Here is a 72,089-nt window from a genome sequence, read left to right on the forward strand (position 1 = left end):
CATGTCCTTATGCTAGCCTTAGGTTGGTTATTTAACCACCTCTTAGCTTGGTCTTTTACAGTGAATGGAAACAGTAATAATCTGTAGACATCCTGATCTACTTCCTTATCATGTACTATGTCAGCAATCTATAAAAACTGTGCCAGAAACTCTGTAGGTTCTTCCTGTGGAAGACCGGAATACTGGCAACTTTGCTGCACCATGATAATGAGCTGAGGATTCAACTCAAAGCTACTGACTCCAATGGAGGGTATACAGATACTACTCCCATATGAAGCAGTAGAGGGGTTAGCATATGAGCCCAGAGTCTTTCTGGACTGCTCATTTCCACTTAGGTCCATGATGGAGAAAAGGGAATTTATGTGAATTGCAATTAAAATATATTTTTAATTTTTTTTAAATTTTTTTAAAAAAGAGTGAATAAAATAAAATAAAATAATAAATAAAAAAATAAAATAACTAAAAATTTAATGTAGATTTCGAAAATTAAGAGCAAAAAATTTAAAACTGAAATAGTTACTTAATTAAGAAGATTTGAAAAACTTTGGATATGATTTTTGAAAAGGATTTTTAATTTTGAAATAAGAATCTGAATTTTAAAATTGATTTTCGAAAATTTGCTTTAAAATAGATAGAAAAGATATTTTTGAATTTAATGAGGAAAGAGAAAAATAATAAAATAGCACAAGATTTAAAATTTTTAGATCTAATGCTCCTTGTTTTCGAAAATTTTGGAGGGAAAACACCAAGGAACACCAAACTTAAAAATTTTAAGATCAAGACACAAGGAAGACTCAAGAACACTTTGAAGACTCACAAGAACAACAAGAACATGAAGAAAGAATACCAAACTTAAAATTTTTAGAAAACCAAACTAAAATTTTCGAAAATTATAAAAAGATTAACAAGAAAACACCAAACTTAATGTTTGGCACAAGATTTAATCAAAGAAAAATTATTTTAAAAAAATATTGTAAAAAGAAGATACCCAATTACCAAGAACATAGACCAACGCTCTAGCCAATTGGGCAATAAATGTAACACTTGTTTTGAAGAAATATTTTTAATAACTACGAATAAAATTTTTGAAAACTAATGTTTTAAAAAAGCACAAGAAAAACAAGAAAAGAAACAGAACAAGAAAAACTAAAGATCAAACAAGAAAAATAAACAAGAACACTTGAAGATCCAGGAAAAACAAAGAACATAAATTCAAAAATTTAAAGGAAAATATAAAAACATGCAATTGACACCAAACTTAAAATATAAAACTAAACTCAAACAGAAAAACTCAATTATTAGTAAAAAAAATAAAAATTCAAAAAAAATTTTAAAAGAGAAAATAAGGATTCTAAAATTTTAACAAGAACAATAATAGAAGACTCTAAACTAAAAAAAATTTTCCCAAAATAAACCTTCAGTTGTCCAAACTCAAACAATCCCCGGCAACGGCGCCAAAAACTTGGTGCACGAAAATTACTTCACACTATGTAATTCCGCACAACTAACCTGCAAGTGCACTGGGTCGTCCAAGTAATACCTTACGTGAGTAAGGATCGAATCCCACGGAGATTGTTGGCTTGAAGCAATCTATGGTTATCTTGTAACTCTTAGTCAGGAAAACAATTACACTTATCAAATTGAATTGTGAAAAATAAAAGAGTATGAAATAAATACTTATTATGCAGTAATGGAGAATATGTTGGGGTTTTGGAGATGCTTTGTCTTTTGAATTTCAGCTTTTCTCTTGTATTCCTCTTCCCTCATGCATGCAAAAGTGCAAAATTCCTTCCATGGCAAGCTGTATATAGGGTGTCACCGTTGTCAATGGCTACTTCCCATCTCCTCAGTGAAAATGGTCCAAATGCTCTGTCACAGCATGGCTAATCATTTGGAGGTTCTCGATCATACTGGAATAGGATTTACTATCCTTTTGCGTCTGTCACTACGCCCAGCACTGGCGAGTTTGAAGCTCGTCACAGCCATCCAATCCCAGAATCCTACTCAGAATACCACATACAAGGTTTAGACTTTCCGGATTCTCATGAATGCCGCCATCAATCTAGCTTATACCACGAAGATTCTGATTAAGGAATCTAAGAGATAATCATTCAATCTGATGTAGAATGGAGGTGGTTGTCAAATACACGTTCATGGATTGAGGAAGGTGATGAGTGTCATGGATCATCACCTTCTCCATAATTAAGCGCGAATGAGTATCTTAGGGAGGAACACGCATGTTTGAATGGAAAATAGAAATACTTGCATTAATTCATCGAGACACTGCAGAGCTCTTCACCCCCAACAATGGAGTTTAGAGACTCATGCCATCAAAGAGTACAAAGTTCAGATCTACAAATGTCATGAGATACAAAATAAATCTCTAAAAGTTGTTTAAATACTAAACTAGTAACCTAGGTTTATAGAAAATGAGTAAACTATGATAGATAGTGCAGAAATCCACTTCTGGGGCCCACTTGGTGTGTGCTGGGGCTGAGACTTTAGCTTCTCACGTGCCTGGGCTGTTTTGGGCATTCAACGCCAGGTTGTAACCTGTTTCTGGCGTTGAACTCCAACTTGTAACCTGTTTCTGGCGCTGAACGCCAGACTGCAACATGGAACTGGCGTTGAACGCCAGTTTACATCATCTATCCTTAGACAAAGTATGGACCATTATATATTTCTGGAAAGCCCTGAATGTCTACTTTCCAACGCAATTGGAAGCGCGCCAATTGGACTCTTGTGGCTCCAGAAATTCCATTCCGAGTGCAGAGAGGTCAGAATCCAACAGCATCAGCAGTCCTTTTTCAGCCTGAAAATACCTAAAATTACAGAAAAACACACAAACTCATAGTAAAGTCTAGAAATATGAATTTTGCCTAGAAACTAATGAAAATAAACTAAAAACTAACTAAAACATACTAAAAACCACATGAAATTAACCCCAAAAAGCGTATAAGATATCCGCTCATCAGGTACCTGCTGAATAACATCAAAAAGGGGAACAGTTACCTCAACCTTTTTGAATATTTCTACCATTTTGGGATCAAGTTCCATCTGCTTCCTGGGCTTCCTTGCAATTTGTGGAAATGGAATAGGAAGGGCGTTTTCTGCAACGTCTGCATCCTTTGGTGCTTCTTTCTGTGGTTGAGCTTCTTCTTCTTCAACCATGTCATGTATGTCCTCTTCCTCTTCAGTATCCTCTACTTCCACCACCTCTTCAGCTGAGGCGTGTTCTGATGGGATTGGCTCCTCCTGATTCCTCTCTTGCAGTGTGGTTCCAGACTTTAGGGTGATGGCATTGATGCCACCCTTTGGATTGGGTAAGGGTTGAGAAGGAATCCCACTGGAGCTTGCATGTTGAGTGTTTGAAGTATTGGGTGATGCCAGCTGAGAGATGAGAGCTTGTATAGCGGATGCTAGGCCATTAAGTGAACATTCCACGTTCTTTTGTCCTTGCGCAATGGATTGAAGCGCCTCATCACTCGGAGAGGAATTAGATTGAGTGATCTGCGAAACTTGTTGTTGGTTGTGCTGTGGTCCTTGGGACTGCCTCAGGTGAGGTGCTCTGTAAGGCTGCTTCTGGTTCTGCTGCCTGTTGTTATTATTATTCCATCTCTGATATCCTTGATTGTCTCTGCCTCCTCTGTTATTGTTGTCCCTCCAATTCTGGTTAGAATTATCTCTCCAACCTTGGTTAGAATTGTCCTGCCATCCATGGTTGTAACTGCCACCTTGATTGTACCATTGGTTGGGGTGGTCATAGAAGTTATGAGTGGCTGCCATAGTGTTGTCTTCCTGCTGGAGGTGCGGACATTCATCAGTATAATGGCTGTAATCAGCACAGATCCCACACACTCTCTGTGGGACTAACTGTTGGCTTTGTTGCGCTTGTTGTTGACTCAACTGCATCTGCTTCAGTAAGTTGGTCATTTCACATATACTCTGAGTCAGAGTAGTAGTCTCCTTGCTAGAAGATACCTCCGCAACAGCTTTTGACCGGCCTTGTTTCTGCCTGTGATTCCTAGTAGATTCAGCTAAGTCGCTGATCAATTGCCATGCCTCATCAGTGGTCTTGTACTTTTTCATAGACCCATTGCTAGCACTTTCCAATGTGGTCTTATCTTGGGGCCTCATGCCCTGTGTGACGTAGCCGAGCAACACTATCTTGTCAATCATATGGTGGGGGCATGCTTCCAGAAGATTGTTGAAGCGTTCCCAGTATTCGTAGAGAGTCTCGGACTCGTCCTGAACAATCATGGAAATGTCTTTACTCAGTTTATCAGTAACTTCAGCTGGAAAGAATTTTTCCAAAATTCTCTTCTAAGCGTATCCCAGTTAGAAACGGTTGCTGCGGGTTGAGTGTAGTACCACTCTCTCACCTTTCCCTCAAGAGAGAATGGGAAAGCTTTTAACAAAATAGAAGTTTTATCTGCACCATCATGCCTGACAGTAGAACAGGCTGCTTGGAAATCCCTCAGGTGCTTGATAGGCTCTTGAGCAGGTAAGCCATGAAACTTAGGCATCAAGTTGAGTAGTGCAGTCTTTATTTCAAAGTCTGTAGCCACCGCTGGGTGATGCACTTGAAACGGTTGCATCGTAAAATCAGGGGCTCCAGCCTCCTGGATAGTAACTCTCCTAGGTGCTGCCATGTCACCTGCACGTGAATCAACCGAATCAGTAAAAAGGGAGCTTGTTTCTTCCTCAAGTGACGTTTCAGATTCGCCCTCGGAGAGGACTAACTGACGCCGAGCTTGCCTTATACGTGAAATAGTTCTTTCATCAAATACTGGCAAGCTTGGATCAGGAAGTGAATGCGTCATTTAATGAAAGGAACATGCAGCTCATAGTAGCAAAATAAAATAAAATGCAAATAAATAAATTCCAATCAATACTTAGCACTCTATTGCAACTCTCCGGTACCGGCGCCAAAATTTGAGGTGGCGGAAATTGGCGAGTTAAGAAATTATTATAAGAGATACGTTGCAAGTATAGTTCTTAACCAACCAAAAATCCGCTTATCAATTTAAAAGGGTTGTCACAAAATTAAAATTAAAATACTGGGAGTATGAATCAAAGGTCATCCCCCAACGAGTTGTAGAAAGATGTGCTATTTTATTAATCAGATGTTTTCCAAAAAGGGTTTGAGTTTGATAGACAGGAAATTAAATCAGAGAATTTATGTAATTTAAATAAAAACCTTGACCAGGAGTAGATTAGTTGGAAGCCCTATCCTTGATGGAGTTCTCCCAAGATCAATTGATAATTGAAGGTTGCCTGCTCAGTTATCCTTTCGATGAACGGATAATTTATATGCTTTTTGGCATTGTTTTTAGTATGTTTTTAGTATGTTTTAGCTAGTTTTTATTATATTTTTTATTAGTTTTTAATTAAAAATCACATTTCTGGACATTACTATGAGTTTTTGTGTTTTTCTGTGATTTCAGGTAATTTCTGGCTAAAATTGAGGGACCTGAGCAAAACTCTGATAAAAGGTTGACAAAGGACTGCTGATGCTGTTGGATTCTGACCTCCCTGCACTCGAAATGGATTTTCTAGAGCTACAGAACTCTAAATGGAGCGCTCTCAACGCCGTTGGAAAGTAGACATCCAGAGCTTTCCAGCAATATATAATAGTCCATACTTTGTTCGAGATTAGATGACGCAAACTGGCGCTCAACGCTAGTTCTATGCTGCATTCTGGAGTCAATCGCCAGAAACACGTCACGAACCAGAGTTGAACGCCAAAAACACGTTACAACTTGGCGTTCAACTCCAAAAGAAGCCTCTGCACGTGTAAAGCTCAAGCTCAGCCCAAGCACACACCAAGTGGGCCCCGGAAGTGGATTTATGCATCAATTACTTATTTTTGTAAACCCTAGTAGCTAGTCTAGTATATATAGGACATTTTACTATCGTATTAGACATCTTAGGACGTTTAGTTCTTAGATCATGGGGCTGGCCTCACGGCCATGCCTGGACCTTGTTCTTATGTATTTTCAACGGTAGAGTTTCTACACACCATAGATTAAGGTGTGGAGCTCTGCTGTTCCTCATGAATTAATGCAATTACTACTGCTTTTCTATTCAATTCACGCCTACTTCTTCTCTAAGATATACACTTGTTCTTCAACTTGATGAATGTGATGATCCGTGACACTCATCATCATTCTCACCTATGAACGCGTGCCTGACAACTACCTCCGTTCTACCTTCGATTGAGTGCATATCTCTTAGCCTTCTGGTTCATGACGCATGGTTGCCTCGCCTGACAACCGAGCCCTCCATTCGATGAAATCAGAGTCTTCGTGGTATAGGCAAGAATCAATTGGCAGCATTCTTGAGATCCGGAAAGTCTAAACCTTGTCTGTGGTATTCCGAGTAGGATCTGGGATGGGATGACTGTGACGAGCTTCGAACTCACGAGTGTTGGGCGTAGTGACAGATGCAAAAGGATCAATGGATCCTATTCCAGCATGATCGAGAACCAACAGCTGATTAGCCGATGTTGTGACAGCGCATCAGGACCATTTTCACTGAAAGGACGGGAGGTAGCCATTGACAACGGTGAAACCCAACATAAGCTTGCCATGGAAGGGAGTCAGAATGATTGGATGAAGACAGCAGGAAAGCAGAGGTTCAGGAGGAACGAAAGCATCTCTACACGCTTATCTGAAACTCTTACCAATGATTTACATATGTATCTCTATCCTATTTTATATTTTAATTAATTTTTAATTATTAATTCACCATAACCCTTTGAATCTGCCTGACTGAGATTTACAAGGTGACCATAGCTTGCTTCAAGCCGACAATCTCCGTGGGATCGACCCTTACTCACGTAAGGTTTATTACTTGGACGACCCAATGCACTTGCTGGTTAATTGTGCGAAGTTGTGACAAAGAGCTAATATCATGAACGTGCGTATTGAGTTTTTAGTACCGTTACCAAGGAATGAATGATCACGATTTCGTGCACCAAGTTTTTGGCGCCGTTGCCGGGGATTGTTCGAGTTTGGACAACTGACGGTTCATCTTGTTGCTCAGATTAGGTAATTTTATTTTAATTTTACGCTTTTTGTTTTTATTATTCTTAATTTCGAAAAAAAAAATACAAAAAATTTTTTTTCTTCTTTTCGTTCTTCACCAAATAATTTTCGAAAAATTACAAAAAATTTACAAATTCATAAAATCAAAAATATTTTTGTGTTTCTTGTTTGAGTCTAGAGTCAATTTTTAAGTTTGGTGTCTTACATGTGTTTGTTTTTCTCAAGAATTTTCGAAAATTCATCATATGTTCTTCATGATCTTCAAGTTGTTCCTGGCCAGTCTTCTTGATTGATCTTCATATTTTCTTGTTTTGTGTCTTTTGTTGTTTTTCATATGCATTTTTGCATTCATAGTGTCTATACATGAAAAATTTTTAAGTTTGGTGTCTTGCATGTTTTTCTTTTCTTAAAAATTTTCAAAAATAAGTTCTTGATGTTCATCATGACATTCATAGTGTTCTTGGTGTTCATCTTGACATTCATAGTGTTCTTGCATGCATTGTGTGTTTTGATCCAAAATTTTCATGCATTGAGTCTTTTTCATGTTTTTCTCTTTCTTCATTAAAAATTCAAAAATAAAAAAAATATCTTTTCCTTTTTCACTCATAAATTTTCGAAATTTGACTTGACCTTTTCAAAACTTTTTAAAATTTAATTGTTTCTTATGAGTCAAATCGAATTTTCAATTTGAAAATCTTATCTTTTTCAAAATCTTTTTCAAAAATCAAATCTTTTTCAATTTTCTTTCATAATTTTCGAAAATTCCACATTGATTTTCAAAAATATTTTTCTTATCTTGTTTCATATTTTCGAAAATCTTACTAACAATTAATGTGATTGATTCAAAAATATTAAGTTTGTTACTTGCCTAGTAAGAAAGGTTCAATCTTTAAATTTTAAAATCAAATCTTTTTGTTTCTTGTTAGTCAAGTAATCAACTTTAATTTTCAAAATCAAATCTTTTTAAATTTCTTTTTCAAAATAAATTTCAATCACATCTTTTTCAAAATTTAATTTCAAAATCTTTTCTAACTTCTTATCTTTTCAAAATTTGATTTTCAAATCTTTTTCAATTAATCTTAACTTTTTGTTTGATTCTTATCTTTTTCAAAACTACCTAACTAACTCTCTCTCTAATTTTTGAAAATCCCTTCCCTCTTTTTCAAATTTCCTTTTTAATTAACTAATTGTTTTAATTTTAATTTAATTTGATTTCAATTTCAATTTTTGAATTTTTAACTTTAAATTTTAATTTTATTTGATTTTATTTTCGAATTCTTCTCTTTCTCATCTCCTTCTATTTATTTATTCATTTACTAACACTTCTCTTCATCTCATATCTCTGATCCTATCCTCACCCTTGTGTTTGGATTATCCATTCTTCTTCACTCTTATTCCCTTTCTTCTTCTACTAACAATAAGGAACCTCTTTACTGTAACATAGAGGATTCCTCTTCTTTTCTTGTTCTCTTCTCTTTCATATGAGCAGGAACAAGGAAAAGGGCATTCTTGTTGAAGCTGTTCCAGAACCTGAAAGGACTTTGAAGAGGAAATTAAGAGAAGCTAAATTACAACAATCCAGAGACAACCTTACTGAAATTTTCGAACAAGAAAAGGAGATGGCAGCCGAACCTAACAACAATAATGCAAGGAGGATGCTTGGTGATTATACTACACCTACTTCCAAGTTTGATGGAAGAAGCATCTCAATCCCTACCATTGGAGCAAACAATTTTGAGCTGAAACCTCAATTAGTTGCTCTAATGCAATAGAACTGCAAATTCCATGGACTTTCATCAGAAGATCCCTATCAGTTTTTAACTGAGTTCCTGCAGATCTGTGAGACAGTTAAGACTAATGGAGTAGATCCAGAAGTCTACAGGCTCATGCTGTTCCCTTTTGCTGTAAGAGACAGAGCTAGAACATGGTTGGACTCACAACCTAAGGATAGCCTGGACTCCTGGGATAAGCTGGTCACAGCCTTCTTGGCTAAGTTCTTTCCTCCTCAAAAGCTGAGCAAGCTTAGAGTGGATGTTTAGACCTTCAAGCATAAAGATGGTGAATCCCTCTATGAAGCTTGGGAAAGATACAAGCAGATGACCAAAAGGTGTCCTCCTGACATGCTTTCAGAATAGACCATTCTGGATATATTCTATTATGGTCTGTCTGAGTTCTCCAAGATGTCACTGGACCATTCTGCAGGTGGATCTATTCACCTAAAGAAAACGCCTGCAGAAGCTCAAGAACTTATTGACATGGTTGCTAATAACCAATTCATGTACACTTCTGAAAGGAATCCTGTAAATAATAGGACGCCTCAAAGGAAGAGAGTTCTTGAAATTGATGCTCTGAATGCCATATTGGCTTAGAACAAAATATTGACTCAGCAGGTCAATATGATTTCTCAGAGTCTGAATAGAATGCAAGCTGCACCCAACAATATTCAAGAGGCATCTTCTGAAGAGGAAGCTTATGATCCTGAGAACCCTGCAATAGCAGAGGTGAATTACATGGGTGAACCTTATGGAAACACCTATAATCTTTCATGGAGAAATCATCTAAATTTCTCATGGAAGGATCAACAAAAGCCTCAACAAGGCTTTAATAATGGTGGAAGAAACAGGTTTAACAATAACAAGCCTTTTCCATCATCCACTCAGCAACAGACAGAGAATTCTGAGCAAAATTCATCTAGCTTAGCAAATATAGTCTCTGATCTATCTAAGGCCACTTTGAGTTTCATGAATGAAACAAGGTCCTCCATTAGAAATTTGGAGGCACAAGTGGGTCACCTGAGTAAAAAGGTCACTGAAACTCCTCCTAGTACTCTCCCAAGCAATACAGAAGAAAATCCAAAGAGAGAGTGCAAGGCCATTGATATAACCATAATGGCCAAATCCAAAGAGGAAGGGGAGGACGTGAATCCCAGTGAGGAAGACCTCCTGGGACGTTCAGTGAACAATAAGGAGTTTCCCTTAGAGGAACCAAATGAATCTGAGGCTCATCTAGAGACCATAGAGATTCCAATGAACCTCCTTTTGCCCTTCATGAGCTCTGATGAATATTCTTCTTCTGAAGAGAATGAAGACGTTACTGAAGAGCAAGTTGCCAAGTACCTTGGTGCAATCATGAAGTTGAATGCCAAATTATTTGGTAATGAGACTTGGGAAGATGAACCTCCCTTGCTCACCAATGAACTGAATGCATTGGATAGGCAGAAATTACCTCAAAAGAAACAGGATCCTGGTAAATTCTTAATACCCTGTAAAATAGGCACCATGACCTTTGAGAAGGCTCTGTGTGACCTGGGGTCAGGAATAAATTTAATGCCACTCTCTGTAATGGAGAAACTTGGGATCTTTGAGGTGCAAGCTGCCAGAATCTCATTAGAGATGGCAGACAACTCAAGAAAAGAAGCTTATGGACAAGTAGAAGACTTGTTAGTAAAGGTTGAAGGCCTTTACATCCTTGCTGATTTCATAATCTTAGACATTGGGAAGGAGGAGGATGAATCCATCATCCTTGGAAGACCCTTCCTAGCCACAGCAAAAGCTATGATTGATGTGGACAGAGGAGAGCTAGCTCTTCAACTGAATGAGGACTACCTTGTGTTCAAGACTCAAGTTTCTCCTTCTGTAACCATAGAGAGGAAACATGAAAAGCTTATCTCAATGCAGAGTCAACTAAATCCCCCACAGTCAAACTCTAAGTTTGGTGTTGGGAGGCCTCAGCCAAACTCTAAGTTTGGTGTTGAATCCCCACATCCAAACTCTAAGTTTGGTGTTGGGAGTCTACAACATTGACCTGATCACCTGTGTGGCTCCGTGAGAGCCCACTGTCAAGCTATTGACATTAAAGAAGCGCTTGTTGGGAGGCAACCCAATTTTTAATTATCTAATTTTATTTTTATTTTTATTGTTCTTTCATGTTTTATTAGGTTCATGATCATGTGGAGTCACAAAATAAATACAAAAATTAAAAACAGAATTAAAAATAGCAGAAGGAAAATCACACCCTGGAGGAAGGACTTACTGGCGTTTAAACGCCAGTAAGGAGCATCTGGCTAGCGTTCAACGCCAGAACAGAGCATGGATCTGGCGTTGAACGCCAGAAACAAGCAACATCCTGGCGTTCAAATGCCAGGAATACACCCTGAGAAGAGCTGGCGCTGAACGCCAGAAACAAGCATGGAGCTGGCGTTCAACGCCAGAAACATGCTGCACATGGGCGTTGAACGCCCAAAACAAGCATCAATCCGGCGTCTAAACGCCAGACTTGTATGCAAAGGCATTCTACATGCCTAATTGATGCAGGGATGTAAATCCTTGACATCTCAGGATCTGTGGACCCCACAGGATCATCTCAGGATCTGTGGATCCCACAGGATCCCCACCTACCTCCACTCACCGTTCCTCATCATAATCCTATATCACCCTTTCCCAAGAACCCTTCACCAATCACCTCAATCTCTCTTCCCCATCACCTCTTCACCATTCACATCCATTACTCCCCTAAAACCATCATACAACCCACCTACACCCAACCACTCAAATTCATACCATCAACACACCTCCATCTCTTCTTCTTCTCATCCCTTCTTTCTTCTTTTGCTCGAGGACGAGCAAACATTTTAAGTTTGGTGTGGAAAAAGTATTGCTTTTTTTTTCATAACCACTAATGCCTCAAGGGATGCACTTCCCTCCACAAAACTATTGGGAGCAAATCAACACTTCCCTAGGAGAATTAAGTTCCAACATGGGACAACTAAGGATGGAGCATCAAGAGCACTCCATCATCCTCCATGAAATTAGAGAAGATCAAAGAGCTATGAGGGAGGAACAACAAAGACAAGGAAGAGACATATAGGAGCTCAAGAGCACCATTGGTTCTTCAAGAAGAGGAAGACGTCACCCTCACTAAGGTGGACCCGTTCCTTAATCTCCTTGTTCTTATTTTCCTGTTTTTCGGTTTTTAAGCTTTATGTTTTATTTATGTTTGTGTCTTTACTATATGATCATTAGTATTTTAGTAACTATGTCTTAAGGCTATGAATAATTCCATAAATCCTCCACCTCTCTTAAATGAAAAATGTTTTAATACAAAAGAATAAGAAGTACATGAGTTTCGAATTTATCTTTGAATTTAGTTTAATTATATTGATGTGGTGACAATACTTTTTGTTTTCTGAATGAATGCTTGAACAGTGCATGTCTTTTGAAATTGTTGTTTATGAATGTTAAATATGTTGTCTCTTGAAAGAATGATGAACAGGAGAAATGTTATCTGATAATCTGAAAAAATATAAAATATGTTGGCTCTTGAAGAATGATGAAAAGGAGAAATGTTATTTGATAATCTGAAAAAATCATAAAAGTAATTCTTGAAGCAAGAAAAAGCAGTGAATACAAAGCTTGCAAAAAAAAGAGAAAAAGCAAGCAGAAAAAAGCCAATAGCCCTTAAAACCAAAAGGCAAGGGTAATAAAAAGGATCCAAGGCTTTGAGCATCAGTGGATAGGAGGGCCTAAAGGAATAAAATCCTGGCCTAAGCGGCTAAACCAAGCTGTCCCTAACCATGTGCTTGTGGCGTAAAGGTGTCAAGTGAAAACTTGAGACTGAGCGGTTAAAGTCGAGGTCCAAAGCAAAAAAAGAGTGTGCTTAAGAACCCTAGACACCTCTAATTGGGGACTTTAGCAAAGCTGAGTCACAATCTGAAAAGGTTCACCTAGTTATGTGTCTGTGGTATGTATGTATCCGGTGGTAATACTGGAAAACAGAGTGCTTAGGGCCAGGGCCAAGACTCATATAGTAGCTGTGTTCAAGAATTAACATACTGAACTAGGAGAATCAATAACACTATCTAAATTCTAAGTTCCTATAGAAGCCAATCATTCTGAACTTCAAAGGATAAAGCGAGATGCCGAAACTATTCAAGAGGCAAAAAGCTACTAGTCCCGCTCATCTAATTGGAGCTAAGTTTCACTGATAGTTTGGAATTTATAGTATATTCTCTTCTTTTTATCCTATTTGAATTTCAGTTGCTTGGGGACAAGCAACAATTTAAGTTTGGTGTTGTGATGAGCGAATAATTTATACGCTTTTTGGCATTGTTTTTAGTATATTTTTAGTATGTTTTAGCCAGTATTTATTATATTTTTTATTAGTTTTTAATTAAAAATCATATTTCTAGACTTTACTATGAGTTTGTGTGTTTTTCTATGATTTCAGGTAATTTCTGGCTGAAATTGAGGGACCTGAGCAAAACTCTGATAAAAGGATGACAAAGGACTGCTGATGCTGTTGGATTCTGACCTCCCTGCACTCGAAATGAATTTTCTGGAGCTACAGAACTCCAAATGGCGCGCTCTCAACGCCGTTGGAAAGTAGACATCCAGAGCTTTCTAGCAATATATAATAGTCCATACTTTGTTCTTGATTAGATGACGCAAACTGGCGCTCAACGCCAGTTCTACGCTGCATTCTGGAGTCAAACGCCAGAAACACGTCACGAACCAGAGTTGAATGCCAAAAACACGTTACAACTTGGCGTTCAACTCCAAAAGAAGCCTCTTTACGTGTAAAGCTCAAGCTCAGCCCAAGCACACACCAAGTGGGCCCCGGAAGTGGATTTATGCATCAATTACTTATTTTTGTAAACCCTAGTAGCTAGTCTAGTATATATAGGACATTTTACTATCGTATTAGACATCTTGGGACGTTTAGTTCTTAGATCATGGGGGCTGGCCTCACGGCCATGCCGGGACATTGTTCTTATGTATTTTCAGCGGTAGAGTATCTACACACCATAGATTAAGGTGTGGAGCTCTACTGTTCCTCGTGAATTAATGCAATTACTACTGCTTTTCTATTCAATTCACGCCTACTTCTTCTCTAAGATATACACTTGTTCTTCAACTTGATGAATGTGATGATCCGTGACACTCATCATCATTCTCACCTATGAACGCGTGCCTGACAACCACCTCCGTTCTACCTTCGATTGAGTGCGTATCTCTTAGCCTTCTGGTTCATGACGCATGGTTGCCTCGCCTGACAACCGAGCCCTCCATTCCATGAAATCAGAGTCTTCGTGGTATAGGCAAGAATCAATTGGCAGCATTCTTGAGATCCGGAAAGTCTAAACCTTGTCTGTGGTATTCCGAGTAGAATCTGGGATGGGATGATTGTGACGAGCTTCAAACTCGCGAGTGTTGGGCGTAGTGACAGATGCAAAAGGATCAATGGATCCTATTCCAGCATGATCGAGAACCAACAGCTGATTAGCCGATGTTGTGACAGCACATCAGGACCATTTTCACTGAGAGGATGGGAGGTAGCCATTGACAACGGTGAAACCCAACATAAGCTTGCCATGGAAGGGAGTCGGAATGATTGGATGAAGACAGCAGGAAAGCAGAGGTTCAGGAGGAACGAAAGCATCTCTACACGCTTATCTGAAACTCTTACCAATGATTTACATAAGTATCTCTATCCTATTTTATATTTTAATTAAGTTTTAATTATTAATTCACCATAACCCTTTGAATCCGCCTGACTGAGATTTACAAGGTGACCATAGCTTGCTTCAAGCCGACAATCTCCGTGGGATCGATCCTTACTCACGTAAGGTTTATTACTTTGACGACCCAGTGCACTTGCTGGTTAGTTGTACGAAGTTGTGACAAAGAGCTAATATCATGAACGTGCGTATTGAGTTTTTAGTGCCGTTACCAAGGAATGAATGATCACGATTTCGTGCACTACCTTTACCAGATAAAGGAAAGTTAAGCAAGTTGGAAGTCAGTTTCTATTCATAAGTTCTAATCCTCTCCCTTGGGAAGGACTAGTGTCAGTGATTAGAGGGTGACCCAACGCTAAACCCAACTATAATTTTACCCTTGAGCATCCAACTCAAGGTCCTCCTTTCAATCAACTCCCAGTCAAGTTATGGAACTACTCGCTCATTATGAATGTAAACTTCGCAAAATAAGAAAGGGAGATAAAGGACGACATGATAAATAATAATAAAAAAGTTCTTGTATTAATAAATTCTAAAAATAATCCAATAGTAATTCTGAACAAAATAAGGATATGAAAGAGTAAGTGACAAGTAAGGAAACAAACTAGAATGATGAAGTCTTGACGGAGGTAATAACTCTTCTCAATATCCCAATCCAAAAAGCAATAAAATCAAAATCCTAAGAACTATGAATGTGTAGAGAGAAAACCTAGAGGAGTAGTAAAATCAGATCTAAAACTAAAATTATGCCGAATGAATGTTGTCCCCTGGTCTCTGCATGTTCCCTGACTCTAATCTGCTTTTTTGGGCCGAAAACTGGGTCAAAACAGGGCCCAAAATCTCCCCCAGCGAATTCTACAGATTCTGCAGATCGCGCACGTCACGCGATCGCGTCATCCAGCATTTTGCTTTTCCACGCGTGCGCGTCGTCTATGCATTCGCGTCACTCGTGCAGCTTCCAATTCACGCGTTCGCGTCAGGCACGCGAACGCGTCACTGCAATTTCCTCTCTTTCGCGCGGTCGCGTGAGCCATGCGTCCGCATCACTTCTCGCTGGTCATCTCCTCAATTTCTTGTGTTCCTTCTATTTTTGCAAGTTTCCTTTCCAATCTCCAAGTCATTCATCCCCTATAAAGCCTGAAACACTTGACACACAGATCACGGCATAGAATGCAATAAAGGAGAATTAAAATACATAATTAAAAGTCTCTAGGAAGCAAGTTTTCAACCATGAAGTAATTTTGGGAAGGAATTATAAATGCATGCTAATCATATGAATAAGTGGGTAAAGATTTGATAAAACCACACAATTAAAGACAATATAAACCATAAAATAATGGTTTATCAAAGAGTATGTGGGGAAGAGTGAAAGTAAGAGAGAATTAGGTGGGATAAGTAGAGATTCTGTAGGACCCACTGATCTTGGCTGGCGTTCAACGCCAGCTTGATGCTCTTCTTGGGGCGTTGAACGCCCTTGAGGGTGTGCCTTTCTGGCGTTCAATGCTAGGTATGTGCTTCTGTTGGGGCATTGACGTTAGGATTTTTACCAGTAAAGAGATTCATAGAAACAGTTGCGTTGTAGATATAGTCTCTAAACCGATAAAAATCCCTTCGTACAAACGTTTTGGGTGTCACAAGTAACAAACCCCTTTAGAAATTGTTAACCGAGTATTCAAACCTCGGGTCGTCTTCTCAAGGAACTGCGAGAAAGTATGTTCTTATTATTGGCTATAAAGGTTGTAAGCGGGGTTTAAAAGGTGAGAAGCAAGTGATTTGAATGACAAGTAAAGTAAATGGCAATCAAAATAAATAAATACTGTAAAGCAAACTTTTGGCAAGGTAAGAGAAATTAGAAGTCCACTTTGTTATCTTTCTCAGCAATAATGAAAGTTGAATCTAGATTCCACTTGGTCAACCTTTACTAAAGCAAAGGAAAGTCAAGGGACTAATTAAATTGACCTTTGAATCCTATTTATTTCCTAAGAAAAGGGTGGGATTACTTAAGTTCAGCTCAATTAGCAAGATAACGATTATCAAATATGTTGAGTTTGATAACTGTTGAATTACTGATTTCTGAACCAGGACCAAAAGGGGAAAAAGTAAAATTGCTAGAATAATAAAAATGTCCTTAGATGGGAAGCAATGGTAACTCAAATCAAAGAGAACAATCATAAACTGAAAATACCTCAAATATTATTAATTCAAATAACAGTCTGCAACATAGAAGAATTCATAGATTCAATTATAAAGGTAAATAGCCAACTCAGATACTGAAATAAATAAATAAAGTGAAAGGGAAGTTTAGAACAAAGAAATATAAAACCTGGATTGAGAGTCACTCTTAAAGCAAGAAGAAATCCTAAATCCTAAGAGAGAGAGAGGAGAAGATCTCCCTCTCAACTAAATCTAAATCATTGAAAGGTAAAATATGCGAGCTCTCTTTGAATGGGTGCATTCCCACACTTTATAACCTCTGGTCTATGCTGTCTGGACTTGGATTTGGGCCAAAAAGGGCTTCAGAATCCGCTGGGGGCGTGTTCTGTAATTTCTGGTGCGTGGCCTCTGTCACGCGTCCGCGTGGGTCACGCGGTCGCGTCATCCGGAGCTTTTCCTTGCCACGCGGTCGCGTCAGTCATGCGACCGCGTCATGTGCGTTCTGCTTAAGGCGCGCGGTCGCGTCAGTCATGCGGCCGCGTCGCTGCTGATTCGTGCTTGGCACGCGATCGCGTCGTCCATGCGATCGCGTGAATACCAGTTTCCTTCAAAGCTCCGTTTTTACCTTCTCCTTCCATTTTTTGTATGTTTCCTTTTCCATCCTTTAATTTATTCTGCCTTAGAAAATCTGAAACTACTCAACACACTAATCACGGCATCGAATGGAAATAAAGGTAATTAAAATAATTAATTTTAAAGCTTAGGAAACATGTTTTTCACATACATCACATAATAAGGAGGGGAAGGTAAAACCATGCAATTAATGTGAATAAGTAGGTGAAGGATTGTATAAATCACTCAAATTAAGCACAAAAGAACTCATGAAATATGGGTTTATCAACCTCCCCACACTTAAACACTAGCATGTCCTCATGCTAAATCCAAGGTAAATAATTAAGGTTAAAGTGATGGAATGTCATGCAATGCAACCTAATTTAAATGCAACTACCTAAATGAATGATGCATCATGCAACTCTAATTTATTCACTCATATATAAAGCTTACATGTAGCCAAGTTAATTCACATTCTCAAAGAGTCATGTATATATATATAGCCAAACTTTAGATAGTGATAAAGTGCCTTTACAATTGAGATGGAAGAGAAAAACATTTTAAAAACTTGCAAGACAATTAATAATTTAAACAGAGATAAATGTTAATGAGCTATTGAACCCTGACTGGATTTTGTGTTTACTCTCTAATCACTTAGTGTTTATTGGGTTAATCACTCTATTCTTTTTTTTATTCTTGCTTTCTATAACTTTGTTCTTCATCTAACCAATCAACAATTATAGAATATAGTCATACCAAAAAGTCATGAGGTCTTTAATTGAGGTTGTAATGAGGTCAAAGTAAAGGTAAGGATTTATGTATAGGGTCAAGTGAGCTGATAAGTGAATCCTTAATTAGACTAAGATCTCACCTAACATACATATTTAGTAGAACAAAACTTCTTTACCAATGTTCCCATATTATCCCACTTGTTCTTACATGCTCATGTTTCAATTTTATTTTTATCCCATGTGCATTGCTTTTATTTTGCATTGAGGAATTCTTTTGTATCCTCTTTTACTGAATGCTGAAAAATAACCTCTTTTTTTTTTTTAATGAACATGGTAATTGAATTATTTTGATTTTCTCATTAGCATGCTTCCCTAAATTTTATTTTATTTCTTTTGATTTTTCTACCCTTTTATTTCTATCATCCATGTTCCCAATAAGTTTTCCACATTTTAATCTATTCATAATTTTTCTATCTTAAGCTAACCAAGGATTCACTTGGGATTTTATTTTGTTTTTCTGCTTAAGGATAGTAGTGTGGCTAAATAGAATAAAAGGGGATTTAAATGCTCAAGGGGGTTAACAAGGGTGATGTGAAGGGTAGGCTATTTTGGGATAAGTGAGCTAAAATCAAGTAATGGCCTCAATCACTCTCCTGGTATGTATCTACATTCTATAATCGGACATATAGATTAAAACAAAGTAAAGAACACCAGAATATAAAAGAAGGGCGGAACACACACAGGAATAAAAATTATGGTTTGAATGTAACTATACAATTAAGCTCAAAACTCACAGGCTATGTGTTCTCTAGCTCAAAAATCATTTATCACTTATGTATGTCATGCAGGTTTAGTTAAAAATTCCCATTATTCTCAATGTAAAACTTATATTGAATGGCTTTAGAGTTCTAGTGTTTCTCCTTGATAAAGTGTTGTCAACTAACATGTAATGCTATATATACAAGGTGTGGGTTGTTTTGATTCTGTTAAAGTCTCTAGTTTACTTCCTTTTTCTTTTCAATCTATTCTGAGTTATCTTATGCTAAAAAGGGTAAACTATACTAATCAATCCACAATTTCTATGACTTAATAAGTTAGAATTGCAACTAAACTAAGTGGCTAAAATATGAACTAAAAATACAAAATGCAAAAATAGAGTAAAAATACATAAAGCAGCAATGTATAAGTACTCAGAAAATAACAATAAAAAGAAAGAAAAAATACAGAAAAATATTCAAAATAAAAGAAAAAAGAGATGTAGTGGTTCACCAAAATAAAACGCCAGAGATGGCAACCTCCCACACTTAAATGAAGCATCGTCCCTGATGCTCAGTCAGGCCGGGTATGAAGGGGTGTCATCACTGGTAGGGATAGTAGCTGGAGGCTCTGTGGTGGTGGTGGGCTGAGGGTCTGGCTGCTGTAGAGGTGGGGCTGACTGGATCGGGATCTCCGGATCCGCAGCCTCTATCTGGGGCATAACCTCCTGATGCGGGGCAGCCTGCTCTGTGGCTGCCTGCTGATGGGTCTCCTCCTGGAAATGAGTCTCCTCCTCGTGCCCATCCTCCTCCTCCTCTGATGGCTCAGATGGTGTGTCGGGCTCAGAGGGGATGTCACCACCCTGTCGGATCATCAGCTTCAGATGCGAATAGCGTCGCTGGCTGCGACGCTCCAATCTCTCATACCGGCGCCGGTTACGGCGCTCCATCTGATCAAGCTGACAGAATAAGCGGTGCACGAGGCAATATACGGGCTCAGAGGCAGGTGAAGGTGCAGTGGTAGCAGCAGGAGCAGCAGTGGTAGCTGTGGATGAAGAGGGTCCAGCAGACGGAGGGGCTGGCTCATCAGTAGCAGTGAAGGGTGGTGGTCTGTAGCCCAAAGCTAAGAAGTTCCTGCTATGAGGAATGATCTTCCTGCAATCCGCCGCTGGTGGTCTCTCATCGGCATCCTCCCATGGCACGTCAGCTCGACGGCCTAGCTGTGTAACCAGATATGGAAAGGGGAGGGTGCCTCGGACGTGGACCTTGGCCATATAGTACCGAATGAAGCGTGGCAGATAAAGGTCCTTCCCCTCCATTACACACCAAAGGAGGGTGATCAAAGCAGCCGGGATCTCCGTCTTGTGAGTACTCGGCATCACATAATTACTCAAGATCTGGTGCCATAACCGAGCCTCATCATTTAAGTACGCTCTCTTGATCCCTCTAGGCATGGTAGTGTCCTGACCCATCTCCCAAGGAACAGTCGGGTCGAGAGCTATCTGGGCCTTCACAGCATCCCAATCAAACTGCATCTGGCGCATGTCCTCCTCACCCTTTGAATAACCATCAGGCTGATCGGACTTGGCTGGGAGCTGGAGGATGTCCTCTAAGGCCTCCTCAGTGACCAGGATTTGTTTTTCTCTCAGGGTCACGGCATCTAGGGTAGTGAGATAGTAGTTGCAGTAGAATTCCCGGACCCAAGATGAATTGACCTCTGTCAGTGTTCTTTCCAGAAAGAACCAGCCCCTTTACTTGATTTGCTCAGTAGTGTATTGTTGGAGTGCTTCTGGAATCTTCAGAGTTCGTTCCAGGTATAGATTTCTGGAGTTTGCAAAAGCCGGGTACTTCAGTTCACAGTATCGGTTTGCAAATTTTATTGGATCATTTGCAGGGAGCAGCTGGTCAGCTTTTTCCTGCTGTGTGAAATTCTTCTCCCGCCATGATGAATCGTGCATTAGAGCAATGATGGACTGGGAGGAATCTCTTCGCGTGCGCTTGCCAGTAGCCTTGCCTTTTCCTTTCCTCTGTGAGGCAGACATCCTGAAAAACAGAAAACCATGATATGGATAAAAATAGTAAAGCAAATAGGCAATTATATAAAGGAAACTTAAAGCGGCAAAGGAGAAATAAAATAAGGAAAATGAGTATATGAAATGTGATTGAATTTATGTTAGATGGAAAAATAATCAATATGCCATGGTTAGAAAGTTAGAGGAAAGTGAAAATAAGCAGAAAAGAGATCAAAAGGGTTAGTATGGTTAGAATTTGAAAAAGAAATTAGTAAATTAAAATTAGTGAGTTAGTAAAGTGCGGGTTAAAGTAAGTGGCATAGAGAAAAATTCCATATAACAAGGATTCACAGGTAAGAATAGAAGTACTCATAATCGAACAAGGAAAACAGGGTGATGCTGATTCGAATAGAAATAAAGAAAGCAAAAATTGGAATCAGTGAATCACAAATGCAGTTTATGAACCAAGAAATCAAAGAGGATAAGAAAGTCTGCCATAGCATTCATGAAACGGTTTGGGTAAAGCAGAGTAAAACAGAGTTCAGAAATGCCAAACCAAAACCTGAATGAAAACAATTTACAAAAAATTTGGGCAGCATTCCGGCTAAAATTGGATTGTCCCAGAAAATAAACAGCAATCATAGCAGTTCATATGAATTAAAAACTTGCTGTAGTTACCAATAATGAATAGAAACAGGAAAATTCAGAGTAACAAGCAGCAAATGCAAGAAATCACAGCATATGAACGAGGTCACAGGAACAGCAGAATTGCAGTTATGATAAAATAGAAACAGGAACAGTGCAAGTAAACAGACCTAGATCCACTAACCACAGCTTAAGCTACCTAACAACCTAAAAATCCACTACAGCATGCATATCTATCTATCCTAATTATGAACAAAAACGGAAAAAATACAGAAAAAGATGAACGGATGAAAGGGAGTGCGTGTTGCGGAACCTGGAAGGCGAAAGAAGCAGAACGGAGTAGAACGGCTGGGTGGGGGTGGCGGTGATATCCGGCGCGGTGGCGGGGCACGGCGGCGCGGTGGCGGCTGAGGGGAATGGGGATAGGGTCTTAGGGTTAGGGATAGAGGAAGGGAGGGGGGTTTGCGGGTGGGTGGCGGAGGGGGGGCGCGGCTGGATAGCCGGCGGTGGTGGGTGGTGATTCTGGTTGGTGGCGGAGAGGGGAGGAGAGAAGAAGAAAGAAGAAGAAAGAGGGGGAGGGGGTGGTACGGCGGCGGTGTCTGCACGGCGGCGGCGTCTGGGAGGTGGCGCGGTGGCGGCTGGGTGGTGGCTGGAAGAAGAGGAAGCAGGGAGGGAGAAGAGGGTTGGGGTGGGGGGGCTGCGCGACTGATAGGGTTCGCGTGGCTGGGGGGTTATATTTTCAAATCCACGCGGCCACGTGGGGCACGCAGTCGCGTGGTCGGGGTGAAAATGGGAGTGACGCGATCGCGTGGGGCACGCGATCGCATGAGAGGGGGAAAGAGGGGTGACGCGATCGCGTGGGTCGCGCGATCGCGTCGCTGGAATTCGTGCTAAACGCACGACTCCAGCGCCGTTTTAGCGCAACTCTCTGTCTCCTTTTGGGGTGATGTGCAATCCATGCGATGCGATCGCGTCGCTTACGCGGTCGCGTGGGATTGGTATTGTGCAAGTGACGCGATCGCGTGGGCCAATTTGTGCGAAACGCACAAGGGCCGCACAATTCCAGCCTAACTTTCTGTTCGTTGGATCCTTACGCCGATATATATATCACGCGGCCGCGTGGATCATGCGGTCGCGTGGGTGGTGTTTCTCGCAATATGATGCGATCGCATGGGGCATGCGGTCGCGTCGTGCACCCTTTTTTTTTTATATGCATGAAAAATGCAAAATGCAATGATTAACATGAATGCTATGCATGATTCCAGGTTTAATAAATTAAAATAAAAAAGGAAAAATGAAAGCGATTAACAAGAAATAAATTGAAAAAGAAGCGACCATACCATGGTGGGTTGTCTCCCACCTAGAACTTTTAGTTAAAGTCCTTAAGTTGGACATTGGAGGAGTATCCTGTTATGGCGGCTTATGTTTAAATTCGTCTAAAAATCTCCACCAGTGCTTGGAATGCCAATAGCCTCTGGGGTCCCAAACTAGGCATGCAAAGCTTCTGAGCAGCTCCAAATATATTGTTAGGCTCCCGGGGTGACAAATGTCAGAATAAACTCCAGGATTCCAAGCCTTGCTTTTAAATCCGCCTCCGTCTTGATCTACATGTCTCCATTCGGGCGGGTTAAAAAGTAGAATCTCACCTTGGTGACCAAACATTTTCCGTGATCCATGCAATTGAGCATGATACCAATCCGTGTACTTCGAGGTGAAGCGTGGAACCTTATTGAACCTCGTGCACCAGCTCTGAGTACAAGCCATTTCCCTCTTACTCTTAAAGCCGCAGAGAGCTCTAAGCTGGCCATCTGTTTCAAGCAAACCGTATTCAAGTGAATAAGTAAAGTTATAAGTTAAGGATTGTACCCACTTGAAACTTGTATTAGGTGGTAATGGCCTTGGGATAGGTGTTTTTGGTGGTTCTGCAAGTTCTATTTCTTTGTGCTCTTCTGTGAATTCCTCCACTTCTTTGCAAAGATCTTCAATTGTATCTGTGTCCTGGTCAAAGTCTTCTGTGTCTTCCTCATCACTTGAGTCATAGATTGGAGGTTGAGAGAAATCTACCTCTGCATCATCTTCATATTCACTTGGGGAAGATTCTTCGATCTCAGAGAATTCACTTGCGGATGCAAGTTCATCACCAAGAGAGCTAGACTTGTGACTATCATCATCAAGGGAATTTGCTTCTTGGATTATTCCGTCTGATTCCTCATAAACGACTTGCCTTGGGGATTGTACAATATCCTCCTTAGTATTAACTGTAGCATCCTGGACGGAGTTTTCCTCAATTCTGGATTCCCATGGAAGTTCAGCATCTCCTAGATCTTCAACCAACTCTTCTTCTTGAACAATGACAGCTTCTTCTAATTGTTCTAGTACAAATTCATTCTCTGCCTTGTTCACTAGAGTTTCTGGTATTTCCTTCATGCTCTGATCTTTATTGGACTGTCCACATGGGGCTGTGGCTGATCCTTGTGTATTTGAGCGCCTAGAAACCCATTGAATTATTACTTGCTCCAGTTGTTGAATGGTTGTTTGAAATTTATTTACTGTTTCCTTTAGGCGAGCCTCTGCTTCTCGGGTTGCTGGACTTGGACATGATACAAAGGAAAGTGGTGGTGATTGGGAGTGATTGGATTGGTATTGGGGTAAGGAAGGATCATATGGTGGCAAATGGTGAAGAGAAGCTTGTGAGTGTGGTGGTTCGAGGTTATGTTAAAAGGATGGTTTATATGCACGGGGTGGGGCTTGTTGGTAGTTACAAGGTTGTCCACCATGTCTTTCAGCTGGGTATGCATTGTAGAATGGTCTTTGTCCAGGATATCTTGGAGGGTGTTGCTGCCAAAAGGGTTGATTAGATCCTCTTGGTTCCATCCATCCTTGATTGGTCTGACCTTGATGCACATTCCTGCTGTAACTTCTATTTCCCTTAACAATATTAGAACCAAACTCAAAGCGAGAGGGGTGAGAGTTCATAGTAGCAAATAAAGATAAAAAGGAAAAATAAAAATGAGTAAACAAGCAAAAGAAAAATATTTACAATAACCAATAATAAGGCACACGTTAGCAGCTCCCCGGCAACGGCGCCATTTTGACGTTAGAATTTTTACCAGTAAAGAGATTCATAGAAACAGTTGCGTTGTAGATATAGTCTCTAAACCGACAAGAATCCCTTCGTACAAATGTTTTGGGTGTCACAAGTAACAAACCCCTTTAGAAATTGTTAACCGAGTATTCAAACCTCGGGTCGTCTTCTCAAGGAACTGCGAGGAAGTATGTTCTTATTATTGGCTATAAAGGTTGTAAGCGGGGTTTAAAAGGTGAGAAGCAAGTGATTTGAATGACAAGTAAAGTAAATGGCAATCAAAATAAATAAATACTGTAAAGCAAACTTTTGGCAAGGTAAGAGAAATTAGAAGTCTACTTTGTTATCTTTCTCAGCAATAATGAAAGTTGAATCTAGATTCCACTTGGTCAACCTTTACTAAAGCAAAGGAAAGTCAAGGGACTAATTAAATTGACCTTTGAATCCTATTTATTTCCTAAGAAAAGGGTGGGATTACTTAAGTTCAGTTCAATTAGCAAGATAACGATTATCAAATATGTTGAGTTTGATAACTGTTGAATTACTGATTTCTTAAGCAGGACCAAAAGGGGAAAAAGTAAAATTGCTAGAATAATAAAAATGTCCTTAGATGGGAAGCAATGGTAACTCAAATCAAAGAGAACAATCATAAACTGAAAATACCTCAAATATTATTAATTCAAATAACAGTCTGCAACATGGAAGAATTCATAGATTCAATTATAAAGGTAAATAGCCAACTCAGATACTGAAATAAATAAATAAAGTGAAAGGGAAGTTTAGAACAAAGAAATATAAAACCTGGATTGAGAGTCACTCTTAAAGCAAGAAGAAATCCTAAATCCTAAGAGAGAGAGGAGAAGATCTCCCTCTCAACTAAATCTAAATCATTGAAAGGTAAAATATGCGATCTCTCTTTGAATGGATGCATTCCCACACTTTATAACCTCTGGTCTATGCTGTCTGGACTTGGATTTGGGCCAAAAAGGGCTTCAGAATCCGCTGGGGGCATGTTCTGTAATTTCTGGTGCGTGGCCTCTGTCACGCGTCCGCGTGGGTCACGCGGTCGCGTCATCCGAAGCTTTTCCTTGCCACGCGGTCGCGTCAGTCATGCGACCGCGTCATGTGCGTTCTGCTTAAGGCGCGCGGTCGCGTCAGTCATGCGGCCGCGTTGCTGCTGATTTGTGCTTGGCACGCGATCGCGTCGTCCATGCGATCGCGTGAATACCAGTTTCCTTCAAAGCTCAGTTTTGCGTTCTCTTTCCATTTTTTGTATGTTTCCTTTTCCATCCTTTAAGTTTTTCTGCCTTAGAAAATCTGAAACTACTCAACACACTAATCACGGCATCGAATGGAAATAAAGGTAATTAAAATAATTAATTTTAAAGCTTAGGAAACATGTTTTTCACATACATCACATAATAAGGAAGGGAAGGTAAAACCATGCAATTAATGTGAATAAGTAGGTGAAGGATTGTATAAATAACTCAAATTAAGCACAAAAGAACTCATGAAATATGGGTTTATCAGGCGTTGAATGCCCAGTCTCTGCCCCCTGTCTGGCATTCAACACTAGCTTCAGGCTCCCTGGCTGGCGTTCAATGCCAGTAATGTGCTCCTCATGGGCATTGAACGCCCTCTCTACACCCTTGTCTGGCGTTTAACACCAGCAAGGTCTCTGTTGCAGGGTGTTTTGTTTCTAGCTCTTGACTGTTTCTGTTTCTGTTCTAGATACTGCACATGATCATAAACTTAAACAAATATGAAAATTAAACTAAAATAGATAAAATAAACTTAATGAAAGACAGAAATAACTTTAATTATGGTTGGGTTGCCTCCCAACAAGCACTTTTTTAACGTTATTAGCTTGACGGTTAGCTCCTTACGGAGATGGATAGGGGCTCAGAATTTCGCTCTTTATGGAGATGGATAGGGGCTCAAAATTTTGCCCCTTACGGAGATGGATAGGGGCTCAGAATTTTGCCCCTTACAGTGAACTTCTTGTCTGTGCTCTCATGGATAAGTTCCACATGTTCCAGAGACAGGATCCTATTCACAGTATGTGGAATGATTGGGTTGCAATGAAGATAACTCTCATGCTCGGTGAGAGGCCTTCAGTTGGGATCTTTTTGTCCCTCCAACCTTTAGGTACTTTCTTCTTAGTACCTTTATTCTCAGTGCTTGATGATGGCTTCACAACATTAAACTTAGAGTTGGTGTCTGGGGGCTCTGTATAATTTTACACTGAGAAAGAGGATTGGAACACTAGGTGTTGCACAACTGTCTCTCTTTTGTCAGAGGGAGAGTTAGAGTTAGGCATCTTAAACAAGATGTGGTCCTCCCATAACTGTTGAATCATCTCTCCCTTTGCTACATCAATGATGGCATTGGCAGTGGCTAGGAAGGGTCTTCCAAGGATAATGGATTCATCCTCTTCTTCCCCAGTATCCAGGATTATGAAATCTGCATGGATGTAAAGGTTTTCAACCTTTACTAAGACATCCTCTACACAATCATAAGCCTTTTTCATTGACTTATCTGCCATCTCTAGTAAGATTCTTGCAGCTTGCACCTCAAAGATTCCTAACCTCTTCATTACACAGAATGGCATAAGGTTTATGCTTGACCCTAGGTCACACAGAGCCTTCTCAAAGATAATGGTGCCTATGGAGCAAGGAATCAGGAAGCGTCCGGGATCTGGCAGCTTCTGAGGTAGTTTCTGCTGAACCAAGGCATTGAGTTCCTTGGTGAGCACTGGAGGTTCTTCCTCCAATGTCTCTGTGCCAAATAGCTTGGCATTCAGCTTCATCATAATTCCTAGGTACCGAGCAACTTGCTCTTCCCTAGTTTCCTCTTCCTCATCAGAGGAAGAGTACTCTTCAGATTCTATGATCTTCAACCAAGCATTCAAAGGAACTTCAATGGGCTCCTCATGAACCTTTGGTTCTATTAGTTCTTTAATAGGGGAGTTTTCAGTGGGCTTAGGGTTGCCAACTACCCCTATTGTGGCATTTAATGCTAGGACTTGTGTTTCTTTGGGCGTTGAACGCCTAGCTTGTATATCTTCACTGGCGTTCAACGCTAGTTTTTGTGCTGTCTTGGGCGTTGAATACCCAGTAAGGACCTCCTTATTGGCGTTCAACACCAGTGATGACACCTCTATGGGCGTTGAATGCCCAGTAAAGACTTTCTTACTAGCGTTCAATGACAGAAATGGCTTATCCATGGGTGTTGAACGCCAGAGAATCCTCTTCCGATTCGGCCTCAGTGTTCACTGTGATGGCCTTGCACTCTTCTCTTGGGTTTACATCAGTGTTACTAGGAAGAGTGTTAGGAGGTGTCTTAGGGATTCTCTGTCTCAGCTGACCAACTTGTACCTCTAGATTTTTGATGGAGGACCTAGTTTCTGTTATGAAACTGTGAGTGGTCTCAGAAAGACTCTGCTTAGAAGTCTCCATCTGTTGCTGAGAAGATGGGAATGGTGGTCTGTTGTTGAACCTATTCTAGGTTCTTCCAACTTGATTATGTTGAAGCCTTGCTGAGGCTTCTGTTGATCATTCCATGAAAGGTTAGGATGATTCCTCCATGAGGGGTTGTAGGTGTTTCCATAGGGATCTTGTCTTCTTTTCAAAAAAATTTTCAAAATAGTGTCTTTTATTTGAGTCTAGTGTCAATTCTTTTATTTGGTGTCCCTTGTGTGTTCTTTGTTTTCTTCAAGATTTTCGAAAATTGCTCTTAGTGTTCTTCTTGGTGTTGAAGTCATTCTTGTTTCTTTTCTTATTTTGATCTTTAAATTTTTAAGTTTGGTGTCTTTTGGTATTTTTCTTTTTAATTTTCAAAAATTAGTACTTTTAGATCTAAAAATTTTAAGTTTGGTATCTTTTGGTTGTTTTTCCCTTTCTTCATTAATTCAAAAAAATAAAAAAATTTCTTTCTATCTTTATTTCAAATTTTTTTTTCAAAAATTTCAACAAAAATTCAAATTTTAATTTCAAATCTTATCTTTTTAAAATCTTTCCAAATCTTTTCTTTTAAATTTGATTCTTTCCTACATTATCTTACTTTTAAATTTTAAAATTCAAAATTTTTTCAAATCTTTATCTTATCTTTTTATCTTTCTTTAAATTTCAAAAATCCTATCTGGTGCACGAATTGTAAATCACACTTTTCACAACTCGTACCACTAACCAGCAAGTGCACTGGGTCGTCCAAGTAATACCTTATGTGAGTAAGGGTCGAATCCCACGGAGATTGTTGGCTTGAAGCAATCTATGGTTATCTTGTAACTCTTAGTCAGGAAAACAATTCACTTATCAAATTGAGGTGCTAAAAATAAAAGAGCATGAATTAAATACTTGTGATGCAGTAATGGAGAATGTGTTGGAGTTTTGGAGATGCTTTGTCTTCTGATTCTCTGCTTTCCTCTGTGTTCTTGTTCACGCACGCACGTTCCTCCTATGGCAAGCTTTATGTTGGTGGATCACCGTTGTCAATGGCTACCATCTGTCCTCTCAGTGAAAAGGGTCCAGGTGTGCTGTCACCGCACGGCTAATCATCTGTAGGTTCTCAATCATACCGGAATAGGATTTACTATCCTTTTGCGTTGTCACTATGCCCAGCACTCGCGAGTTTGAAGCGCGTTACAGTCATCCAATCCCTGAATCCTACTCGAAATACCACAGACAAGGTTTAGACTTTTCGGATTCTCAAGGATGCTGCCAATGGATTCTAGCTTATACCACGAAGATTCTGATTAAGGAATCCCAGAGATATTCATTCAATCTAATGTAGAACGGAGGTAGTTGTCAGGCACGCATTCATAGTTTGAAAATGGTGATGAGTGTCACGGATCATCACATCCATCATATTGAAGTGCGAATGAACATCTTAGATAGAAACAAGCGTGTTTAAATAGAAAACAGAAATACTTGCATTAATTCATCGAGACACAGCAGAGCTCCTCACCCCCCAACAATGGACTTTAGAGACTCATGCCGTCAAAGAGTACAAAGTTCAGATCTAAAATGTCATGAGATCCAAAATAAATCTCTAAAAGTTGTTTAAATACTAAACTAGTAACCTAGGTTTACAGAAAATGAGTAAACTATGATAGATAGTGCAGAAATCCACTTCTGGGGCCCACTTGGTGTGTGCTGGGGCTGAGACTAAAGCTTCTCACGTGCCTGGGCTGTTTTGGGCGTTCAACGCCAGGTTGTAACCTGTTTCTGGCGTTGAACTCCAACTTGTAACTTGTTTCTGGCGCTGGACGCCAGACTGCAACATGAAACTGGCATTGAACGCCAGTTTACGTCGTCTATCTTTGAGCAAAGTATGGACTATTATCTATTTATGGAAAGCCCTGGATGTCTACTTTCCAACGCAATTAGAAGCGCGTCAATTGGACTTCTGTAGCTCCAGAAATTCCATTCCGAGTGCAGAGAGGTCAGGATCCAACAGCATCTGCAGTCCTTTTTCAGCCTGAATCAGATTTTTGCTCAGCTCCCTCAATTTCAGCCAAAAAATACCTGAAATTACAGAAAAATACACAAACTTATAGTAAAGTCTAGAAATATGAATTTTGCCTAAAAACTAATGAAAATAAACTAAAAACTAACTAAAACCTACTAAAAACTATATGAAATTAACCCCGAAAAGCGTATAAAATATCCACTCATCACAACACCAAACTTAAATTGTTGCTTGTCCCCAAGCAACTAGAAAAATAAAATAGAATACAACTAAGTCATGAAGCAATAATATCTCAGAGTTTTTAAGTGAAGCTCAGATTCTAATTAGATGAGCGGGACTAGTAGCTTTTTGCTTCCGAACAGTTTTGGCATCTCGCTTCATCCATTGAAGCTTAGAATGATTGGCATCTATAGGAACTTAGAATTCAGATAGTGTTATTGATTCTCCTAGTTCAGTATGTTGATTCTTGAACACAGCTACCTTATGAGTCTTGGCCGTGGCCCTAAGCACTTTGTTTTCCAGTATTACCACCGGATACATAAATGCCACAGACACATAACTGGGTGAACCTTTTCAGATTGTGACTCAGCTTTGCTAGAGTCCCCAATTAGAGGTGTCTAGGGTTCTTAAGCACACTCTTCTTTTTGCTTTGGACCTTGACTTTAACCGCACAGTCTCAAGTTTTCACTTAACACCTTCACGCCACAAGCACATGGTTAGGGACAGCTCGGTTTAGCTGCTTAGGCCAGGATTTGATTCCTTTAGGCCCTCCTATCCACTAATGCTCAAAGCCTTGGATCCTTACCCTTGCCTTTTGGTTTTAAGGGCTATTGGCTTTTTCTGCTTGCCCTTTTTTTTTTGCAAGCTTTGTATTCACTGCTTTTTCTTGCTTCAAGAACCATTTTTATGATTTTTCAGATTACCAATAACATGTCTCATGTTCATCATTCTTTCAATTGCCAACATATTTAACATTCAAGAACATCAAATTCCAAAGACATATGCTCTGTTCAGGCATTCATTCAGAAGGCAGAAAGCATTGCCACCACATATAAACAATTAGAATTTGTTTTATTAAAAACTCAAAAAAAATATTGCCTCCTTATTCTGAAGAAAATCTTCTATTTTATTCATGTTTAATGATGATGAGAAAAATAAATTATAGCTTAATTGGAGATAAAATCAAAATATAAATACTAATTACTACTATTTATATAACTTCTAAGGTAAAACTTAAATAAGAACAATTATCACAGGGTTAAGGCTAAGATTAGAGCTTAACAACCTTGAGGCTGGAAAGTGGATGTTCCTCTAGTCTGTGGGGTGCTTGGTCCTTTGAGAGATAACTTCTGACGCTTCAGTTCCTTGAAGTCACGCCCTTGCTCTTCTTGTTCCCTGAGCAGTTTGCAGAGCATGCTGTTTTGATTTTGCTGTTCTTCTTTTATTTGGTCCATAGCTTCTTACAACTTAGTAACAGATGCTTCAAGATGTTCCCAATATTCAAATTAAGGGAGTTCTGGTAGAAATTCTTGCGCCCTCCTCTTGATGGGATCATCCTGCACTTGTTGTTTTTCCATTGTGATTTTATTGATTGGTTGCTCCACTGAAATATACTCTGTTATTCCCATCCTTACTCTAGCATCTTTGCAGAGCATAGAGATTAGGCTTGGATAAGCCAACCTGGCATCCTTGGAGTTCTTGTTTGCAATTTTGTAAAATTCAGATGGGATCAGTTGATGAACTTCTACTTCTTTTTCCAACATAATGCAATGGATCATCACGGCTCTTTTAACGGTGACTTCAGAACGGTTGCTTGTGGGCAATATAGAACGCCCAATGAAGTCCAGCCATCCTCTGGCGACTGGTTTGAGATCTTTTCTCTTGAGTTGATTTGGGACACCCTTGCTGCTGGTGGTCCACCTGGCTCCAGGGATGTATATATCCTCTATAATCTTGTCCATGCCCTTGTTTGTTCTCATCATTCTCCTATTGAAGGAGTCTAGGTCATCTTTCAGCTGAGGCAGCTTAAAGATCTCCCTGATTTTGTCAGGGTGGATGTGAACAATATTTCCTCTGACCACAGTCCTATAGTCATAGAGGGCAGTTCCAGATATTCTCTGCCTGTCTGTCTGCCACAGATTAGCGTAGAACTCCTGAACCATATTCCTTCCCACTTTTGTTTCAGGATTAGCTAGGATTTCCCAGTTCCTGTTTCGAATCTTCTCTTGGATCTCCGGATATTCATCTTCTTTCAGATCGAACTTGACTTCCGGGATCACTGATCTTAGACCCATTATTTTGTAGTAATGGTCTGAATGTTCTTTGGTTAAGAACTTCCCTTGATTCCAAAGTGGTTTTGGAATACTCTCTTTCTTGCCTCTTGGAGTGGGTTGTTTTCCTTTAGGAGCCATGATCTTAGTGGGTGATGAGCGGATAATTTATACGCTTTTTGGCATTGTTTTTAGTATGTTTTTAGTAGGATCTAGTTACTTTTAGGGATGTTTTCATTAGTTTTTATGTTAAGTTCACATTTCTGGACTTTACTATGAGTTTGTGTGTTTTTTGTGATTTCAGGTATTTACTGGCTGAAATTGAGGGACTTGAGCAGAAATCAGATTCAGAGGTTGAAAAAGGACTGCTGATGCTGTTGGATTCTGACCTCCCTGCACTCAAAGTGGATTTTCTGGAGCTACAGAACTCGAAATGGCGCGCTTCCAATTGCGTTGGAAAGTAGACATCCAGGGCTTTCCAGAAATATATAATAGTCCATACTTTGGCCAAGAATTGACGACGTAAACTGGCGTTCAACGCCAGCCTTCTGCCCAAATCTGGCGTCCAGCGCCAGAAAAGGATCCAAAACCAGAGTTGAACGCCCAAACTGGCACAGAAACTGGCGTTCAACTCCACAAATGGCCTCTGCACGTGCTACACTTAAGCTCAGCCCAAACACACACCAAGTGGGCCCCGGAAGTGGATTTATACATCAATTACTTACTCATGTAAACCCTAGTGACTAGTTTATTATAAATAGGACCTCTTACTATTGTATTTGACATCTTTGAACGCATTGTTCTTAGACCATGGGGGCTGGCCACACGGCCATGCCTGGACCTTCACTTATGTATTTTCATACGGTAGAGTTTCTACACTCCATAGATTAAGGTGTGGAGCTCTGCTGTTCCTCAAAGATTAATGCAAAGTACTACTGTTTTCTATTCAACTCTTCTTATTTCTCTTCTAAGATATCCATTCGCACCCAAGAACGTGATGAAGGTGATGATTATGTGTGACGCTCATCATCCTTCTCCCTTATGAACGCGTGCCTGACAAACACTTCTGTTCTACATGAAATAAGCTAGAATGAGTATCTCTTAGATCTCCTAACCAGAATCTTCGTGGCGTAAGCTAGAATGATGGCGGCATTCAAGAGAATCCGGAAGGTCTAAACCTTGTCTGTGGTATTCTGAGTAGGATTCAATGATTGAATGACTGTGACGAGCTTCAAACTCGCGAGTGCTGGGCGTTAGTGACAGACGCAAAAGGAGGGTGAATCCTATTCCAGCATGATCGAGAACCGACAGATGAATAGCCGTGCCGTGACAGGGTGCGTGAGCATATGATTCACTGAGAGGAGGGGATGTAGCCACTGACAACGGTGATGCCCTTGCATACAGCCAGCCATGGAAAGGAGTAAGACTGATTGGATGAAGATAGCAGGAAAGCAGAGGTTCAGAGGAACGAAAAGCATCTCCATTCGCTTATCTGAAATTCCTGCCAATGAATCTACATAAGTATCTCTATCCCTTTTATTGTTTATTTTAATCTAATAAAGTATCATGTTTAAATCCGCCTGACTGAGATTTGCAAGGTGACCATAGCTTGCTTCAAGCCAACAATCTCTGTGGGATCGACCCTTACTCACGTAAGGTTTATTACTTGGACGACCCAGTACACTTGCTGGTTAGTTGAACGGAGTTGTGTCCACACATAGTAAAGAGCCATAATAATGATTCCATACAATAACAAAGAGTACTACATTAATGTGATCACAATTTCGTCCACCAAGTTTTTGGCGCCGTTGCCGGGGATTGTTTGTGTTTGGACAACTGACGGTTCATCTTGTTGCTCAGATTAGGTAATTTTCTTTTTATTTTCTTTTCAAAAATTTTTCAAAAATATTTCTAAAATTTTCTCATCTATTTTCGAAAAAAAAATGTTTTCAAAAATAAATTATTCTATGGCTTCAAAATTTTTAAGAATGAATTCTAGTGTTTCATGGTAACATGTTGAATCCTGTCTGGCTGTAAAGCCATATCCAAACCCCTTTGGGATTGGTCTTCAACTAATCACCTCAATGGATGTAATTGCATACTAAAGCTTGGCTGGCTATTAAGCCATGCCTGACCCTTTGATTGGAGCTTTAGACTAAAGAGCATAAGATTCCTGGAATTCATATTAAAAATTTTGGAATCCTTATTTTTTCTTTCAATTTTCGAAAATATAAAATAAAAATACAAAAAAATTAGAAAACCATAAAAATCAAAAATATTTTGTGTTTGAGTTTGAGTCTTGAGTCATATCATAAGTTTGGTGTCACATGCATATGCATCTAGCATTTTTCGAAAATTTCATGCATTCATAGTGTTCTTCATGATCTTCAAGTTGTTCTTGGTAAGTCTTCTTGTTTGATCTTGATGATTTTTTGTTTTGTGTCTTTTCATGTTTATCATATGCATTTTTCGTTTCTTAGAGTCTAAACATGAAAGATTTCTAAGTTTGGTGTCTTGCATGTTTTCTTTGCATTAAAAATTTTTCAAAAATATGTTCTTGATGTTCATCATGTTCTTCAAAGTGTTCTTGGTGTTCATCTTGACATTCATAGCATTCTTGCATGCATTCATTGTTTTGATCTAAAAATTTCATGCATTGCATAATTTTCATGTTTTTCATAAAAATTTCAAAAAATCAAAAAAATATCTTTCCCTTTTTCTCTCATCAAATTCGAAAATTTGGATTGACTTTTTTCAAAATTTTTTAAAATCAAGTTGTTGCCAATGAGTCAAATCAAATTTTCAATTTGAAAATCCTATCTTTTTCAAAATCTTTTTCAAAAATCAAATCTTTTTCAAAATTCTTAGTTATTTTCGAAAATTCCAAAAATATTTTTCAAAAATCTTTTTCTTATTTTTATTTAATTTTCGAAAATAACATAATCAATTAATGTTTTGATTCAAAAATTTGAAGTTTGTTACTTGCTTGTTAAGAAAGATTCAAACTTTAAGTTCTAGAATCATATCTTGTGATTTCTTATGAATCAAGTCATTAATTGTGATTTTTAAAAATCAAATCTTTTTCAAAACTAATTCCTATCATATCTTTTCAAAAATATCTTCTTATCTTATCTTTTTCAAAAATATCTTTTCAAAATATCTTTTCTAACTTCCTAACTTCTTATCTTTTCAAAATTTGTTTCAACTAACTAACTAACTTTTTGTTTGTTTCTTAACTTTTTCAAAACTACCTAACTAACTCTCTCTCTCTAATTTTCAAAAATATCTCCCCTCTTTTTCAAAAATTTCTTTTTAATTAACTAATTATTTTTATTTTTTATTTCAAAAAAAAAATTTCGAAAAAATTACTAACAATTTTCAAAAACTATTTTCAAAAATCACTAACTCCTTTTCAAAAATAATTTTCGAAAATTCCTTCCTTCTCTCTCATCCTATTCTATTTATTCATTCATTAACTAACATTACTTCCTCACATCATCACCAAATTCGAACCCCCTACTCTATCTGTGTTCGAATTTCTTCTTCTTTTCTTCTACTAACAATAAGGATCCTCTTTACTGTGACATAGAGGATTCCTCTTCTTTTCTTTTGTTCTCCTCTTTCTTATGAGCAGGGACAGAGAAAAAGGCATTCTTGTTGAAGCTGATCCAGAACCTGAAAGGACTCTGAAGAGAAAATTAAGAGAAGCTAAATTACAACAATCCAGAGACAACTTGATTGAAAATTTCGAACAAGTAAAGGAGATGGCAGCCGAACCCAACAACAATGCAAGGAGAATGCTTGGTGACTTCACTGCACCTAATTCCAATTTACATGGAAGAAGCATCTCCATTCCTGCCATTGGAGCAAACAACTTTGAGCTTAAACCTCAATTAGTTTCTCTAATGCAGCAGAACTGCAAGTTTCATGGACTTCCATCTGAAGATCCTTTTCAGTTCTTAACTGAATTCTTGCAGATATGTGATACTGTTAAGACTAACGGAATAGATCCTGAAGTCTACAGGCTCATGCTTTTCCCTTTTGCTGTAAGAGACAGAGCTAGATTATGGTTGGATTCTCAACCTAAAGACAGCCTGAACTCTTGGGATAAGCTGGTCACGGCTTTCTTAGCCAAGTACTTTCCTCCTCAAAAGTTGAGCAAGCTTAGAGCTGAGGTTCAAACCTTCAGACAGAAAGAAGGTGAATCTCTCTATGAAGCTTGGGAAAGATACAAACAGTTGACCAAAAAGTGTCCTTCTGACATGCTTTCAGAATGGACCATCCTGGATATATTCTATGATGGTCTGTCTGAGTTATCTAAGATGTCATTGGATACTTCTGCAGGTGGATCCATTCACCTAAAGAAAACGCCTGCAGAAGCTCAAGAACTCATTGACATGGTTGCTAATAACCAGTTCATGTACACTTCTGAAAGGAATCCTGTGAATAATGGGACGCCAATGAAGAAGGGAGTTCTTGAGGTTGATACTCTGAATGCCATATTGGCTCAGAATAAAATATTGACTCAGCAAGTCAATATGATCTCTCAGAGTCTGCATGGAATGCAAGCTGCATCCAACAGTACTCAAGAGGCATCTTCTGAAGAAGAAGCCTATGATCCTGAGAACCCTGCAATAGCAAAGGTAAATTACTTAGGTGAACCTTATGGAAACACCTATAACTCAACATGGAGAAATCATCCAAATTTCTCATGGAAGGATCAAAAGCCCCAACAAGGCTTTAATAATGGTGGAAGAAACAGGTTTAGCAATAGCAAACCTTTTCCATCATCAACTCAGCAACAGACAGAGAACTCTGAACAAAATGCTTCTAATTTAGCAAATCTAGTCTCTGATCTATCTAAGGCCACTGTAAGTTTCATGAATGAAACAAGGTCTTCCATTAGAAATCTGGAAGCACAAGTGGGCCAGCTGAGTAAAAGAATCACTGAAATCCCTCCTAGTACTCTCCCAAGCAATACAGAAGAGAACCCAAAAGGAGAGTGCAAGGCCATTGACATAAGCGCCATGGCCGAACCTATAAGGAAAGGAGAGGACGTGAATCCCAAGGAGGAAGACCTCCAGGGACGTTCAGTGATCAATAAGGAGCTTCCCTCTGGGGAACCAAAGGACTCTGAGGCTCATCTAGAGACCATAGAGATTCCATTGAACCTCCTTATACCCTTCATGAGCTCTGATGAGTATTCCTCTTCTGAAGAGAATGAGGATGTTACTGAAGAGCAAACTGCCAAGTTTCTTGGTGCAATCATGAAGCTGAATGCCAAATTATTTGGCATTAATGCTTGGGAAGTTGAACCCCCCTTGTTCATCAATGAACTAAGTGATCTGGATCAACTGACATTGCCTCAGAAGAGACAGGATCCTGGAAAGTTCATAATACCCTGTACCATAGGCACCATGATCTTTAAGGCTCTGTGTGACCTTGGTTCAGGAATAAACCTCATGCCCCTCTCTGTAATAGAGAAACTGGGAATCTATGGGGTGCAAGCTGCTAAAATCTCATTAGAGATGGCAGACAGCTCTAGAAAACAGGCTTATGGACAAGTAGAGGACGTGTTAGTAAAGGTTGAAGGCCTTTACATCCCTGCTGATTTCATAGTCCTGGATACTGGAAAGGAAGAGGATGAATCCATCATCCTAGGAAGACCTTTCCTGGCCACAGCAAGAGCTGTGATTGATGTTGACAGAGGTGAAATATTCCTTCAATGGAATGAGAACTCCCTTATATTCAAAACTCAAGGATCTCCCTCTGCAACCATGGAGAGGAAGCAGGAAAAGCTTCTCTCCAAGCAGAGTCAACCAGAGCCCCCACAGTCAAACTCTAAGTTTGGTGTTGGGAGGCCACAACCAAACTCTAAGTTTGGTGTTGAACTCCCATATCCAAACTCTAAGTTTGGTGTTGGAGAGTCTCAACAAAGCTCTGCACATCTGTGAGGCTCCATGAGAGCCCACTGTCAAGCTATTGACATTAAAGAAGCGCTTGTTGGGAGGCAACCCAATGTTTATCTAATTCTTATTTTTATTGTTTTTCATGTTTTCTTAGGTTCATGATCATGTGGAGTCACAAAATAAACAAAAAAATTCAAAAACGGAATCAAAAACAGCAGAAGAAAAATCACACCCTGGAGAAGCATCTGTCTGGCGTTCAAACGCCAGAACAGAGCATAGTTCTGGCGCTGAACGCCCAGAACAAGCATGGTTCTGGCGTTCAACGCCAGAAATGGCAGCACATGGGCGTTGAACGCCCAAAATGGGCACCAACCTGGCGCTGAACGCCCAGAGTTGTGTGCAAGGGCATTTTGCATGCCTAAATTGGTGCAGGGATGTAATTGCCTTGACACCTCAGGATCTGTGGACCCCACAGGATCCCCACTTTACCTCCTCATAATCCTAGTTTTTATTTCCACATCTTCTTCTTCATCTATTCCCTCTTCTTTTGCTCGAGGGCGAGCAACATTCTAAGTTTGGTGTGGTAAAACAGATTATGTAAAGGATCTATAGCTCAGTGGTAGAACATTTGACTGCAAATCAAGAGATCCCTGAGATACCTCAGGGGATACATTTTCTTCCACACAGTTATTAGAAGCAACTAAGGGTGGAACATCAAAAGCACTCCATCATCCTTCATGAAATCAGAGAAGAGCTAAAAGCAATGAAGGAGGAGCAGCAAAGGCAAGGAAGAGACATAGAAGAGCTCAAAAACATCATTGAAATGCCATCATCACTAAGGTGGATTCATTCCTTGCTCTTATTTCTTTTGTATTTTTCGTTTTCTCTATGTTATGTGCTTATCTGTGTTTGTGTCTTCATTACATGATCATTAGTAGTTAGTAACTATGTCTTAAAGATATGAATGTCCTATGAATCCATCACCTCTCTTAAATAAAAACTGTTTTAATTTAAAAGAACAAGAAGTACATGAGTTTCGAATTTATCCTTGAACTTAGTTTAATTATATTGATGTGGTGACAATGCTTCTTGTTTTCTGAATGAATGCTTGAACAGTGCATATGTCTTTTGAAGTTGTTGTTTAAGAATGTTAAATATGTTGGCTCTTGAAAGAATGATGACTAGGAAACATGTTATTTGATAATCTGAAAAATCATAAAAATGATTCTTGAAGCAAGAAAAAGCAGCAAAGAACAAAGCTTGCAGAAAAAAAAAAAGAGAAAAAAAAAAGGCGAAAAAAAAAATAGAAAAAAAAATATAGAAAGAAAAAGAAAAAGCAAGCAGAAAAAGCCAATAACCCTTAAAACCAAAAGGCAAGGGCAAATAAAAAGGATCCTAAGGCTTTGAGCATCAGTGGATAGGAGGGCCTAAAGGAATAAAATCCTGGTCTAAGCGGCTAAACCAAGCTGTCCCTAACCATGTGCTTGTGGCGTGTAGGTGTCAAGTGAAAACTTGAGACTGAGCGGTTAAAGTCAAGGTCCAAAGCAAAAAAACAAAGAGTGTGCTTAAGAACCCTGGACACCTCTAATTGGGGACTTTAGCGAAGCTAAGTCACAATCTGAAAAGGTTCACCCAATTATGTGTCTGTGGCATTTATGTATCCGGTGGTAATACTGGAAAACAAAGTGCTTAGGGCCACGGCCAAGACTCATAAAGAAGCTGTGTTCAAGAATCATCATACTGAACTAGGAGAGTCAATAACACTATTCAAAATCTGAAGTTCCTATAGATGCCAATCATTCTAAACTTCAATGGATAAAGAGAGATGCCAAAACTATTCAAAAGGCAAAAAGCTATAAGTCCCGCTCATATGATTACAGCTATGTTTCATTGATAGTTTGGAATTTATAGTATATTCTCTTCTTTTTATCCTATTTGATTTTTAGTTGCTTGGGGACAAGCAACAATTTAAGTTTGGTGTTGTGATGAGCGGATAATTTATACGCTTTTTGGCATTGTTTTTAGTATGTTTTTAGTAGGATCTAGTTACTTTTAGGGATGTTTTCATTAGTTTTTATGTTAAATTCATATTTCTGGACTTTACTATGAGTTTGTGTGTTTTTCTGTGATTTCAGGTATTTTCTGGCTGAAATTGAGGGACTTGAGCAGAAATCAGATTCAGAGGTTGAAAAAGGACTGCTGATGCTGTTGGATTCTGACCTCCCTGCACTCAAAGTGGATTCTCTGGAGCTACAGAACTCGAAATGGCGCGCTTCCAATTGCGTTGGAAAGTAGACATCCAGGGCTTTTCAGCAATATATAATAGTCCATACTTTGGCCCAGAATTGACGACGTAAACTGGCGTTCAACGCCAGCTTTCTGCCTAAATCTGGCGTCCAGCGCCAGAAAAGGATCCAAAACCAGAGTTGAACGCCCAAACTGGCACAGAAACTGGCGTTCAACTCCACAAATGGCCTCTGCACGTGCTACACTTAAGCTCAGCCCAAACACACACCAAGTGGGCCCCGGAAGTGGATTTATACATCAATTACTTACTCATGTAAACCCTAGTGACTAGTTTATTATAAATAGGACCTCTTACTATTGTATTTGACATCTTTGAACGCATTGTTCTTAGACCATGGGGGCTGGCCACACGGCCATGCCTGGACCTTCACTTATGTATTTTCATACGGTAGAGTTTCTACACTCCATAGATTAAGGTGTGGAGCTCTGCTGTTCCTCAAAGATTAATGCAAAGTACTACTGTTTTCTATTCAACTCTTCTTATTTCTCTTCTAAGATATCCATTCGCACCCAAGAACGTGATGAAGGTGATGATTATGTGTGACGCTCATCATCCTTCTCCCTTATGAACGCGTGCCTGACAAACACTTCTGTTCTACATGAAATAAGCTAGAATGAGTATCTCTTAGATCTCCTAACCAGAATCTTCGTGGCGTAAGCTAGAATGATGGCGGCATTCAAGAGAATCCGGAAGGTCTAAACCTTGTCTGTGGTATTCTGAGTAGGATTCAATGATTGAATGACTGTGACGAGCTTCAAACTCGCGAGTGCTGGGCGTTAGTGACAGACGCAAAAGGAGGGTGAATCCTATTCCAGCATGATCGAGAACCGACAGATGAATAGCCGTGCCGTGACAGGGTGCGTGAGCATATGATTCACTGAGAGGAGGGGATGTAGCCACTGACAACGGTGATGCCCTTGCATACAGCCAGCCATGGAAAGGAGTAAGACTGATTGGATGAAGATAGCAGGAAAGCAGAGGTTCAGAGGAACGAAAAGCATCTCCATTCGCTTATCTGAAATTCCTGCCAATGAATCTACATAAGTATCTCTATCCCTTTTATTGTTTATTTTAATCTAATAAAGTATCATGTTTAAATCCGCCTGACTGAGATTTGCAAGGTGACCATAGCTTGCTTCAAGCCAACAATCTCTGTGGGATCGACCCTTACTCACGTAAGGTTTATTACTTGGACGACCCAGTACACTTGCTGGTTAGTTGAACGGAGTTGTGTCCACACATAGTAAAGAGCCATAATAATGATTCCATACAATAACAAAGAGTACTACATTAATGTGATCACAATTTCGTCCACCAAGTTTTTGGCGCCGTTGCCGGGGATTGTTTGTGTTTGGACAACTGACGGTTCATCTTGTTGCTCAGATTAGGTAATTTTCTTTTTATTTTCTTTTCAAAAATTTTTCAAAAATATTTCTAAAATTTTCTCATCTATTTTCGAAAAAAAAAATGTTTTCAAAAATAAATTATTCTATGGCTTCAAAATTTTTAAGAATGAATTCTAGTGTTTCATGGTAACATGTTGAATCCTGTCTGGCTGTAAAGCCATATCCAAACCCCTTTGGGATTGGTCTTCAACTAATCACCTCAATGGATGTAATTGCATACTAAAGCTTGGCTGGCTATTAAGCCATGCCTGACCCTTTGATTGGAGCTTTAGACTAAAGAGCATAAGATTCCTGGAATTCATATTAAAAATTTTGGAATCCTTATTTTTTCTTTCAATTTTCGAAAATATAAAATAAAAATACAAAAAAATTAGAAAACCATAAAAATCAAAAATATTTTGTGTTTGAGTTTGAGTCTTGAGTCATATCATAAGTTTGGTGTCACATGCATATGCATCTAGCATTTTTCGAAAATTTCATGCATTCATAGTGTTCTTCATGATCTTCAAGTTGTTCTTGGTAAGTCTTCTTGTTTGATCTTGATGATTTTTTGTTTTGTGTCTTTTCATGTTTATCATATGCATTTTTCGTTTCTTAGAGTCTAAACATGAAAGATTTCTAAGTTTGGTGTCTTGCATGTTTTCTTTGCATTAAAAATTTTTCAAAAATATGTTCTTGATGTTCATCATGTTCTTCAAAGTGTTCTTGGTGTTCATCTTGACATTCATAGCATTCTTGCATGCATTCATTGTTTTGATCTAAAAATTTCATGCATTGCATAATTTTCATGTTTTTCATAAAAATTTCAAAAAATCAAAAAAATATCTTTCCCTTTTTCTCTCATCAAATTCGAAAATTTGGATTGACTTTTTTCAAAATTTTTTAAAATCAAGTTGTTGCCAATGAGTCAAATCAAATTTTCAATTTGAAAATCCTATCTTTTTCAAAATCTTTTTCAAAAATCAAATCTTTTTCAAAATTCTTAGTTATTTTCGAAAATTCCAAAAATATTTTTCAAAAATCTTTTTCTTATTTTTATTTAATTTTCGAAAATAACATAATCAATTAATGTTTTGATTCAAAAATTTGAAGTTTGTTACTTGCTTGTTAAGAAAGATTCAAACTTTAAGTTCTAGAATCATATCTTGTGATTTCTTATGAATCAAGTCATTAATTGTGATTTTTAAAAATCAAATCTTTTTCAAAACTAATTCCTATCATATCTTTTCAAAAATATCTTCTTATCTTATCTTTTTCAAAAATATCTTTTCAAAATATCTTTTCTAACTTCCTAACTTCTTATCTTTTCAAAATTTGTTTCAACTAACTAACTAACTTTTTGTTTGTTTCTTAACTTTTTCAAAACTACCTAACTAACTCTCTCTCTCTAATTTTCGAAAATATCTCCCCTCTTTTTCAAAAATTTCTTTTTAATTAACTAATTATTTTTATTTTTTATTTCAAAAAAAAAATTTCGAAAAAATTACTAACAATTTTCAAAAACTATTTTCAAAAATCACTAACTCCTTTTCAAAAATAATTTTCGAAAATTCCTTCCTTCTCTCTCATCCTATTCTATTTATTCATTCATTAACTAACATTACTTCCTCACATCATCACCAAATTCGAACCCCCTACTCTATCTGTGTTCGAATTTCTTCTTCTTTTCTTCTACTAACAATAAGGATCCTCTTTACTGTGACATAGAGGATTCCTCTTCTTTTCTTTTGTTCTCCTCTTTCTTATGAGCAGGGACAGAGAAAAAGGCATTCTTGTTGAAGCTGATCCAGAACCTGAAAGGACTCTGAAGAGAAAATTAAGAGAAGCTAAATTACAACAATCCAGAGACAACTTGATTGAAAATTTCGAACAAGTAAAGGAGATGGCAGCCGAACCCAACAACAATGCAAGGAGAATGCTTGGTGACTTCACTGCACCTAATTCCAATTTACATGGAAGAAGCATCTCCATTCCTGCCATTGGAGCAAACAACTTTGAGCTTAAACCTCAATTAGTTTCTCTAATGCAGCATAACTGCAAGTTTCATGGACTTCCATCTGAAGATCCTTTTTAGTTCTTAACTGAATTCTTGCAGATATGTGATACTGTTAAGACTAACGGAATAGATCCTAAAGTCTACAGGCTCATGCTTTTCCCTTTTGCTGTAAGAGACAGAGCTAGATTATGGTTGGATTCTCAACCTAAAGACAGCCTGAACTCATGGGATAAGCTGGTCACGGCTTTCTTAGCCAAGTACTTTCCTCCTCAAAAGTTGAGCAAGCTTAGAGCTGAGGTTCAAACCTTCAGACAGAAAGAAGGTGAATCTCTCTATGAAGCTTGGGAAAGATACAAACAGTTGACCAAAAAGTGTCCTTCTGACATGCTTTCAGAATGGACCATCCTGGATATATTCTATGATGGTCTGTCTGAGTTATCTAAGATGTCATTGGATACTTCTGCAGGTGGATCCATTCACCTAAAGAAAACGCCTGCAGAAGCTCAAGAACTCATTGACATGGTTGCTAATAACCAGTTCATGTACACTTCTGAAAGGAATCCTGTGAATAATGGGACGCCAATGAAGAAGGGAGTTCTTGAGGTTGATACTCTGAATGCCATATTGGCTCAGAATAAAATATTGACTCAGCAAGTCAATATGATCTCTCAGAGTCTGCATGGAATGCAAGCTGCATCCAACACTACTCAAGAGGCATCTTCTGAAGAAGAAGCCTATGATCCTGAGAACCCTGCAATAGCAGAGGTAAATTACTTAGGTGAACCTTATGGAAACACCTATAACTCAACATGGAGAAATCATCCAAATTTCTCATGGAAGGATCAAAAGCCCCAACAAGGCTTTAATAATGGTGGAAGAAACAGGTTTAGCAATAGCAAACCTTTTCCATCATCAACTCAGCAACAGACAGAGAACTCTGAACAAAATGCTTCTAATTTAGCAAATCTAGTCTCTGATCTATCTAAGGCCACTGTAAGTTTCATGAATGAAACAAGGTCTTCCATTAGAAATCTGGAAGCACAAGTGGGCCAGCTGAGTAAAAGAATCACTGAAATCCCTCCTAGTACTCTCCCAAGCAATACAGAAGAGAACCCAAAAGGAGAGTGCAAGGCCATTGACATAAGCGCCATGGCCGAACCTATAAGGAAAGGAGAGGACGTGAATCCCAAGGAGGAAGACCTCCAGGGACGTTCAGTGATCAATAAGGAGCTTCCCTCTGGGGAACCAAAGGACTCTGAGGCTCATCTAGAGACCATAGAGATTCCATTGAACCTCCTTATACCCTTCATGAGCTCTGATGAGTATTCCTCTTCTGAAGAGAATGAGGATGTTACTGAAGAGCAAACTGCCAAGTTTCTTGGTGCAATCATGAAGCTGAATGCCAAATTATTTGGCATTGATGCTTGGGAAGTTGAACCCCCCTTGTTCATCAATGAACTAAGTGATCTGGATCAACTGACATTGCCTCAGAAGAGACAGGATCCTGGAAAGTTCATAATACCCTGTACCATAGGCACCATGATCTTTAAGGCTCTGTGTGACCTTGGTTCAGGAATAAACCTCATGCCCCTCTCTGTAATAGAGAAACTGGGAATCTATGGGGTGCAAGCTGCTAAAATCTCATTAGAGATGGCAGACAGCTCTAGAAAACAGGCTTATGGACAAGTAGAGGACGTGTTAGTAAAGGTTGAAGGCCTTTACATCCCTGCTGATTTCATAGTCCTGGATACTGGAAAGGAAGAGGATGAATCCATCATCCTAGGAAGACCTTTCCTGGCCACAGCAAGAGCTGTGATTGATGTTGACAGAGGTGAAATATTCCTTCAATAGAATGAGAACTCCCTTGTATTCAAAACTCAAGGATCTCCCTCTGCAACCATGGAGAGGAAGCAGGAAAAGCTTCTCTCCAAGCAGAGTCAACCAGAGCCCCCACAGTCAAACTCTAAGTTTGGTGTTGGGAGGCCACAACCAAACTCTAAGTTTGGTGTTGAACTCCCATATCCAAACTCTAAGTTTGGTGTTGGAGAGTCTCAACAAAGCTCTGCACATCTGTGAGGCTCCATGAGAGCCCACTGTCAAGCTATTGACATTAAAGAAGTGCTTGTTGGGAGGCAACCCAATGTTTATCTAATTATTATTTTTATTGTTTTTCATGTTTTCTTAGGTTCATGATCATGCGGAGTCACAAAATAAACAAAAAAAATTCAAAAACGGAATCAAAAACAGCAGAAGAAAAATCACACCCTGAAGAAGCATCTGTCTGGCGTTCAAACGCCAGAACAGAGCATAGTTCTGGCGCTGAACGCCCAGAATGGGAGCATCCTGGCGCTGAATGCCCAGAACAAGCATGGTTCTGTCGTTCAACGCCAGAAATGGCAGCACATGGGCGTTGAACGCCCAAAATGGGCACCAACCTGGCGCTGAACGCCCAGAGTTGTGTGCAAGGGCATTTTGCATGCCTAAATTGGTGCAGGGATGTAATTGCCTTGACACCTCAGGATCTGTGGACCCCACAGGATCCCCACTTTACCTCCTCATAATCCTAGTTTTTATTTCCACATCTTCTTCTTCATCTATTCCCTCTTCTTTTGCTCGAGGGCGAGCAACATTCTAAGTTTGGTGTGGTAAAACAGATTATGTAAAGGATCTATAGCTCAGTGGTAGAACATTTGACTGCAAATCAAGAGATCCCTGAGATACCTCAGGGGATACATTTTCTTCCACACAGTTATTAGAAGCAACTAAGGGTGGAACATCAAAAGCACTCCATCATCCTTCATGAAATCAGAGAAGAGCTAAAAGCAATGAAGGAGGAGCAGCAAAGGCAAGGAAGAGACATAGAAGAGCTCAAAAACATCATTGAAATGCCATCATCACTAAGGTGGATTCATTCCTTGCTCTTATTTCTTTTGTATTTTTCGTTTTCTCTATGTTATGTGCTTATCTGTGTTTGTGTCTTCATTACATGATCATTAGTAGTTAGTAACTATGTCTTAAAGATATGAATGTCCTATGAATCCATCACCTCTCTTAAATAAAAACTGTTTTAATTTAAAAGAACAAGAAGTACATGAGTTTCGAATTTATCCTTGAACTTAGTTTAATTATATTGATGTGGTGACAATGCTTCTTGTTTTCTGAATGAATGCTTGAACAGTGCATATGTCTTTTGAAGTTGTTGTTTAAGAATGTTAAATATGTTGGCTCTTGAAAGAATGATGACTAGGAAACATGTTATTTGATAATCTGAAAAATCATAAAAATGATTCTTGAAGCAAGAAAAAGCAGCAAAGAACAAAGCTTGCAGAAAAAAAAAAAGAGAAAAAAAAAAGGCGAAAAAAAAAATAGAAAAAAAAATATAGAAAGAAAAAGAAAAAGCAAGCAGAAAAAGCCAATAACCCTTAAAACCAAAAGGCAAGGGCAAATAAAAAGGATCCTAAGGCTTTGAGCATCAGTGGATAGGAGGGCCTAAAGGAATAAAATCCTGGTCTAAGCGGCTAAACCAAGCTGTCCCTAACCATGTGCTTGTGGCGTGTAGGTGTCAAGTGAAAACTTGAGACTGAGCGGTTAAAGTCAAGGTCCAAAGCAAAAAAACAAAGAGTGTGCTTAAGAACCCTGGACACCTCTAATTGGGGACTTTAGCAAAGCTAAGTCACAATCTGAAAAGGTTCACCCAATTATGTGTCTGTGGCATTTATGTATCCGGTGGTAATACTGGAAAACAAAGTGCTTAGGGCCACGGCCAAGACTCATAAAGAAGCTGTGTTCAAGAATCATCATACTGAACTAGGAGAGTCAATAACACTATTCAAAATCTGAAGTTCCTATAGATGCCAATCATTCTAAACTTCAATGGATAAAGAGAGATGCCAAAACTATTCAAAAGGCAAAAAGCTATCAGTCCCGCTCATATGATTACAGCTATGTTTCATTGATAGTTTGGAATTTATAGTATATTCTCTTCTTTTTATCCTATTTGATTTTTAGTTGCTTGGGGACAAGCAACAATTTAAGTTTGGTGTTGTGATGAGCGGATAATTTATACGCTTTTTGGCATTGTTTTTAGTATGTTTTTAGTAGGATCTAGTTACTTTTAGGGATGTTTTCATTAGTTTTTATGTTAAATTCATATTTCTGGACTTTACTATGAGTTTGTGTGTTTTTCTGTGATTTCAGGTATTTTCTGGCTGAAATTGAGGGACTTGAGCAGAAATCAGATTCAGAGGTTGAAAAAGGACTGCTGATGCTGTTGGATTCTGACCTCCCTGCACTCAAAGTGGATTCTCTGGAGCTACAGAACTCGAAATGGCGCGCTTCCAATTGCGTTGGAAAGTAGACATCCAGGGCTTTTCAGCAATATATAATAGTCCATACTTTGGCCCAGAATTGACGACGTAAACTGGCGTTCAACGCCAGCTTTCTGCCCAAATCTGGCGTCCAGCGCCAGAAAAGGATCCAAAACCAGAGTTGAACGCCCAAACTGGCACAGAAACTGGCGTTCAACTCCACAAATGGCCTCTGCACGTGCTACACTTAAGCTCAGCCCAAACACACACCAAGTGGGCCCCGGAAGTGGATTTATACATCAATTACTTACTCATGTAAACCCTAGTGACTAGTTTATTATAAATAGGACCTCTTACTATTGTATTTGACATCTTTGAACGCATTGTTCTTAGACCATGGGGGCTGGCCACACGGCCATGCCTGGACCTTCACTTATGTATTTTCATACGGTAGAGTTTCTACACTCCATAGATTAAGGTGTGGAGCTCTGCTGTTCCTCAAAGATTAATGCAAAGTACTACTGTTTTCTATTCAACTCTTCTTATTTCTCTTCTAAGATATCCATTCGCACCCAAGAACGTGATGAAGGTGATGATTATGTGTGACGCTCATCATCCTTCTCCCTTATGAACGCGTGCCTGACAAACACTTCTGTTCTACATGAAATAAGCTAGAATGAGTATCTCTTAGAATGATGGCGGCATTCAAGAGAATCCGGAAGGTCTAAACCTTGTCTGTGGTATTCTGAGTAGGATTCAATGATTGAATGACTGTGACGAGCTTCAAACTCGCGAGTGCTGGGCGTTAGTGACAGACGCAAAAGGAGGGTGAATCCTATTCCAGCATGATCGAGAACCGACAGATGAATAGCCGTGCCGTGACAGGGTGCGTGAGCATATGATTCACTGAGAGGAGGGGATGTAGCCACTGACAACGGTGATGCCCTTGCATACAGCCAGCCATGGAAAGGAGTAAGACTGATTGGATGAAGATAGCAGGAAAGCAGAGGTTCAGAGGAACGAAAAGCATCTCCATTCGCTTATCTGAAATTCCTGCCAATGAATCTACATAAGTATCTCTATCCCTTTTATTGTTTATTTTAATCTAATAAAGTATCATGTTTAAATCCGCCTGACTGAGATTTGCAAGGTGACCATAGCTTGCTTCAAGCCAACAATCTCTGTGGATCGACCCTTACTCACGTAAGGTTTATTACTTGGACGACCCAGTACACTTGCTGGTTAGTTGAACGGAGTTGTGTCCACACATAGTAAAGAGCCATAATAATGATTCCATACAATAACAAAGAGTACTACATTAATGTGATCACAATTTCGTCCACCAGTGGGTATGTGGTGCACAAATTGTGAATCACACTTTTCACAACTCGTACCACTAACCAGCAAGTGCACTGGGTCGTCCAAGTAATACCTTACGTGAGTAAGGGTCGAATCCCACGGAGATTGTTGGTTTGAAGCAATCTATGGTTATCCTGTAAATCTTAGTTAAGAAGTCAATTATGTTTATCAGTTGAATTGCAAATAAACAAGAGAGCATGGATTAAAGGTTACTTGTTAAACAGTAATGGAGAATATGTTGGAGTTTTGGAGATGCTTTGTCTTCTGAATTTCTGCTTTCCTCTGTCTTCTGATTCATGCACGCATGTCCTCCTATGGCAAGCTGTGTGTAGGTGGATCACCGTTGTCAATGGCTACCATCCATCCTTCCAGTGAAAAGATTCCCAGTGTGCTGTCACCACACGGCTAATCATCTGCAGGTTCTCAATCATACCGGAATAGGATCTGCTATCCTTTTGCGTCTGTCACTATGCCCAGCACTCGTGGGTTTGAAGTTCGTCACAGCCATCCAATCCCAGAATCCTACTCTGAATACCACAGACAAGGTTTAGACTTTCCGGATTCTCATGAATGCCGCCATCAATCTAGCTTTTACCACGGCGATTCCAATTAAGAAATCTAAGAGATATTCATTCATTCTATAATGGAACGTAGGTGGTTGTCAGGCACGTGTTCGTGGAGGAATGATGATGATTTTCACGTTCATCACATTCAGGTTAAAGTGCAAATGAATATCTTAGATAGGAACATGCATGTTTGAATGGAAAACAGAAATACTTGCATTAATTCATCGAGACACAGCAGGGCTCCTCACCCCCACCAATGGAGTTTAGAGACTCATGCCGTCAGAGAATACAATGTTTTTGATCTGAAAATGTCATGAGATACAAAATAAGTCTCTAAAAGTTGTTTAAATACTAAACTAGTAGCCTAGGTTTACAAAAAATGAGTAAACTATGATGGATGGTGCAGAGATCCACTTCTGGGGCCCACTTGGTGTGTGCTGGGGCTGAGACTTAAGCAATTCACGTGCATAAGGCTGTTTTGGGCGTTCAACGCCAGGTTTGGATCCATTTCTGGCGTTGAACTCCAACTTTTGATCCTTTTCTGGCGCTGGACGCCAGAATTGGGCAGAGAACTGGCGTTGAACGCCAGTTTATGTCATCTATCCTTGACCAAAGTATGGACTATTATATATTGCTGGAAAGCCCTGGATGTCTACTTTCCAATTCATTTGGAAGCGCGCCAATTTGAGTTCTGTAGCTCCAGAAAATCCACTTTGAGTGCAGGGAGGTCAGAATCCAACAGCATCAGCAGTCCTTTTTCAGCCTGAATCAGATTTTTGCTCAGCTCCCTCAACTTCAGCCAGAAAAATACCTGAAATTACAGAAAAACACACAACTCATAGTAAAGTCCAGAAATATGAATTTTTCCTAAAAACTAATGAAAATAAACTAAAAACTAACTAAAACATACTAAAAACTATATGAAATTAACCCCAAAAAGCGTATAAAATATCCGCTCATCACAACACCAAACTTAAACTGTTGCTTGTCCTCAAGCAACTAGACAAATAAAATAGAAGACTAATAGGTTGAGAAGCAATAATATCTCAGAGTTTTGAGTGAAGCTCAGATTCTAATTAGATGAGCGGGACTAGTAGCTTTTTGCTTCTGAACAGTTTTGGCATCTCACTTTATCCATTGAAGCTCAGAGTGATTGACATCTATAGGAACTTAGAATTCAGATAGTGTTATTGAGTATCCTATTTCAGTATGATGATTCTTGAACACAGCTATTTCATGAGTCTTGGCCGTGGCCCTAAGCACTTTGTTTTCCAGTATTACCACCGGATACATAAATGCCACAGACACATAATTGGGTGAACCTTTTAGATTGTGACTCAGCTTTGCTAAAGTCCCCAATTAGAGGTGTCCATTGTTCTTAAGCACACTCTTCTTTTTGCTTTGGACCTTGACTTTAACCGCCCAGTCTCAAGTTTTCACTTGACACCTTCACGCCACAAGCACATGGTTAGGGACAGCTTGGTTTAGCCACTTAGGCCAGGATTTTATTCCCTTAGGCCCTCCTATCTACTGATGCTCAAAGCCTTGGGATCCCTTTTTTGTTACCCTTGCCTTTTGGTTTTAAGGGATATTTGGCTTTTTGCTCTTGCCTTTTGGTTTTAAGAGCTTTGGCTTTTTCTACTTGCTTTCTCTTTTTCTTTCTCTATATTTTTTTTTCTGCAAGCTTTGTTCTTTGCTGCTTTTTCTTGCTTCAAGAATCATTTTTATGATTTTTCAGATTATCAATAACATGTCTCATGTTCACCATTCTTTCAAGAGCCAACATATTTAACAGTCTTAAACAACAAATTCAAAAGACATATGCACTGTTCAAGCATTCATTCAGAAGACAGAAAGCATTGCCACCACATGTAACTAATTAGAATTTCTCTTATTAAAAACTCGAAATTTTATTGGCTCTTATTCAAAAGATCTACTATTTTATTCATGTTTAATGATGATGAGAAAAATAGACTATAACTTAATTGGAGATAAAATCAAAATAGATACTAATTACTACTATATGACTCCTAAGGTAAAACTAAAATAAGAACAATTATCACAGAGTTAAGGCTAAGATTAGAACTCAACAACCTTGAGGTTTGGAAGTGGATGTTCCTCTAGTCTGTGAGGTGCTTGGTCCTTGCCTCTTGGAGTGGGTTGTTTTCCTTTAGGGGCCATGATCTTAGTGATCACGGATAGGCACACCAAACTTAGAGCTTTGCTTGTCCTCAAGCAAAAGAAAAGAAAGGAGATGGGTAGAAGGAGAGCTCCTCCCCACCATCCTGGCGTTTGAACGCCTAAACACTGTCTGTTTTGGGCGTTTAACGCCCAAATACTGCTCTCCTGGGCGTTCAACGCCCAGTTGCTGCCATTACTGGCGTTCAACAGCCAGTGGGTGCCCATTTCTGGCGTTGAACGCCCAGATTGCTACCATTACTGGCGTTCAATGCCCAGTGGATGCCCATTTTGGGCGTTGAACGCCCAAAATACACTTTTACTAGCGTTTTCTTGCCAGTGAGCTCTTTTTCTCTGTTTTGTGTGCAGATTCCTTCTGTAACCCTGTGAACTTATGCAATTGATTATTTACCTTGTTATCATTGAACTCTATATAAACAAATAAAAATAAAAATAAAAAGAGGGCAAAATGCTTAGAGGATTGATGCCCCATGGTTGGGTTGCCTCCCAGCAAGCGCTTCTTTAGTGTCTTTAGCTGGACTTTGCTGAGCTTTTAATCTAGCTTCAGCCTTGAGCATTCTTGCTCAATGTTGCCTTCAAGATAGTGCTTGATTCTCTGTCCATTGACAATGAACTTCTTATCAGAATCAATATCTTGAAGCTCCACATAACCATATGGTGATACACTTGTAATCACGTATGGTCCCCTCCACCGGGATTTCAGTTTCTCGGGGAATAGCCTGAGTCTAGAGTTAAACAACAGAACCTTCTGTCCTGGTTCAAAGATTCTGGATGACAGCTTTCTGTCATGCCACTTTTTTTATTTTTCTTTATAAAGCTTGGCATTTTCGAAAGCTGTGAATCTGAATTCCTCAAGCTCATTTAGCTGGAGCAATCATTTTTCTCCTGCTAGTTTGGCATCAAAGTTTAGGAATCTGGTTGCCCAGTAGGCCTTATGTTCCAGTTCCACGGGCAGGTGACATGCCTTACCATACACGAGTTGGTATGGAGAGGTCCCTATAGGGGTCTTGAATGCTGTCCTGTAAGCCCACAGAGCATCATCCAAGCTCCGTGCCCAATCCTTTCTACGGGTATTTACTGTCCGTTCAAGGATTCTCTTTAATTCTCTATTAGAGACTTCAGCTTGCCCATTGGTTTGTGGATGATATGGAGTGGCCACCTTGTGGCGAATTCCATACCGAACCATGGCAGAGTAAAGCTGTTTATTGCAGAAGTGAGTGCCCCCATCACTGATTAGTACTCTAGGGACACCAAACCTGCTAAAGATATGTTTCTGGAGGAACTTCAGCACTGTTTTAGTATCATTGGTGGGTGTGGCAATAGTCTCAACCTATTTTGATATATAGTCAACTGCCACCAGAATATAAGTGTTTGAGTATGATGGTGGGAAAGGTCCCATGAAGTCAATTCCCCATACGTCAAACAACTCAATTTCCAAGATTCCTTGTTGAGGCATGGCGTAACCATGAGGCAGATTACCAGCTCTTTGGCAACTGTCACAGTTACGTACAAACTCTTGGGAATCTTTATAGAGTGTGGGCCAATAGAAGCCACATTGGAGGGCCTTGGTGGCTGTTCGCTCACCTCCGAAATGGCCTCCATATTGAGATCCATGGCAATGCCATAGGATCCTCTGTGCCTCTTCTCTAGGCACACACCTACGGATTATTCCGTCTGCACATCTCTTAAAGAGATAGGGTTCATCCCACAAGTAATACTTTGCATCAGTAATTAATTTCTTCTTTTGTATCCTGTTGTACTCCTTGGGTATGAACCTTGCAGCTTTATAGTTTGCAATATCGGCAAACCATGGTGCTTCCTGAATGGCAAATAAATGCTCATCAGGAAACGTCTCAGAGATCTCAAGAAAGGGGAGGGACGTCCCTTCCACTGGCTCTATCCGGGACAGATGATCAGCCACTTGGTTCTCTGTCCCTTTTCTGTCTCTTATTTCTATATCAAACTCTTGCAGAAGCAATACCCATCTGATGAGCCTGGGTTTTGAATCCTACTTTGTGAGTAGATATTTAAGAGCAGCATGGTCAGTATACACAATCACTTTTGATCCTACAAAGTATGATCTGAACTTGTCAATGGCGTAAACCACTGCAAGTAATTCTTTTTCTGTGGTTGTGTAATTTTTCTGGGCATCATTTAGAACGCGACTGGCATAATAAATGACATGCAGAAGCTTGTCATGCCTCTGTCCCAATACTGCACCAATGGCATGATCACTGGCATCACACATTAGCTCAAATGGTAACGTCCAGTCTGGTGCAGAAATGACGGGTGCTGTGACCAGCTTAGCTTTCAGCATTTCAAACGCCTGCAGGCACTCTGTGTCAAACACAAATGGCGTGTCAGCAGCTAGCAGATTGCTTAGAGGTTTTGCGATTTTTGAAAAATCCTTTATAAACCTCCTATAGAATCCTGCATGCCCCAGAAAGCTTCTGATTGCCTTAACATTGGCAGGTGGTGGTAATTTTTCAATTACCTCTATTTTTGTTTGATCCACCTCTATTCCCTTGTTTGAGATTTTATGCCCAAGGACAATTCCTTCAGTCACCATGAAGTGACACTTTTCCCAGTTTAAAACTAGGTTGGTCTCTTGGCATCTTTTCAGAACAAGTTTCAGGTGATCAAGACAGGAGCTGAATGAGTCTCCATATACTAAGAAGTCATCCATGAAGACTTCCAGAAATTTTTCCACCATATCAGAGAAAATAGAGAGCATGCATCTCTGGAAGGTTGCAGGCGCATTACACAGCCCAAATGGCATCCTTCTATAAGCAAACACTCCAGATGGACATGTGAATGCTGTTTTCTCTTGATCCTGGGGATCTACTGTAATCTGGTTATAGCTTGAGTAGCCATCCAAAAGCAGTAATACTCATGACCTGCCAGTCTTTCCAGCATCTGATCTATGAATGGTAAAGGAAAATGATCCTTTCTGGTGGCTGTATTGAGCCTTCTGTAGTCAATACACATGCGCCACCCTGTAACTGTTCTTGTAGGAACCAGTTCATTTTTTTCATTATGAATCACTGTCGTGCCTCCCTTTTTTGGGACGACTTGGACAGGGCTCACCCAGGGGCTATCAGAAATAGGATAAATAATCCCAGCCTCTAGTAATTTGGTGACCTCTTTCTGCACCACTTCCTTCATGGCTGGATTTAGCCGCCTCTATGGTTGAACCACTGGTTTGGCATTATCCTCCAATAGGATTTTGTGCATGCATCTAGCTGGGCTTATGCCCTTAAGGTCACCTATGGACCACCCAAGAGCTGTCTTGTGTGTCCTTAGCACTTGAATAAGTGCTTCCTCTTCCTGTGAATTTAAAGCAGAGCTTATGATCACTAGAAAAGTATCACCTTCTCCCAGAAATGCATATTTTAAGGATGGTGGTAATGGCTTGAGCTCGGGTTTAGGAGGTTTTTCCTCTTCCAGAAGAAATTTCAGAGGCTCTTTCATGTCCTCTGAATCCTCCAAATCAGGCTGAACATCCTTAAAGATGTGTTCCAACTCTGATTCGAGACTGTCAGCCATGTTGATCTCTTCTACCAAAGAGTCAATAAGATCAACTTTCATGCAGTCTGTTGATGTGTCTGGATGCTGCATGGCTTTGACAGCGTTCAACTTGAACTCATCATCATTGACTCTCAGGGTTATTTCCCCCTGTTGGACGTCAATGAGGGATCGTCCAGTTGCTAGGAAGGGTCTTCCTAGAATGAGAGTAGCAATCTTGTGCTCCTCCATTTCCAGCACAACAAAGTCAGTGGGAAAGGCGAATGGCCCAACCCTGACAATCATGTCTTCAATCACGCCTGATGGGTATTTAGTAGAGCCATCAGCAAGTTGGAGACATATCCGGGTCAGTTTAACTTCGTCAGTTAAGCCAAGCTTTCTGATAGTCGATGCAGGTATTAAGTTGATGCTTGCCCCAAGATCGCATAAAGCTGTCTTGGTGCAATTACCTTCTAATATGCATGGTATCAGAAAACTCCCAGGGTCTTTAAGCTTTTCAGGAAAGCTCTTCAGAATGACTGCACTGCATTCTTCAGTGAGGAGAACTCTTTCTGTTTCTCTCCAATCCTTTTTATGACTCAAGATCTCTTTCATGAACTTGGCATAAGAAGGTATTTGCTCGAGTGCTTCTGCAAATGGAATCTTTATTTCAAGAGTCCTGAGATAATCTGCAAAGCGAGCAAATTGCTTATCCTGTTCCTCTTTCCGGAGTTTTTGAGGATAAGGTATCTTGGCTTTATATTCCTCAACCGTAGTTGCTGCAGGTTTATTGCCTACAGAAGTGGTTGAAGAATCCTTTTTAGAGGGGTTGTTATCAGCATTTGTGTGTGTCTGATCCCTCACTGGCAATTGAGTGCCAGAGTTAGAAACTGGAGTGACGTTAGACGCCAACTCCTTGTCTGTTCCTGGCGTCTGAACGCCAGAATTGTGCCCATTTTGGGCGTTCAGCGCCAGATCTTGCCCAGTTTGGGCGTTCAACGCCAGATCCTTGCCCATTTCTGGCGTTGAACGCCAGTTTTGCCTTGTTTCTGGCGTTGAACGCCAGTTTTGGGCATGGTCTGGGCGTTCAGCGCCAGCCTTCCACCAATTTTCTGGCGTTTTAGTGCCAGAATTATTTTTCCCTGGGCTCTTACTGTCCTCAGGTGAATTTTGGGTGGTTTGCTCATTCCTTAGCCTTTTGCTGCCTTGAGGTGGGGTATTTAATGTTTTCCCACTTCTTAATTGAACTGCTTGGCATTCTTCTGTTATTTGTCTTGACAGCTGCTGCTTTGTTTGCCTAAACTGTTCATCCATATGTATATTAGCCATCATTGTCTCTTGTAGTCTATCTTTGAACTCGGCTAGCTGCTTAGTTAGAAAGTCTAATTGCTGGTTGAATTCAGCAGGACTAAGTTCAGCAGTTACTGTTTTAACCTCTTCTTTCATGGAAGGGTCACTGCTTAGGTACAGATGCTGATTCCTGGCAACTATATCAATGAGCTCTTGAGCCTCTTCAATTGTCTTTCTCATGTGGATAGATCCACCAGCTGAGTAATCTAGAGATATCTGAGCTCCTTCTGTAAGTCCATAGTAGAAGATGTCTAACTGAACCCACTCTGAAAACATTTCAGAGGGGCATTTTCGTAGCATCTCTCTGTATCTCTCCCAAGCATCATAAAGAGATTCATTATCTCCTTGTTTAAAGCCTTGGATGTCCAGCCTTAGCTGTGTCATCCGCTTTGGGGGAAAATATTGATTCAGGAATTTTTCTGTCAGCTGTTTCCATGTCCTTATGCTGGCCTTAGGTTGGTTATTCAACCACCTCTTAGCTTGATCTTTTACAGCAAATGGAAACAGTAATAGTCTGTAGACATCCTGATCTATTTCCTTATCACGTACTGTGTCAGCAATTTGTAGAAATTGTGCCAGAAACTTTGTAGGTTCTTCCTATGGAAGACCGGAATACTGGCAACTTTGCTGCACCATGATAATAAGCTGAGGATTCAACTCAAAGCTACTAACTCCAATGGAGGGTATGGAGATGCTACTCCCATATGAAGCAGTAGAGGGGTTAGAATATGACCCCAGAGTCCTCCTGGACTGTTCATTTTCGCTTAGGTCCATGATGGAGAAAGGGAGATGATGTAAAATAGAGAAAATATTTTTATTTATTTATTTATTTATTTATTTTGAAAATAAAATAAATTAATAAAATAAATAAAAATAGGTGAAGATTTTAGAAAAAATGAGGGGAGAGAAAGTGGTAAGGAAGTTTTGAAAAAGATATGATTTGGAAAAGATTTTCAATTTTGAAAAAAAATCTGAATTTTTTTTTTAAAAAAAAATTTTGAAAATTTGTTTTAAAATTAGAGAAAAGATATTTTTGAATTTAGTGAGGAAAGAGAAAAACAATAAAATAGCACAAGATTTAAAATTTTTAGATCTAATGCTCCTTGTTTTCGAAAAATTTGGAGGGAAAACACCAAGGAACACCAAACTTAAAAATTTTAAGATCAAGACACAAGGAAAACTCAAGAGCACTTTGAAGACTCACAAGAACACAAGAACATGAAGAAGGAACACCAAACTTAAAATTTTTAGAAAAACAAAACCAAAATTTTCGAAAATCAAGGGAAATCACAAGAAAGCACCAAACTTAAAGTTTGGCACAAAATTTAATAGAGAAAATATTATTTTTGAAAAAGATTTTAAAAAGAGTGTACCAAACTGCCACGGACTTAGACCAACGCTCTAGCCAATTGGGCAGTAAATGTAACACTTGTTTTAAAGAAGGATATTTTTAACCAAGAACAATAATAAGAGACTCTAAACCAAAAAGAAAAATTTTCCTAATCTAAGCAACAAAATAAACCGTCAGTTGTTCAAACACGAACAATCCCCGGCAACGGCGCCAAAAGCTTGGTGTACAAATTGTGAATCACACTTTTCACAACTCGTACCACTAACCAGCAAGTGCACTGGGTCGTCCAAGTAATACCTTACGTGAGTAAGGGTCGAATCCCACGGAGATTGTTGGTTTGAAGCAATCTATGGTTATCCTGTAAATCTTAGTTAGGAAGTCAATTATGTTTATCAGTTGAATTGCAAATAAACAAGAGAGCATGGATTAAAGGTTACTTGTTAAACAGTAATGGAGAATATGTTGGAGTTTTGGAGATGCTTTGTCTTCTGAATCTCTGCTTTCCTCTGTCTTCTGATTCACGCACGCATGTCCTCCTATGGCAAGCTGTGTGTAGGTGGATCACCGTTGTCAATGGCTACCATCCATCCTTCCAGTGAAAAGATTCCCAGTGCGCTGTCACCACACGGCTAATCATCTGCAGGTTCTCAATCATACCGGAATAGGATCTGCTATCCTTTTGCGTCTGTCACTACGCCCAGCACTCGTGAGTTTGAAGTTCGTCACAGCCATCCAATCCCAGAATCCTACTCGGAATACCACAAACAAGGTTTAGACTTTCCGGATTCTCATGAATGCCGCCATCAATCTAGCTTTTACCACGGCGATTCCAATTAAGAAATCTAAGAGATATTCATTCATTCTATAATGGAACGTAGGTGGTTGTCAGGCACGCGTTCGTGGAGGAATGATGATGATTGTCACGTTCATCACATTCAGGTTAAAGTGCAAATGAATATCTTAGATAGGAACACGCATGTTTGAATGGAAAACAGAAATACTTGCATTAATTCATCGAGACACAGCAGGGTTCCTCACCCCCACCAATGGAGTTTAGAGACTCATGCCGTCAGAGAATACAATGTTTTTTATCTGAAAATGTCATGAGATACAAAATAAGTCTCTAAAAGTTGTTTAAATACTAAACTAGTAGCCTAGGTTTACAAAAAATGAGTAAACTATGATGGATGGTGCAGAGATCCACTTCTGGGGCCCACTTGGTGTGTGCTGGGGCTGAGACTTAAGCAATTCACGTGCATAAGACTGTTTTGGGCGTTCAACGCCAGGTTTGGATCCATTTCTGGCATTGAACTCCAACTTTTGATCCTTTTCTGGCGCTGGACGCCAGAATTGGGCAGAGAACTGGCGTTGAATGCCAGTTTACGTCGTCTATCCTTGACCAAAGTATAGACTATTATATATTGCTGGAAAGCCCTAGATGTCTACTTTCCAATGCATTTGGAAGCGCGCCATGTTGAGTTCTGTAGCTCCAGAAAATCCACTTTGAGTGCAGGGAGGTCAGAATCCAACAACATCAGCAGTCCTTTTTCAGCCTGAATCAGATTTTTGCTCAGCTCCCTCAACTTCAGCCAGAAAAATACCTGAAATTACAAAAAAACACACAACTCATAGTAAAGTCCAGAAATATGAATTTTTCCTAAAAACTAATGAAAATAAACTAAAAACTAACTAAAACATACTAAAAACTATATGAAATTAACCCCAAAAAGCGTATAAAATATCCGCTCATCAGTATGGTTTAGTGATCACGGATAAACACACCAAACTTAGAGGTTTGCTTGTCCTCAAGCAAAAGAAAAGAAAGGAGATGGGTAGAAGGAGAGCTTATGTCGAATGGTGGATGAGAGGGGGAGGCCGAATGTGGTTTTAAAAGGGAGGGGGTGGGATTTTCGAAAATATTAAAAAGATAAGATAGAAGATATGATTTAAAAAGTATGATATGAAAAGATGTGGATTAAGATTGAAAAGAAAAGAAAGATATTTGAAAAAGATAAATTTGGATTTTGAAAAAGATAATGTGGAGATTTGAAAAAGATATTGATTAGTTGAAAAGATTTTAGAATGAAAAGATATAGATTTGTTTTGAAAATTTGAAAAAGAGTTGAATTGGATTGAAAAGAAGAATTTTGTGTTTATGGATTAAGATACATTTGATATTTTTAAAGTAGGGTTTTTAGAAATTAGGGATTTTATAAATCAGGGTTTGTAACATGTTTATGCAAGAAATCATGAATTGAAACATGAAAATTAAAATTAAAATGAAAAATATGAAGTAAAAACGAATTTACCTCCTCCCCACCATCCTGGCGTTAAACGCCCAAACGCTGCATGTTTTGGGCGTTTAACGCCCAAATGCTGCTTCTCCTGGGCGTTCAACGCCCAGCTGTTGCTTCTTTCTGGCGTTGAACGCCAGGAACTCCTTTGTCACTGGGCGTTTTTCTGAACGCCCAGGACGCTGTAAATCTGGCGTTAAACGCCCAGAAGGAGCTTCTTTCTGGCGTTCAATGCCCAGAAGATGCTTCTTTCTGGCGTTTAACGCCCAGATGGCTATCCTTACTGGTGTTTTCTTGCCAGTGAGCTCTTTTTCTCTGTTTTGTGTGCTGAATCCTTCTGTAACCCTGTGAACTTATACAATTGACTCTTTACCTTAGTAGCAATGAACTTTATATAAACAAATAAAATCAAAAATAACAGAAAAAGTGTTGCCAATGGCTGGGTTGCCTCCCAGCAAGCGCTTCTTTATTGTCTTTAGCTGGACCTTGCTGAGCTTTTAATTTAGCTTCAGCCTTGAGCACTCTTGCTCAACATTGCCTTCAAGATAGTGCTTGATTCTCTGTCTATTAACAATGAACTTCTTATCAGAATCAATATCTTGAAGCTCCACATAACCATATGGGGATACGCTTGTAATCACATATGGTCCCCTCCACCGGGATTTTAGTTTCCCGGGGAATAGCCTGAGCCTAGAGTTAAACAACAAAACCTTTTGTCCTGGTTCAAAGATCCTAGATGACAGCTTTCTGTCATGCCACCTTTTTTATTTCTCTTTATAAAGCTTGGCATTTTCGAAAGTAGTGAATCTGAATTCCTCTAGCTCATTCAGCTGGAGCAATCTTTTTTCTCCAGCTAATTTGGCATCAAAGTTTAGGAATCTGGTTGCCCAGTAGGCTTTATGTTCCAGTTCCACGGGCAGGTGACATGCCTTACCATACACAAGTTGGTATGGAGAGGTCCCTATAGGGGTCTTGAATGCTGTTCTGTAAGCCCACAGAGCATCATCCAAGCTCCGTGCCCAATCCTTTCTACGGGTACTTACAGTCCGTTCCAGGATTCTTTTTAGTTCTCTGTTAGAAGCTTCAGCTTGCCCATTTGTCTGTGGATGATATGGAGTCGCCACCTTGTGGCGAATCCCATACCGGACCATGGCAGAGTAAAGCTGTCTGTTGCAGAAGTGAGTGCCCCCATCACTGATTAGTACTCTAGGGACACCAAACCTGCTGAAGATATATTTCTGGAGGAACTTCAACACTGTTTTAGTATCATTGGTGGGTGTGGCAATAGCCTCTACCCATTTTGATACATAGTCGACTGCCACTAGAATATAAGTGTTTGAGTATGATGGTGGGAAAGGTCCCATGAAATCAATACCCCATACATCAAACAACTCAACCTCCAAGATTCCTTGTTGAGGCATGGAGTAACTATGAGGCAGATTACCAGCTCTCTGGCAACTGTCACAGTTGCGTACAAGCTCTCGGGAATCTCTATAGAGTGTAGGCCAGTAGAAGCCACATTGGAGGACCTTGGTGGCTGTTCGCTCACCTCTGAAATGGTCTCCATATTGTGATCCATGGCAATGCCATAAGATCCTCTAGGCATACACCTACGGATTATTCCGTCTGCACATCTCTTGAAGAGATAGGGTTCATCCCACAAGTAGTACTTTGCATCAGAAATTAATTTTTTCTTTTGTTGCCTGCTGTACGCCTTGGGTATGAACCCTGCAGCTTTATAGTTTGCAATGTCCGCAAATCATGGTGTTTCCTGAATGGCGAACAAATGCTCATCCGGAAAGGTTTCAGAGATCTCAATAGAGGGAGAGGACGCCCCTTCTACTGGCTCTATTCGGGACAGATGATCAGCCACTTAGTTTTCTATCCCTTTTCTGTCTCTTTTTTCTAAATCAAACTCTTGCAGAAGCAATACCCATCTTATAAGCCTGGGTTTTGAATCCTGCTTTGTAAGTAGATATTTAAGAGCAGCATGATCAGTGTATACAATCACTTTGGATCCAACCAAGTATGATCTAAACTTGTCAATGGCATAAACCACTACAAGCAATTTCTTTTCTGTGGTTGTGTAATTTCTCTGGGCATCATTTAAAACACGGCTAGTTGATGCCAGGGCATTTTGGCCAGTTTCACTAACCTTTTCTTTACTGTTTTTAAGGTAGTTTTATGCATTTTCTTAGAAAATAAGCGAGTTTTGGGTAGATATTCACTTACATCTTGATTCAAGCATACATTGTGCACTTTACATGATTTCATGAGAATTTTGCATGAATTATATGATAAATTGGATGATGCATGATCCCATGATTAAGAGCAAGACTTTGATGCACTTTGTTTGATTGATTTCAGGCCAAAAGAAGAAGAGAAGAGCCACGTTAGTGGCTACGTTAGTTACACTAACGTGGGCACTAACGTGGAAGGAAGGAAAGCCCCAACGTTAGTGAGAAAAGTTAGTGGCATTAACTTTGAAGAAAGGAAATAGAGCCAACGTTAGTGACACTTAACATTATCACTAACGTTGGACCAAGCTCATAAGTGGCTACGTTAGTTGCCATGTTAACTTAATTAACGTGGCCTCTAACGTTAAGAAGTAAAGGGGAAGCCAACGTTAGTGACATTCAACTTTATCACTAACGTTGGCCAAGTCACAATAAGCCACGTCAACTCCCACGTTAATCTAGTTAACGTGGAAGCTAACGTGAAGAAGGGAGGTGATCGACAACGTTAGTGACACCCAACATTGTCACTAACGTTGGAAGGAACCCACAAAAGCCCCAATAAGCCACGTTAACTCCCACGTTAACTTAGTTAACGTGGGCAAAAGTCCCACTTGGCAGCCTGACCATGCCTTCTTCAATTAAGAATAACTTGAGCCATAAAACTCCAAATGAGATGATTCTAGTGGCATTGGAAAGTAGGATTCCAGAGCTTTCCAAGCATATATGGAACTACATGGTTGACACTAAATTTGAGGGAGAAAACCTGCCCCGAAAGTGGAATGATGAACATGGTATCAACCTGTATTAAGGCCAGCTGACCTCTTCACCTTCCAAGAAGTGTAACTCGAGTTGTAGAGCTCCAAATGATGCGCTTTTAAAGGAATTGGAAAGTAGACATCCAAGGCTTTCCAACAATATATAACAGTATAGGGTGGACACTAAGTTTGAGCTCCAGAAACTGGCAATAATGAAGCCCTGATCGCTAGCGTTATTGGCACTCAAGTTTTTCAGTAACGCTGGCAACTATGCCAGCGACTATGTCCACTTCAAAGGAGCATAATTTGAGCTACATAGATCCAATTGAGGTGATTCCAGTTGCGTTAGAAAGCTGACATTCAGAGCTTTCCAACGATATATAATACTCTATAGTGGGAATGAAATTGGAGCACAAACAAGAGGCATCTTTTAAGCCCCAAAAACACCAACTGGGCAGCAAGTGCAACGTTAGCCACAATAACTTTAGCACTAACGCCACACTTGTAGCGTTAGTGTGGCTAACTTTAGCACTAACTTTAGCACCTGGACCTCAACTTGACTCACTTCTCTCTCAAGTCCACTTCAAAGCTCAAGCAAGCAAGCCCACAATTGTCAACCAATCAAGACCACAAGAAGCATCTAGAATAGGAATTTTCATTTAATTGTAATTTGCTTTTAATTTCATTTTGTAATTTAGGAGAGCCTATATAAAGGCCTTAATCTTTACATTGAAAACATCTTGGAGAGTCTGGAAATTCTGGAATGAGGGATTGAAGAGGGGTCTTCGGACTCCCTCCCCTCACACACTTTTCCTTCTCTTTCTTTTAGTTGTAATTTTCATTTATGAATGTTGAATTTTCAATTTTAGTTTGAATCTTCATCTTTACTTTTCTGCACTTTCTTTCTTTTCTATTTTTGTAGAGCAATGATCAACTAACTCTTTACATTGGGTTAGAGAGCTCTATTGTGATTCAATGGATTAAGTGTAGTTCTTATTCTTCTTCTTCATTCTTTCCTCTTGATTTTACTAGAGAGCTTTCGATCTTCATCCAATTGGGTAGTTATCTTGGAAAAGAAACTATTCATACTTGGATCTCTTCTGAACCTTGAAAGAGGAATGAAGAGATCATGCTAGAAATGCTTTCTCATGCTGGACTGATGAGCGGATAATTTATACGCTTTTTGGCATTATTTTTAGTATGTTTTTAGTAGGATCTAGTTACTTTTAGGGATGTTTTTAATAGATTTTATGTTAAATTCACATTTCTGGACTTTACTATGAGTTTGTGTGTTTTTCTGTGATTTCAGGTATTTTCTGGATGAAATTGAGTGACTTGAGCAGAAATCAGATTCAGAGGTTGAAAAAGGACTGCTGATGCTGTTGGATTCTGACCTCCCTGCACTCAAAGTGGATTTTCTGGAGCTACAGAACTCGAAATGGCGCGCTTCGAATTGCGTTGGAAAGTAGACATCCAGGGCTTTCCAGCAATATATAATAGTCCATACTTTGGCCAATAATTGACGACGTAAACTGGCGTTCAACGCCAGCCTTCTGCCCAAATCTGGCGTCCAGCGCCAGAAAAGGATCCAAAACCAGAGTTGAACGCCCAAACTGGCACACAAACTGGCGTTCAACTCCACAAATGGCCTCTGCACGTGCAACACTCAGGCTCAGCCCAAGCACACACCAAGTGGGCCCCAGAAGTGGATTTATGCATCAATTACTTACTCATGTAAACCCTAGTAGCTAGTTTATTATAAATAGGACCTCTTACTATTGTATTTGGATCCTGGATTGTATTTTGATCCTGTGATCTCGTTTTGGGGGCTGGCCATCTCGGCCATGCCTGGACCTTCACTTATGTATTTTCATACGGTAGAGTTTCTACACTCCATAGATTAAGGTGTGGAGCTCTGCTGTTCCTCAAAGATTAATGAAAGTACTACTGTTTTCTATTCAATTCATCTTATTTCGCTTCTAAGATATCCATTCGCACCCAAGAACATGATGAAGGTGATGATTATGTGTGACGCTCATCATCCTTCTCCCTTATGAACGCGTGCCTGACAAACACTTCTGTTCTACATGAATTAAGCTAGAATGAGTATCTCTTAGATCTCCTAACCAGAATCTTCGTGGCGTAAGCTAGAATGATGGCGGCATTCAAGAGAATCCGGAAAGTCTAAACCTTGTCTGTGGTATTCCGAGTAGGATTCAATGATTGAATGACTGTGACGAGCTCCTAACTCGCGATTGCAGGGCGTTAGTGACAGACGCAAAAGGATAGTAAATCCTATTCCAGCATGATCGAGAACCGACAGATGAATAGCCGTGCCGTGACAGGGTGCGTGAGCATATGATTCACTGAGAGAATAAGATGAAGCCATTGACAAGGGTGATGCCTCCAGACGATTAGCCGTGCCGTGACAGGGCATTGGATCATTTTCCCGTGAGATGACCGAAAGTAGCCATTGACAGTGGTGATGTATCACATAAAGCCAGCCATGGAAAGGAGTAAGACTGATTGGATGAAGATAGTAGGAAAGCAGAGGTTCAGAGGAACGAAAAGCATCTCCATTCGCTTATCTGAAATTCCTACCTATGATTTACGTAAGTATCTCTATCCCTTTTATTGTTTATTTTAATCTAATCAATTATCATGTTTAAATCCTCCTGACTGAGATTTACAAGGTGACCATAGCTTGCTTCATACCAACAATCTCTGTGGATTCGACCCTTACTCACGTAAGGTTTATTACTTGGACGACCCAGTACACTTGCTGGTCAGTTGAACGGAGTTGTGAATTCAAATAGAGCCACTTATTAAATTTCACACAAGTACAAAGAGACTGGTTCACAATTTCGTCCACCAAGTTTTTGGCGCCGTTGCCGGGGATTGTTCGTGTTTGGACAACTGACGGTTCATCTTGTTGCTCAGATTAGGTAATTTTCTTTTTTGTTTGTTTTCAAAAAAAAAAAAAAATTTATTCTATGGCCTCAGAATTTTTAAGAATGAATTCTAGTGTTTCATGAAGCATGTTGAAGCCTGGCTGGCTGTAAAGCCATGTCTCAATTCTTATACTCAAGAAAAGAGCTTCTTTATCTTTCTTAGCCAATTGGCTGTTGAATGTAAGGAATGTCAGGCGTGTCATGTCTGAGTTACATACTAAAGCTTGGCTGGCTATTAAGCCATGCCTGACCCTTTGATTGGAGCTTTAGAGCATAAGATTCCTGGAATTCATATTAAAAATTTTGAATCCTTATTTTTCTTTTTTCTAAATAATTTTCGAAAAATATAAAATAAAAATCCAAAAAAATCATAAAATCATAAAAATCAAAAATATTTTATGTTTCTTGTTTGAGTTTTGAGTCATGTTATAAGTTTGGTGTCAATTGCATGTGCATCTTGCATTTTTCGAAAATTTCATGCATTCATAGTGTTCTTCATGATCTTCAAGTTGTTCTTGGTAAGTCTTCTTGTTTGATCTTGATGATTTTTTTGTTTTGTGTCTTTTCATGTTTATCATATGCATTCTTGAATTCTTAGTGCGTAAGCATTAAAGAATTCTAAGTTTGGTGTCTTGCATATTTTCTTTGCATTAAAAATTTTTCAAAAATGTGTTCTTGATGTTTATCCTGATCTTCATAGTGTTCTTGGTGTTCATCTTGACATTCATAGCATTCTTGCATGCATCACATGTTTTGATCTAAAAATTTCATGCATTGCATCTTTTTAGTGTTTTTCTCTTGCATCATAAAAATTCAAAAATCAAAAAAATATCTTTCCTCTTTTCTCTCATCAAATTCGAAAATTTGAGTTGACTTTTTCAAAAATTTTTAAAATCAAGTTGTTTCTCATGAGTCAAATCAAATTTTCAATTTGAAAATCTTATCTTTTTCAAAATCTTTTTCAAAAATCAAATCTTTTTCAAAATTCTCAGTTATTTTCGAAAATTTCAAAAATATTTTTCAAAAATCTTTTTCTTATTTTTATACCAAATTTTCGAAAATAACATAAACAATTAATGTTTTGATTCAAAAATTTGAAGTTTGTTACTTGCGTGTTAAGAAAGATTCAAACTTTAAGTTCTAGAATCATATCTTGTGATTTCTTATGAATCAAGTCATTGATTGTGATTTTAAAAATCAAATCTTTTTCAAAACTAATTCCTATCATATCTTTTCAAAATATCTTCTTATCTTATCTTGTTCAAAAATATCTTTTCAAAATATCTTTTCTAACTTCCTAACTTCTTATCTTTTCAAAATTTGTTTCAACTAACTAACTAACTTTTTGTTTGTTTCTTAACTTTTTCAAAACTACCTAACTAACTCTCTCTCTCTCTAATTTTCGAAAATATCTCCCCTCTTTTTCAAAATTTCTTTTTAATTTATTAATTATTTTAATTTTTAAAATCTTAATTTTCGAAAATTTCTAACATTTTTCAAAAACCATTTTTCAAAAATCACTAACTCTTTTTCAAAATAATTTTCGAAAATTATCCATCCTCCATCCTATTCTATTTATTCATTCATATCCTAACATCTCATTTCACCTCCTTCCATCCTCACAGTTGTGTTTCTTCCACTCACACAGGGATCCCTATACTGTGGTATAAAGGATCTCCATTATTATTATTATTTTTCTGTGCCTTCTTCTTTGTCATATGAGCAGGAGCAAGGATAAGAACATTCTTGTGGAAGCAGATCCAGAACCTGAAAGGACTCTAAAGAGAAAATTAAGAGAAGCTAAAATACAACAATCCAGGGATAACCTTTCAGAAATTTTCGAACAGGAAGAGGAGATGGCAGCCGAAAATAATAATAATGTAAGGAAGATGCTTGGTGACTTCACTGCACCTAATTCCAATTTACATGGAAGAAGCATCTCCATTCCTGCCATTGGAGCAAACAACTTTGAGCTGAAACCCCAATTAGTTTCTCTAATGCAGCAGAACTGCAAGTTTCATGGACTTCCATCTGAAGATCCTTTTCAGTTCTTAACTGAATTCTTGTAGATATGTGATACTGTTAAGACTAATGGAGTAGATCCTGAAGTCTACAGGCTCATGCTTTTCCCTTTTGCTGTAAGAGACAGAGCTAGATTATGGTTGGATTCCCAACCTAAAGATAGCCTGAACTCTTGGGATAAGCTGGTCACGGCTTTCTTAGCCAAGTACTTTCCTCCTCAAAAGCTGAGCAAGCTTAGAGCTGATGTTCAAACCTTCAGGCAAAAAGAAGGTGAATCCCTCTATGAAGCTTGGGAAAGATACAAACAGTTGACCAAAAAGTGTCCTTCTGACATGCTTTCAGAATGGACCATCCTGGATATATTCTATGATGGTCTGTCTGAGTTATCTAAGATGTCACTGGACACTTCTGCAGGTGGATCCATTCACCTAAAAAAAACGCCTGCAGAAGCTCAAGAACTCATTGACATGGTTGCTAATAACCAGTTCATGTACACTTCTGAAAGGAATCCTGTGAGTAATGGGACGCCTATGAAGAAGGGAGTTCTTGAGATTAATACTCTGAATGCCATACTGGCTCAGAATAAAATATTGACTCAGCAAGTCAATATGATTTCTCAGAGTCTGCATGGAATGCAAGCTGCATCCAACAGTACTCAAGAGGCATCTTCTGAAGAAGAAGCCTATGATCCTGAGAACCCTGTAATAGCAGAGGTAAATTACTTAGGTGAACCTTATGGAAACACCTATAACTCAACATGGAGAAATCATCCAAATTTCTCATGGGAGGATCAAAAGCCCCAACAAGGCTTTAATAATGGTGGAAGAAACAGGTTTAGCAATAGCAAGCCTTTTCCATCATCAACTCAGCAACAGACAGAGAACTCTGAACAAAATGCTTCTAATTTAGCAAATCTAGTCTCTGATCTATCTAAGGCCACTGTAAGTTTCATGAATGAAACAAGGTCTTCCATTAGAAATCTGGAAGCACAAGTGGGCCAGCTGAGTAAAAGGATCACTGAAATCCCTCCTAGTACTCTCCCAAGTAATACAGAAGAGAACCCAAAAGGAGAGTGCAAGGCCATTGACATAAGTGCCCTGGCCGAACCTGTGAGGAGAGGAGAGGACGTGAATCCCAAGGAGGAAGACCTCCTGGGACGTCCAGTGATCAATAAGGAGCTTCCCTCTGAGGAACCAAAGGACTCTGAGGCTCATCTAGAGACTATAGAGATCCCATTGAACCTCCTTATGCCCTTCATGAGCTCTGATGAGTATTCCTCTTCTGAAGAGAATGAGGATGTTACTGAAGAGCAAACTGCCAAGTTTCTTGGTGCAATCATGAAGCTAAATGCCAAATTATTTGGCATTGATACTTGGGAAGTTGAACCTCCCTTGTTCATCAATGAACTAAGTGATCTGGATCAACTGACATTGCCTCAGAAGAGACAGGATCCTGGAAAGTTCATAATCCCTTGTACCATAGGCACCATGATCTTTAAGGCTCTGTGTGACCTTGGTTCAGGTATAAACCTCATGCCCCTCTCTGTAATAGAGAAACTGGGAATCTATGGGGTGCAAGCTGCTAAAATCTCACTAGAGATGGCAGACAGCTCAAGAAGACAGGCTTATGGACAAGTAGAAGATGTATTAGTAAAGGTTGAGGGCCTTTACATACCTACTGATTTCATAGTCCTGGATACTGGAAAGGAAGAGGATGAATCCATCATCCTAGGAAGACCTTTCCTAGCCACAGCAAGAGCTGTGATTGATGTTGACAGAGGTGAAATAGTCCTTCAATGGAATGAAAACTCCCTTGTATTCAAAACTCAAGGATCTCCCTCTGCAACCATGGATAGGAAGCTTGAAAAGCTTCTCTCAAAGCAGAGTCAACCAGAGCCCCCACAGTCAAACTCTAAGTTTGGTGTTGGGAGGCCACAACCAAACTCTAAGTTTGGTGTTGAACTCCCATATCCAAACTCTAAGTTTGGTGTTGGAGAGTCTCAACAAAGCTCTGCACATCTGTGAGGCTCCATGAGAGCCCACTGTCAAGCTATTGACATTAAAGAAGCGCTTGTTGGGAGGCAACCCAATGTTTATGTAATTCTTATTTTTATTGTTTTTCATGTTTTCTTAGGTTCATGATCATGTGGAGTCACAAAATAAATATAAAAATTGAAAACGGAATCAAAAACAGCAGAAGAAAAATCACACCCTGGAGGAGCATCTGCCTGGCGTTCAAACGCCAGAACAGAGCATAGTTCTGGCGCTGAACGCCCAGAATGGGAGCATCATGGCGCTGAACGCCCAGAACAAGCATGGTTCTGGCGTTCAACGCCAGAAATGGCAGCAATTGGGCGTTGAACGCCCAGAGTTGTGTGCAAGGGCGTTTTGCATGCCTAAATTGGTGCAGGGATGTAAATGCCTTGACACCTCAGGATCTGTGGACCCCACAGGATCCCCACCTACTCCATCATCTCTCTTTCCATTCATGACCATCCCTTCTGTTTTCCATTTACCACTCACATCCATACACCCACTACCTTTAAAATTCAACATCTCTCCCCCACCCAATCCCACCCATATGGCCGAATACACACTCCCATCCATCTCCTCCATATCTTCTTCTTATTCTTCTATTCTTTCTTCTTTTGCTCGAGGACGAGCAACATTCTAAGTTTGGTGTGGTAAAAAGCATAGCTTTTTTGTTTTTTTTTCCATAACCATTGATGGCACCTAAGGCCAGAGAAGCCTCTAGAAAGAGAAAGGGAAGACAAAAGCTTCCATCAAGGGTCTATAGCTCAGTGGTAGAACATTTGACTGCAAATCAAGAGATCCCTGAGATACCTCAGGGGATACATTTTCTTCCACACAATTATTGGAAGCAACTAAGGGTGGAACATAAAAGCAATGAAGGAGGAGCAGCAAAGACAAGGAAGAGACATAGAAGAGCTTAAGGACATCACTAAGGTGGACTCATTCCTTGTTCTTACTCTCTCTGTTTTTCGTTTTCTATGTTATGTGCTTATCTATGTTTGTGCCTTCATTACATGATCATTAGTAGTTAGTAACTTTGTCTTAAAGATATGAATGTCCTATGAATCCATCACCTCTCTTAAAATAAAAACTGTTTTAATTCAAAAGAACAAGAAGTACATGAGTTTTGAATTTATCCTTGAACTTAGCTTAATTATATTGATGTGGTGACAATGCTTCTTGTTTTCTGAATGTATGCTTGAACAGTGCATATGTCTTTTGAAGTTGTTGTTTAAGAATGTTAA

The 72,089-nt window shown here is 39.4% G+C and overlaps 4 non-coding genes across 4 annotated transcripts; all 4 read right to left on the minus strand.

The window, feature by feature from the left end:
- Positions 1-9,067: 9,067 nt before the first annotated feature.
- On the minus strand, positions 9,068-9,175 carry LOC112760358 (small nucleolar RNA R71). Its single transcript, XR_003180803.1, has one exon. It is a non-coding gene; the product is annotated as a small nucleolar RNA R71 (small nucleolar RNA).
- A 27,283-nt stretch (positions 9,176-36,458) lies between these two features.
- Positions 36,459-36,566, minus strand: LOC112761195 (small nucleolar RNA R71). Its single transcript, XR_003181602.1, has one exon. It is a non-coding gene; the product is annotated as a small nucleolar RNA R71 (small nucleolar RNA).
- Positions 36,567-44,199: 7,633 nt separating this feature from the next.
- On the minus strand, positions 44,200-44,307 carry LOC112761196 (small nucleolar RNA R71). Its single transcript, XR_003181603.1, has one exon. It is a non-coding gene; the product is annotated as a small nucleolar RNA R71 (small nucleolar RNA).
- Positions 44,308-69,042: 24,735 nt separating this feature from the next.
- LOC112761971 (small nucleolar RNA R71) lies at positions 69,043-69,150 on the minus strand. The gene has a single exon (XR_003182336.1). It is a non-coding gene; the product is annotated as a small nucleolar RNA R71 (small nucleolar RNA).
- Between the last annotated feature and the right edge of the window lie 2,939 nt (positions 69,151-72,089).

Source organism: Arachis hypogaea, chromosome 16 (assembly GCF_003086295.3).
Source record: "Arachis hypogaea cultivar Tifrunner chromosome 16, arahy.Tifrunner.gnm2.J5K5, whole genome shotgun sequence".
NCBI lineage: Eukaryota > Viridiplantae > Streptophyta > Magnoliopsida > Fabales > Fabaceae > Arachis > Arachis hypogaea.